At 43.1% G+C, this 62,993-nt stretch overlaps 1 protein-coding gene across 1 annotated transcript; it reads right to left on the reverse strand.

The window, feature by feature from the left end:
• Positions 1-11,714: 11,714 nt before the first annotated feature.
• LOC138956407 (neurogenic locus notch homolog protein 4-like) lies at positions 11,715-53,401 on the reverse strand. The gene is made up of 18 exons (XM_070327772.1): positions 53,371-53,401; positions 52,602-52,757; positions 49,842-49,913; positions 48,713-48,790; positions 47,918-48,052; positions 45,717-45,788; positions 42,851-42,928; positions 42,053-42,187; positions 37,349-37,420; positions 36,331-36,408; positions 35,534-35,668; positions 22,994-23,065; positions 21,952-22,029; positions 21,146-21,280; positions 17,059-17,130; positions 12,742-12,819; positions 11,940-12,074; positions 11,715-11,725 (listed from the first exon to the last, which is right to left on the reverse strand). The coding sequence occupies exons 1-18, from the start codon at positions 53,399-53,401 to the stop codon at positions 11,715-11,717; spliced, it is 1,623 nt and encodes a 540-aa protein (XP_070183873.1).
• Positions 53,402-62,993: the final 9,592 nt, after the last annotated feature.

Here is a 62,993-nt window from a genome sequence, read left to right on the forward strand (position 1 = left end):
CCACGTGCTCGATGAGATATTTAAAGATGACATGTTTTAAGGTGGTGGGTGAGGGGTAGCTGACATGTTTAGTGCACCGATGCTTTCTGTTTGCAGCCTTCGTTTCGGGTTCGTTTTCCTGTAACCGCTGCACGGCTGCCTTTGGCGGGACACTGCTAGCTGCAGACGTTGGAGCTGGGACCTGAGGAAGCTACGCTAACCGGCTAACCAGCAAACCGGCTAACCAGCAGACCGGCTAACCAGCGAACCGGCTAACCAGCAACCCGGCTAACCAGCATACCGGCTAACCAGCATACAGAAAGAAAGCTAAGTGCACCGTGTCTTACGCACCCCGTTGACCACCGTTGTCTTTTCTTATCTGTGATTTCATTGGAGTAGTGACAACGTGGGGTGTGTGACCCCTGCATGAACTAGAGCTTTTTGAACAGAACATTCTCATTTAACTATATTTACACGGGTTCAGCGTGTTACTATAATTTTCTATATACTACTGGCATTTTGTCAGTGAACACTGGGTTTTTTACGTGTTGAGAACGTAAAAGGAACATATTTTGAGTGAAGGCTCGAGGGAGGTGGAGAGTTTATACATAAACAGGCGTCTGAAACTTATACTTTTGTTGACTCTATTTAATTGTATGCCTGCGAGAGTGGATCGTGGTGTGGTTAGTTAATTAGTAGTAATTAACCGGTTCATAATCACCTTAAGTGATATATTGAAACGTGACACGGTGGGTAAAATTGGCGCCCCCATTTTTTGAGCAAACGCCACCCAAGGCCGCTTTGGACGGGTAGAAATTCCGTAGTTTCCAAGTCTATGGATAAAGCTCGCGTAAGAAGAATACGTCACGGTCGAAAGTCTTTGACGTCAATTAATGCATCATGACGTCATGCCTCCCTGTAGTCTTTCTCTCTCGCGCGATGTGTGTGTTTGTGTTCATTTTGTGCACATGTGTTAGTGTTACTGTTTGTGTGTGTGTGTGTGTGTGTGTGTGTGTGTGTGTGTGTGTGTGTGTATTTGTGTGTGTGTGCGCACGCGTGCATGAGTCTGTACTCGTGTGTGTGTGAGTGTGTGTGTGGTGTGTGTGTATGTGTGTATTTGTGTGTGCGCACGCGTGCATGAGTCTGTACTCGTGTGTGTGTGAGTGTGTGTGTGGTGTGTGTGTGTGTGTGTGTGTATTTGTGTGTGTGTGAGTGGGTGTGTGTGTGTGTGTATTTGTGTGTGCGCACGCGTGCATGAGTCTGTACTCGTGTGTGTGTGAGTGTGTGTGTGGTGTGTATGTGTGTATTTGTGTGTGTTTGTGTGCGCACGCGTGCATGAGTCTGTACTCGTGTGTGTGTGTGTGAGTGTGTGTGTGTGTGTGTATTTGTGTGTGTGTGCACGCGTACTCGTGTGTGTGTATTTGTGTGTGTGGGTGTGTGTATGTATTTGTGTGTGTGTGTGTGTGCGCGCACGCGTGCATGAGTCTGTACTCGTGTGTGTGTGTGAGTGTGTGTGTGGTGTGTGTGTGTGTGCATACGGTGTATGTGTGTGCATGTATGTGTGTTTGTTTGTAAAGGTGTGTATGTCTGTCTGTCCATATGTGCGTATAGGTGTGTGTTTTGTGTGTATGAAGTTTTTGTGAGAGAGTGAGTGAGTGCGTGTGAGTGAGTGTGTGTATGTGTGCGTGTGTGACTTGGAGTGTGTGTGTGTATGTGTGTGTGTGCGTTTGGGTGTGTGTGTGTGTGTGTGTGTGTGTGTGTGAGTGTGTGTGTGTGTGTTTGTGTGTGTGTTTGTGTGTGTCTGTTTGTATAAGAGAGAAAGAGAGAAAGAAAAAGAGAGAGAGAGAGAGACGCAGAGTGGGTGGGTGGGAGCGTGTTTGTGCGTGTACGTAAGTGTATGTGTGTGTGTATGTGTGTTTGTTTGTAAAGGTGTGTGTATGTCCGTCTGTCTATATGTGCGTATGGGGGGGTGTTTTGTGTGTATGAAGTGTGTGTGAGAGAGTGAGTGAGTGCGTGTGAGTGAGTGTGTATTTTTGTACGTGTGTAACTTGAGGTATATGTGTGTGTGTGTGTGTGTGTTCGTGTGTGTGTGTGTGTGTGTGTGAGTGTGTGTGTGTGTGTGTGTGTGTGTGTTTGTGTGTGTTCGTGTGTGTGTGTGTTAGAGAGAGAGAGAGAGAGAGAGAGAGAGAGAGAGAGAGAGAGGTGTGTCTTTCGCTGGGGTATGCAGTGCCTTGGCGTTGCACATCTACTTAATTTTAAATTATAAACAAGCTCAGAAAGTTAAAACGAATAGAGAAAAGCGCACTTTCCTGTGAAGCGCTACATATGCTACTGCGCTACACTGGCTTGTCATTGCTTGTGTGTGTACTTACTGCACTTTCCACCGTCACAGGTGAGTGCGGGAAAGGCTGCTGGGTTACACCTTGTGTTTTTCGTGATCGAGCAATCACCCCCTACTTCCAACGTCGTTTCTGTAAAATTAAGAAACAACCTGAATCATTAAAAGATCTCTGTCCGGTCGTCCGTCCGTGTGTCCGTCCGTCCGTCCGTACCACTGTTGATAGGTAATAACTCAAATTTTGTCGGCTGTGACGGCTACATCCCATCTCCTGCAATCACCTCCTGCGCTCAAAGTTGTTTCTGGAGAATAGAATGAAACAATCTGTATCATTCAAAGACCTCTCCGTCCCTTCGTCCGGGCGTCAGTGCGTCCATCCACCCGTAACACTATCGATCGCTAATAACTTCGTCGAACTCTGAAGAAGAAGAGAATCGCTAATAACGCTAGTTTTCGACGGCTGGGACGTCCCCCGCCACATACACCCCCCCCCCACACACACACACACACACACACCCGCACACCGTTCACCCCCCCCCCCCCATACCCCGCAACCCCTTCCCCACCCCCGACAAGATTTGTTTACATTGTCAAAAGAGATGCTAACAAGTGTGAACAAAATATGAGTGCTGGTTTTTTTTGTTTTTTGGTTTTTTTTTACATTTAGTCACGTTTTGACTAAATGTTTTAACGTAAGCTACAATGGGAATCGAGACGAGGGTGTGTCGTATGTGCGTGTGTGCGTGTGTGTGTGTGTGTGTGTGTGTGTCGTATGTGCGTGTGTGTGTGTGTGTGGAGCGATTCCGGGAAAACTAATGGATTGATCTTCATGAAACTTTATGTGAGAGTTCCTGAGAATGATATCCCCAGATATTTTTTTCGTCAGTTTTTCAATAAATGTCTTTGATGACATTAAATCCGGCTTTTTGTGAAAGTTAAGGCGGCACTGTTGTTTTGCGCCCCCATGTGTTTTTATTTTAATTTTATAAAATTGATTGAAATGTTGGTCAATCAACCGTCGACGAAGCTCGGACTATAGGATTGCATTTCAGCTTGGAAGCTTAAAGGCACAGCAAGCCTCCCGTAAACCATCATTGAGCTCCCCGAGCCTCTACATGCAGTGCAAGCATACTTCCATTTGAACGCTCACCGAACGGGAACATCCTGGCTGCTTTCTGTCGAGAGTGAGACATTTTCAAAGAATTTATTTTCGTGGACTATCCGAACGGACAATCAGGCGCCTCGTTTTGGCGCTAGACCTAACTTTTAAAATCTAAATAACAAATTGACAGCTTGCCACACAAACATTCTTAAATCATAATGATAAAAGAGTTCTTTTTTCATCAAGACTAGATCAGAACAATTCGAAGTTTTGAAAGTTTGAAAAAAGAAAAGCCCGGAAACGTGTCACACAAAACGTCTTTCTCGTAGCAGACGACGGTTCTGTATAGCGCCAGTTCCTCTAAACGGTCAACCTCCACCGCTCTAGTTCCTGTGACTCGCAGCCGTTTGTTGCGTTTTAGGTTCAGAGGTAAACAATAACATGCTATTACAGATAAGATTACAGCGAGTCGCATTGAAATTACAAACTGACGACTAAATTGTGAAACAAAGGAAACTGGATCACACAGGTTCACGATGGTTCAGGGTAAGATAAACCACGCAAAAATAAATTCCTTGAAAAATGCTCGCTCTTTACGGAGGACACCTAGGATGTTCTCAAGTGATTAAATGAAAGGGTGATTGTACTGTGTGTAAAAGCCTGATAGTGTATGTGATGGTTTACGGGAGGCTGACTGTGCGTTTTATAATCAATTGATGAGTTTGGTCATTAAAAATGGCACAATTTTAATTAATATTTCAAAATTTAAGTTATCGATCCACATTTCATCTTCTCCTTAATCATTTCCTGTTTCCAAAAACATATAAATATGTTATATTTGAACTAAAAACAGTCTCAGAGAGTTCAAAAGAATAGAGAGAAGCAAACCTTCTTGTGAGCGCTTTTACGCAAATGCGCTACAGGGGCTTGTCACTGTGTATCTGTGTGTAAGTGTGTGTGTGTGTGTGTGTCTGTGTGTGTGTACGTGTGTGCGTATGTGTGTGTTGGTGTGTGTGTGTGTGTGTGTGTGTGTGTGTGTGCGAGCTTGCGTGTGCGTGTGTATGTGTGTGTGTGTGTATGTGTGTGTGTTTGTGTGTGTTTGTGTGTGTGTGTGTGTTCGTGTGTGTGTGTTTGTGTGTGTGTGTGTGTTCGCGTGTGCGCGCGCGTGTGTGTGTGTGTGTGTGTGCGTGCGTGCGTGTGTGTGTGTGTGTGTGACTGTGCGTGTGTGTGTGTCTGTGGATGTTTGTGTGTTTGTGTGTGTGAGTGTGTGTGTGTGTGTGGGGGGGGGGGTGTTTGTGTCCTTTTAATTCCATAACATTTTTTGGGACGCTGCTAATGCAAATATCATGAAACCACTTTCAAACTTACGGTCGAGCTGTATTCGGAATGGCCAGGGTAGTATTCTATCTCATAAATATAGTACGGTTTATAATTATGGTCACCTTTGGGCTCTTCTGACCACAACACGTGACACGTGCCCCTGATCAGAAAAACAACATTTTGTTCCATTTGATTTTTTGTGTCTTGAGGTTTGTCATGAACCTCTCTCCGCAATCACACGTGACGAGTACTTACTGCATGTCGTGTCGCAGGTGGACCCTGCCACACAAGGCGTGTTAACGTCGCAAGATGTTCCTACCTTCGCCTCTGCAACAACAGAAAAACAGCAATAACTTAAATACTTGCCGCGGAAGATACCCAGAGATTTGCATACAAACAGAGAGAGAGAGAGAGAACAAGAACAAGAACTGACAAGAATAAGAACAAATTGTTTAAGGCCACAACCCCTTACAATAGTGGTTAAAATAACAGCAATAGTATCTGCACAGTTATAAATTATAGTCACGCATAAAATTCAACAAATACATTAAGACCCTGATGACATGTCACTGAACCTTATTTATAAGGGTTCGTCTCTTCTGTAACATGAAGAACACAAATTGTTGTTGCAGCGTCTTAGAGTTCGAGATTTTCAAATACTTTGCTCGAAGGTCTTGATAAAAAGGACATAAAAATACAACATGGTGTTCATCTTCTTTATCAGCGGTACAGAGAGGACAGTTTCTTGTCGTTTGGTTTGGTGCGTACCGAAACTTGTGAGCGTTGATTTCGGATACTCCTGCGCGGGAACGAGTAAGAGCAACTCTGTACTTAATTTACTTACTTACTTAGGCCATTATGAACCCCCGGGGGAGCATAGGCCATCGACGACAATTCTCCATCCGACACGGTCCTGGGCTGCCCTTTTGATCTGGCTCCAGGTCTTCCCCTGCCTGTTGATCTCTGCTTCAGTGTCTCGTCTCCAGCTGTTGCGCGGCCGGCCTCTCTTCCTTTTCCCTTGTGGATTCCACTTCAGGGCTTGCCTCGTGATACTGGATGCTGGCTTTCTCAGGGTGTGCCCTATCCAGCCCCATTTCCTCCGGAGAATTTGCTGCGCCGCTGGTTTCTGGTCAGCTCTCTGCCAAAGGTCTTCATTTCGGATTCTGTCCGTCCATCTGATGTTTAGGATGCGCCTCAAGCAGGTGTTGACAAAGATTTGGATCTTTCCCAGCATGGTCTCTGTTGTCCTCCATGTCTCACACCCATAGAGAAGAACAGACTTGACGTTTGAATTGAAGATCCGAAGCTTCGTCCTTTGGCTAATCTCCTTGGAACCCCAGATCTTCTTTAGCATGACAAAGGCTCCCCGTGCTTTCCCAATCCTTGCTTTGACGTCCCTGTCCGAGCCTCCTTGTCCGTCAATGATGCTCCCCAGGTAAACAAAGGACTCCACTGCCTTGATGGGCTCCCAATTGATCATCACCGGATTGTCGGCTGTGGTGTTGGTCTTAATCAATTCGGTTTTCCTCTTGTTGATCTTGAGTCCTACACCGGCTGATATTGTCTCCAGGTGAGTAGTCTTGTCTTGCATTTGGGCATGGTTGTGGGAAAGGAGGGCAAGATCATCCGCAAAGTCGAGGTCTTCCAGTTGATCGAAGAGTGTCCATTGTATCCCATTTCTCCTGCCTGCTGTTGTGGTCTTCATGATCCAGTCGATAGCCAGAAGAAATAGGAATGGTGACAGTATACATCCTTGTCGTACCCCCGTTTTCACCTCAAAACTGTCGGATAGCTGGCCAGCAAGTGCGACTCTACACTTCATATCCTGGTAGGTGCCCCGGATGAGGGAGATGAATTTCTCTGGAATGCCGTAGTGCCGCATGAGTTTCCACAGTGACTCTCTGTCCACGCTGTCGAAGGCTTTCTCATAATCAATGAAGTTGATGTATAGAGGAGACTTCCACTCCAGCGACTGCTCCACTATGATGCGTAAACTGGCAATCTGGTCAGGACAGGATCTGTTCTTCCTGAAACCCGCCTGTTCATCCCTGAGCTTGGTGTCAACTGCCTCCTTCATTCTATCCAAAAGGATTCGGTTGAGAACCTTCCCTGGCACGGACAGCAGCATGATCCCTCGGTAGTTTCCACAGTCTCGAAGATCCCCTTTCTTTGGAATCTTGATGATGATGCCTTCTCTCCATTGAGGTGGCACCTCTTCCTCCTCCCAAATCTTGCCAAACAGACTGTGGAACAAACTAATAGATGTCTCCATGTCTGCTTTGATGGCTTCTGCCGGTATCTCATCTGGCCCCGACGCTTTTCCATTTTTTAGTGACATTATGGCTTTCTTGATTTCCTCCTTTGTGGGCTTGTCTGTGTTGATGGGCAGTTCTGTCTCTGCTGGTCTGATGTCCGGTGGTGCTGCAGGGGTGGGTCTGTTCAATAGCTCCTTGAAGTGTTCCGCCCATCGCTTCATCTGATCGTCTGTCGTTGTTATTGGATCCCCATTCTTGTCCCTCACTGGTTTGTCGGTCTGCTGAAATTTTCCTGCTAACTTCTTGGTCGTCATGTAGAGATCTTTCAGATTTCCCTGTCCTGCAGCTTCTTCTGCCTCCTTCGCCAGGTTGTCTATGTAGTCTTTCTTGTCCTTCTTTATTCCTTTCTTTACTTCTTTCTCCGCCGCTGTGTACTCTTTCTGTGCCTTTGCTTTGCCTGCTCTCGTTCTGCTCTCGATCCTCGCTTTCTTCTTCTTCTTCCTATCTTCAATTTTCTGAATGGTGTCTGCAGAAATCCATTCCTTGTGCTGCGATTTTTTCTTACCCACCACTTCCTCGCAGGTATTCTTCCACATCTTGCTGTAGTGTTCCCACTGGCTCTTTATGTCTGCCTCATCTTCTTCGATCATCCCTTGAAGTGACTGGAATCTGTTGGTGAGGCTTATCTGGAATCTTGTGCGTACTTCTTCATCTCTTAGCATTCCCACGTTGAACTTAACCCAAGCGTTGTTTGAGCTGTGGTGTTTCTTTAATCGCAGTCTGACTGTTGTGGTAACTAGCTGGTGGTCTGTGTACACATCTGCTCCCCTCATCACCCGTACATCCATCCAGGATCGTCTGAACTTTTTGTTGATGCAGATGTGGTCAATCTGGTTCTCTGTGACGTGGTCAGGTGAAATCCAGGTGGCCTTGTGTATTCGCTTGTGGGGGAAGACGCTTCCTCCTATCACCAGTTGGTTCAAGGCACACATCTCTGCAAAACGTTCTCCGTTGTCGTTCATCTGTCCCAGTCCATGCTTCCCCATGATGTCCTCGTATCCTGCGTTGTCCCCTCCAACTTTGGCATTGAAATCTCCCATCACCAGCGTTATATCTCTGTCCTTTATCCCGTCCAGGACTGCTTGTAACTGCCGGTAGTAGTTGTCCTTCTTTTCCACGTCTGGCTCATCGTTTGTTGGGGCATAGCACTGGATGATGTTCAGGTTGATGTTCTTCTTCTTGGTGGCAAACTTAGCTGTGATGATGCGGGGGCTGATAGCTTCATAGCCGATGAGTGCTCTCTGTGCCTCCGGCGCCAGCATCAGCGCTACGCCTAACGTATGTGGGGCTCCTTCTTCTTGGTGTCCCGAATACAAAACTTCTTTTTCTGATGAGAGTCTCACCCTTCCAGATGTTGTCCACCTTGCTTCGCTTATTCCCAGTACTTGGATCTTGTACTTCTTCATCTCTCTTGCTACCTGCAGTGTCTTCCCAGCTTGGTACATGGTCTGCACGTTCCAGGTGGCTATTCTCGTTGTTCGCCTGGTGGTCAGAAGGGGGGTCGGTCTCGCAGGTTCCTTTCGGCTTTCACTGTTGGACGTCATAGATCTCCTTGATGGAGACCCTTCCTCCTCCAGGCATGTGTCTTGGATATTTGTCGTTGATGCTTCTGTAACGTAGTCTTTTTCTAGGCAGGGGTGTTGACCCTACGCAAACCATTTTAGACTCATGGGGGAGCTGGTCTAGCTTAGTCTGACCTCTATCCTTTGACCTGTCCAGCATGGGTGGCCCTACCAGGAGCATTTGCTCCGGCTGGCATAGCTCTCCGGGTTATCGAGATACTCAAGCCCTCACCCCACGACAAGGAGTAGACCGTGTGGGGGTCTGTACTTAATATCTTCGATTAATTCAATGTATTTCTCTTTTTCCAAGCATCTTTTGTAACAATTATAAATGTCGAAACGTTCACTGCATTCTAAATAGGAGAACCATTCTTGACAAAAAAAATCTTGTAAACGTCTTTTAAACTCTTGTAAGAAACACTTCTCATTCCCAACCATTCCGTACATCCACACAGCAGCAAAACCATTACAACATAAAAGACTCTGCACATGTGAGACCCAATTTGTGTGGCCCTTCGATGCCAAATTACATAAAGCTTTATATGCAATCTTGGAATATCTTGAATCAGGTAAACTAGTATTTCACACATCTGTCTGCAGAGTTAATATACAGCGGATTCACCATACACAATGTTGTTTGGAGTTCGAATTGTCACTTTCAGAAACTTTTTATACGCAAACAGGTGGACCCTTTCCACAGAGTCATACTTTCCATATCCCCATAGCTCTGAACCATACAAGAGCATAGGGGCGATCCGTGCGTCAAACAGTTTGAAAAACACCTTTGCCGAATGGCAGCCAAGTCTGTTCAGTAATCTAACGATTTCGATCACTCCCTTTTTCGCCATGGTTGTCTTTGTTTCTACTGCAATGTTCCAGCTCAGTTGGGTGGACAGGGTTACACCGAGATATATAAACGAGTTCACAATCTCAAGACCATCCATTCCGTAGAACCACTTCTCTTTCTGTGCAATGTGCCCGCCCTTTCTAAAAACCATGACCTTAATTAGTCTTTGTCAAGTTCACGTTCAGACACAGTTTATCTGCAGAGCAGCGCAGGACATTAAGCTGGTTTTGTAGGCCTACTACAGTGCTGGATAACAGCGCAATGTCGTCAGCAAAAAGCATTACAAACAGTTCTAACTCAGACGGAGATAAACGTATCCCATGTCTGCCTCGTTGTATGACATCCTGTGCCAGTTCGTTGATCAGAAACGAGAAAATTGTCGGTGAGGCTACACAACCTTGTTTAAGGCCTTGCATACATTCAAAGAAATCAGTGTATTCGTTTCCGCACCGCACGCATGCTTTCACATTTTCATACATGCTCTTTAACACCTTAAATATATTGCCTTGTATGCCTAATCGAAAAAGCACTGACCAGAGCACGGGGCGCTTAATGCTATCGTAAGCCTTGCAAAAATCTATGTAGGCTACATACAGTTTGGCCTTTTGGGAAAATTGTTTCTGGACGCAAGCGTAAAGGGTAAACACATGATCAATAGTTGAGTAATTCCTCCGGAAACCAGCCTGGCTTTCATCTAAAATGTTATTATTTTCTGACCACACAGACAGGCGGTCGTTCAGAACAGACATACACATTTTGCTCATCGTACTGGTGAGGGAAATTCCTCTGTAATTATCAGGGTTATCACAGTCTCCTTTTTTATGTAACGGCACAATAATGGCCTTGGACCACTCTCTTGGGTACACCCACTTCTCGAGAATGTTGTTGAACAATTTAACTAAAAAAAGGTAAAATAAGACTTTCAGACACTTTCAACATCAAACCCTGCCGCTTTACCATTTTTCAAATTTCTGATTGCTTTACTAATTTCAATTTCAGTTATTTCACTGTCAAGAATTTCGTCACTGATACCTGTATCAGGCAACTGATCGTCTTCGGGTTCACCTTCAACTGTATCGGTGTTTAAAACATCCTTAAAATGTTCGTACCATGCCTCTTTTGGTACGGAGTTGGAGTGCACCTCTTTTCTATTACATTTCCTTATTTCCTTCCAAAATTCCGTTGGTTTATCAGCAGAGAGCAATAAGTTATGAACTTGTTTTAACCTGTACTCTGTTCGCTTTGTTCGAAGAAGATCTTTATACTCCTTCCTGACTTCAGCGTACTTTTGCTTTGCTATCTCTTTTTCTTCTTTATCTTCTGTTTTAAATCTTTGATAACTTCTCAGCAACCGTCTCGCAGATCGATTCTTTTCCAAACATTCAATATCAAACCATGAGGACGCACTTCTACCTTCAGCGTCACCTCCGACTTTTTTGGTCATGCACTTTGCCGACTGTAGCATTGCTTAGTTAAAAATCTCCAGCCCCTCTCCATGTCTGCGCTGATGATGTCACACGCTTCCTTTAACTTAGCTTTAAAATCGTCTGATTTAACACTTTCAATAAAATCATTCTTTTTTGCATCGTTCCACACAACTTTTGAGACACGTGCTTGTTTAGGGGGCTGGCGCTGATTCACTTTCAACCCAAGCGCAAAGGTCACAGGCATATGCATTGATTCAATTCTGTCGCCAATGGTTAAATCGTGAATGTTGTAGGCTAGGTCAACAGAGGCTAAACAATAATCCACCACACTGTTACCGCTATGGGAGATATAAGTAAACTTGCACGAGTTGTCCGCATTGCAAAAACCATTCAAGATTTTGAGATCAAAGCATACACATAGATCGATAAGCTTTGTACCAAACCCATTTAGTGCATAGTCTTCAGTCATTCTACCATGTGAAATCGTGTCATGGTCATGACCTGAGAGAGAGAGAGAGAGAGAGAGAGAGAGAGAGAGAGAGAGAGAGAGAGAGAGAGAGAGAGAGAGAGACACACACACACACACACACACACACACACACACACACACACACACACACACACACACACACACATTCTCACACTCACAGCAAGACAACCAAATACAGTCCATTTACTGATACAACCGTACGTCGTCAACGGTTTAGAAGTTATTGTGTACGGGCATGCAGGTGTTTTTAATGGAGAATACTACGTGGCTTGTTGTGTCTTACCAGATTTACACGAGTTGCTTTTTTAACTATTGAACTGCGAACGAAAGCGAGCTATTCAACATCTAAAAAAGCAAGGAAACGTAGCGTGACGTGTTCTAAAACATCTTCCAGCGGAAACATCAGGCGAAAAAGTGTTTCCATAGTGACGTGTGTCTCACTGACTTGTTTTACACGACCTCATTTGCATGATATACACACGTGTGGTTTGACCGATATTGTTATCTCATGAGTGGTCTCTCTCACGTATGTAGAATAAACAGGCGTATGCAATCTTACCACACTGGGTACTGTCTCCGTTGACAGTATAATCAGCGCCACAGGTGCACTCGAGAGGACTTCCATCACTGTGACAGGTTGCATGGGCAATACAGTCAGTGGAATCTGCAGGGCATGTCTGTCCATCCTTAATCTCTGCAAAGTAAACATGTAGCAGTGGTGTGAGAGTGGCACATTGTGGGGCACAGCGACTGTCGTCTGTCCAGTTTGAGGCACAGTCGTTGTAGACAAACCCTCTTTGGTAAAGGCAAAGGACAACGATTGACTCTAAAACATCGGGTTCAAGAAAAAGAAGAGAAGGGGGGGGGGGGGGTACAATCGAGAAAGGACTCTTCACAGACAGCCTGCGGGGTACCTCAAACCCTTTCGGATCCGTTTGCAACACTGATTTTGCAAAGCAACTGATTATGAGAAACAATACAAAGCGTTAAGCCTTATTTTAAAGATAAACTATGAAACTTGGGTATGGGGGTATTAGACTTTAGCAAAAGAACCCCACTGAAAAATTGTGTAAACCAAAACAGAAAAAAAAACACGCATTCCATTTTCGAGCTGAAATACCTGATTTTTATCCGTGCACTATAATGGTTTTTGTGTGTGTTTAATTTGGTGCACGTCATTAGTGCGATAGACGTATTGTAATTCTACTTCCTGTTCTCAGGGGTAGACTCCAGCCTTAATTGGAATCAGTCATATGCCTCTCTCAGCCAGGAGTAAGCCCCGGATGGTTTTACCGTGAGGGCGTAGAGCAAATAAAGGTAGCATCGTCTCTCTCAGCAAAACACATAGGACGGGTACTTACTGCACGCCGTACCACCTTCGCATGTGGCAGTTGTCACACAGGTGAGGCCACCCGCACAACTTTGTCCTGCATTCACCTCTGCAAAAACACAAAGAAAACAGCTTTAACAATGGGGATGTAGCCAAGTGGCGATTACATGTACTGTTGTCCCTCTCTTTTACTCCCTGTCTATTATCTTCCCCTGACCCAAGTTGTGTCTCCAGCTAGGATTATTGTGTGTTTACTATTGTAGGGTAGACTCTTGACCGGATTCCTTTCTAACCTCTTATCTCAGAGTTAGGTGGTCGTTATGTAATGTGCCGCCTGACTGTCTCGGTATCGTTGGACGGCGTTTTGTCAAGTGGGTGTCATTTCTTTTGACAGGGTACAATTATAGAAGATGCCAGGTAGCTTGGAGGTGTTAGTCTCTTACCCCCCCCCCCCCCCCCCCTTCTGTGTATCAGCTTTGACACTACTTGTAATATTTCCGGTGTGTGACACCTCTGTAACGATTTCTGCCTCGGTAACGATCCCTTTTCATTGGGCAGGCAATCTTAAGTAGAACGCCCCCCGTTGTCTGACACCGGGTATCTTTCCTATTGGCTATTGGGAATCGGAGTTGACCAGCCTTTAAAAGACTGAGCATTTAGGCTAGAGGAGAGAACGCGATTTGTGATATACTGAGCTGTGTGCTGCTCGATTGTGTCGGTTGACGTGAACGGTCGAAGTGCTGACCATATTTGTCGCGAAGTTGTAATCAGTCGACTTGTGGTGTTAGATTCGGATACCTGTGCTCTTGTGTTTACGTTTCACTGAGTGTGCTCACTGGGGAGAATCTACACTGCTTTCTGGTGTTAACTTTCTGGTGTTAACTTTCTGGTGTTAACTTTCTGGTGTTAACTTTCTGGTGTTAACTTTCTGGTGTTAACTTTCTGGTGTTAACTTTCTGGTGTTAACTTTCTGGTGTTAACTTTCTGGTGTTTGCTTCTGGTGTACGTTAATTAAAAGTCACGTTATCGCAACCTCTGTCTTGGCGTCTCATTTATGCTTCCTGGCCTATCTCTACCCCCCTTCCACTCCACCCTATCACATCTGGCGCTGCGAGCAGGATTCAGGAAGTAGAGACGCCGTAGTTTAACACCAGAAAGCAGGGAAAGCAGTGTAGGAGGTACTCGGCGTATCCAAGATGGCGGTCGACGGGGTTCCTAGACCCCAGTGGCAGATGTTCCCCCCTCCCAGGCTTCCTGTCTTCACTGGTGGTGACGATGGCTGTCAGCTCGACGATTTCAGCACCGAGGCACGTCGCGTCATTTCCCATTTCAACATGGCGGCACTTGGTGGGGAGGGAGCAGAGTGGCTGATCCAGTCACTCGCTGGGCCTGCCAGGAAGGAGGTTAACCTGCACCCCCCTCAGGCGACCGCTACGGCTGACCTAGTCCTGACCATTCTGCAGGACACGTTTGGGGACCACGCCAGCATTTCCACTCTACTAGCGTCGTTCTACAGCATCTCCCAGAGTCAAGAGGAGGGCATTCTCTCATATGCCCACAGGTTGCAGGCTCTGCAGGTGAAGACGAATGCTGTTGTTGCCGGTACGGTTTCCGATGCTGCACTTCGTGATCGATTCATGCACGGACTGTTCTTGCCTGCAATGAGACGGGACCTCATGCGCTTTGTGAGAGGGCGTGAGGCTGTCACTTTTGCGGCAGTCCGTGCAGAAGCTCTCAGGTGGATGAGGGAAGATTTCGAGGTGGTGGCGAAGCAACAAACGGCTGTTTCTACACAGATGGGTGCAGTGTTAGGCAGACTGCAGGTCCCAGTCAACGAACTCGCCGTCAGCTCAGCAGAGCTACGCGCTGCCCTGCACCAACACACGCCAGCTGCCTCACGACAACAAAAGCCATCCGCGAAGCCACGTTGTTGGCTTTGTAACCGCCACGGCCATCTGCAGAGCAGGTGCCCTACCAAGCGTCAAAGAGACCAACAACCGTTGTCATGGAGACAGCCAAGTGAGAAACGTGTGAGTCAGTCAACATCCAACACGCAACCTCTCCGTGAGCAAAGCTGCCAGACAGAGGAAGAGCATCAAAATGTGACACTGCCAGTCCCCGTGCAGCTACACGACACTCAGCAGGTCACATTTTGGGATTCCATGCTCAATCCTGCCCCTTTACTCCAAGTCCCAGCTAAACCACCCCCTCGTGAACAGTCAGGAAAACAATGTGCTGCTGTCATGTGGGCAATGTGTCATTTGTGAGACTTTTCGTGTTCTGCTAAGAGACTGTGTACACTATGATTATTGATTGCCTGTTGTATTGTGTCTTGTATGAATGGGTTGGGTGACTGTGCGTGTCATCCGTTACCGTTTCTGATTTTATTTGTTGTTTCACTTGGGTGAACTTGTGTTTGATTTATAGATGTCATTTTCAGCTATTCCCGAGGCGCTGTACCTGCGAGGACGCAGTTGGTATAGAGCTGGGGGGGATGTAGCCAAGTGGTGATTACATGTACTGTTGTCCCTCTCTTTTACTCCCTGTCTATTATCTTCCCCTGACCCAAGTTGTGTCTCCAGCTAGGATTATTGTGTGTTTACTATCGTAGGGTAGACTCTTGACCGGATTCCTTTCTAACCTCTTATCTCAGATTTAGGTGGTCGTTATGTAATGTGCCGCCAGACTGTCTGGGTATCGTTGGACGGCGTTTTGTCAAGTGGGTGTCATTTCTTTTGACAGGGTACAATCATTGAAGATGCCAGGTAGCTTGGAGGTTTTAGTCTCTTACCCCCCCCCCCCCCTTCTGTGTATCAGCTTTGACACTACTTGTAATATTTCCGGTGTGTGACACCTCTGTAACGATTTCTGCCTCGGTAACGATCCCTTTTCATTGGGCAGGCAATCTTAAGTAGAACGCCCCCCGTTGTCTGACACCGGGTATCTTTCCTATTGGCTATTGGGAATCGGAGTTGACCAGCCTTTAAAAGGGAGAGCATTAGGCTAGATCAGGAACGCGATTTGGGATACTGAGCTGTGTGCTGCTCGATTGTGTCGGTTGACGTGAACGGTCGAAGTGCTGACCATATTTGTCGCGAAGTTGTAATCAGTCGACTTGTGGTGTTAGATTCGGATACCTGTGCTCTTGTGTTTACGTTTCACTGAGTGTGCTCACTGGGGAGAATCTACACTGCTTTCTGGTGTTAACTTTCTGGTGTTAACTTTCTGGTGTTAACTTTCTGGTGTTAACTTTCTGGTGTTAACTTTCTGGTGTTAACTTTCTGGTGTTAACTTTCTGGTGTTTACTTTCTGGTGTCTACTTTCTGGTGTTTGCTTCTGGTGTACGTTAATTAAAAGTCACGTTATCGCAACCTCTGTCTTGGCGTCTCATTTATGCTTCCTGGCCTATTTACCCCCTTCCACTCCACCCTATCACAGGTACTAAGAAAGTTACACATGCATACATAAACGTGCGTACGCAGGAACGCGTACATGCGCCTGCAAAGAAAAAGGACCTTTGTAGTCCCTCTCTCAACCCTCTCTCGCTCTCCACCTCTCTCTCTCTCCCTCTCACTCTCCCCCTCTCTCTCTCTCTCTCCCTCTCTCGTTCCCTCTCTTTCTCTCCCCCCCCCCTCTCTCTCTCCCCCTCTCTCTCCCTCTCTCTCTCTCCCCCCCCTCAAGCCTAAAAAAAAAGAAGAAAATAAACAATGATGGCTCCGATTGCTCCATTTTCCTTGTTTTATCAAAAAATGTTCTGGTTCGTTTGGGCGCAAAGGGCCCTCAACTAAACGCTTCGCGTCGTCGTTCTGTCGCTAAAAAAAATTGGACCCCCCCCCCCCCCCCCCTCCTTAAAAATTGTGTGATCCGCTCCTGAATGTTTGTTTGCTTGTTTGTGTGTGTACGTGCGCGCGCGCGTGAGTAATTGTGCGTGTGTGTGTGAGGGGGGGTGTGCGCGTGTGTGTGTGTGTGTTCGCGTGTGCGCGCGCGCGCGCGTGTGTGTGTGTGTGTGTGTGTGTGTGTGTGGATGCATGTGTGTGGATGCGTGTGAGTGTGTGTGTGTGGGTGTGTGTGTGTCCTTTTAATTCCCCAACAGTTTTTGGGACGCTGCAAATATCATGAAACCACTTTCAAACTTACGATCGATCTGGCTGTATTCGGAATGGCCAGGGTAGTATTTTACCTCATAAATATAGTACGGTTTATAATTATGGTTACATTAGGCCTCTTCTGACCACAACACGTGACACGTGCCCCTGATCAGAAACACAACGTTTTGTTCCATTTGATTTTTTGTGTCTTGAGGTTTGTCATAAACCTCTCTCCGCAATCACACGTGACGAGTACTTACTGCATGTCGTGTCGCAGGTGGACCCTGCCACACAGGGCGTGCTATCGTCACAAGGTGTTCCTACCTTCGCCTCTGCAACAACAGAAAAACAGCAATAACTTAAATACTTGCCGCGGAAGATACCCAGAGATTTGCATACAAACAGAGAGAGAGAGAGAGAACAAGAACAAGAACTGACAAGAACAAGAACAAATCTTTAATTGTTTAAGGCCACAGCCCCTTACAATAGTGGTTAAAATAACAGCAATAGTATCTGCACAGTTATAAATTATAGTCACGCATAAAATTCAACAAATACATTAAGACCCTGATGACATGTCACTGAACCTGATTTATCGTCTCTTCTGTAACATGAAGAACACAAATCTGCTGAAGCTGTTCATCACATTATCCTCATTACTGCCACAGAAATACACAAGTTGTTGTTGCAGCGTCTTAGAGTTCGAGATTTTCAAATACTTTGCTCGAAGGTCTTGATAAAAAGGGCATAAAAATACAACATGGTGTTCATCTTCTTTATCAGCTGTACAGAGAGGACAGTTTCTTGTCGTTTGGTTTGGTGCGTACCAAAACTTGTGAGCGTTGATTTCGGATATTCCTGCGCGGAAACGAGTAAGAGCAACTCTGTACTTAATATCTTCGATTAATTCAATGTATTTCTCTTTTTCCAAGCATGTTTTGTAACAATTATAAATGTCGAAACGTTCACTGCATTCTAAAAAGGAGAACCATTCTTGACAAAAACAATCTTGTAAACGTCTTTTAAACTCTTGTAAGAAACACTTCTCATTCCCAACCATTCCGTACATTCACACAGCAGCAAAACCATTACAACATAAAAGACTCTGCACATGTGAGACCCAATTTGTGTGGCCCTTCGATGCCAAATTACATAAAGCTTTATATGCAATCTTGGAATATCTTGAATCAGGTTGCTTCAGCAGTGTAAACCAGTATTTCACACATCTGACTGCAGAGTTAATATACACCATACACAATGTTGTTTGGAGTTCGAATTGTCACTTTCAGAAACTTTTTAGACGCAAACAGGTGGACCCTTTCCACAGAGTCATACTTTCCATATCCCCATAGCTCTGAACCATACAAGAGCATAGGGGCGATCCGTGCGTCAAACAGTTTGAAAAACACCTTTGCCGAATGGCAGCCAAGTCTGTTCAGTAATCTAACGATTTCGATCACTCCTTTTTTCGCCATGGTTGTCTTTGTTTCTACTGCAATGTTCCAGCTCAGTTGGGTGGAAAGGGTTACACCGAGATATTTAAACGAGTTCACAATCTCAAGACGATCCATTCCGTAGAACCACTTCTCTTTCTGTGCAATGTGCCCGCCCTTTCTAAAAACCATGACCTTAGTATTTGTCAAGTTCACGTTCAGACACAGTTTATTTGCAGAGCAGCGCAGGACATTAAGCTGGTTTTGTAGGCCTACTACAGTGCTGGATAACAGCGCAATGTCGTCAGCAAAAAGCCTTACAAACAGTTCTAACTCAGACGGAGTTAAACGTATCCCATGTCTACCTCGTTGTATGGCATCCTGCGCCAGTTCGTTGATCAGAAACGAGAAAATTGTCGGTGAGGCTACACAGCCTTGTTTAAAGACTTGCATACATTCAAAGAAATCAGTGTATTCGTTTCCGCACCGCACGCATGCTTTCACATTTTCATACATGCTCTTTAACACCTTAAATATATTGCCTTGTATGCCTAATTGAAAAAGCACTGACCAGAGCACGTGGTGCTTAATGCTATCGTAAGCCTTGCAAAAATCTATGTAGGCTACATTTAATCTGGCATTTTGTGAAAATTGTTTCTGGACGCAAGCGTAAAGGGTAAACACATGATCAATAGTTGAGTAATTCCTCCGGAAACCAACCTGGCGGGGATATAGCTCAGTTGGTAGCACGCTGGATTTGTTTTCAGTTGGCCGCTGTCAGCGTGAGTTCGATCCCAGGTTCGGCGGAAATTTATTTCACAGAGTCAACTTTGTGTGCAGACTCTCTTCGGTGTCCGAACCTCCCCCCGTGTACACTACATTGGGTGTGCACGTTAAAGATCCCACGATTGACAAAAGGGTCTTTCCTGGCAAAATTGCTTAGGCACAGTTAATAATTGTCTACCTATACCCGTGTGACTTGGAATAATAGGCCGTGAAAGGTAAATATGCGCCGAAATGGCTGCAATCTACTGGCCGTATAAAATTTCATCTCACACGGCATCACTGCAGAGCGCCTAGAACTGTACCCACGGAATATGCGCGATATAAGACTCATTGATTGATTGATTGATTGATAAAATGTTATTATTTTCTGACCACACAGACAGGCGGTCGTTCAGAACAGACATAAACATTTTGCTCATCCTACTGGTGAGGGAAATTCCTCTGTAATTATCAGGGTTATCACAGTCTCCTTTTTTATGTAACGGCACAATAATGGCCTTCGACCACTCTCTTAGGTACACCCCCTTCTCGAGAATGTTGTTGAACAGTTTAACTAAAAAAAGGTAAAATAAGACTTTCAGACACTTTCAACATTTCATTTAACACACCATCAAACCCTGCCGCTTTACCATTTTTCAAATTTCTGATTGCTTTACTAATTTCAATTTCAGTTATTTCACTGTCAAGAACTTCGTCACTGATACCTGTATCAGGCAAATGATCGTCTTCGGGTTCACCTTCAACTGTATCGGTGTTTAAAACATCCTTAAAATGTTCGTACCATGCCTCTTTTGGTACGGAGTTGGAGTGCACATCTTTTCTATTACATTTCCTTATTTCCTTCCAAAATTCCGTTGGTTTATCAGCAGAGAGCAATAAGTTATCAACTTGTTTTAACCTGTGCTCTGTTCGCTTTGTTCGAAGAAGATCTTTATACTCCTTCCTGACTTCAGCGTACTTTTGCTTTGCTATCTCTTTTTCTTCTTTATCTTCTGTTTTAAATCTTTGATAACTTCTCAGCAACCGTCTCGCAGATCGATTCTTTTCCAAACATTCAATATCAAACCATGAGGACGCACTTCTACCTTCAGCGTCACCTCCGACTTTTTTGGTCATGCACTTTGCCGACTGTAGCATTGCTTAGTTAAAAATCTCCAGACCCTTGTCCATGTCTGCGCTGATGATGTCGCACGCTTCCTTTAACTTAGCTTTAAAATCGTCTGACTTACTTTCAATAAAATCAGTCTTTTTTGCATCGTTCCACACAACTTTTGAGACACGTGCTTGTTGGGGGGGCTGGCGCTGATTCACTTTCAACCCAAGCGCAAAGGTCACAGGCATATGATTCAATTCTGTCGCCAATGGTTAAATCGTGAATGTTATTGGCTAGGTCAACAGAGGCTAAACAATAATCCACCACACTGTTACCACTATGGGAGATATAAGTAAACTTGCACGAGTTGTCCGCATTGCAAACACTATTCAAGATTTTGAGATCAAAGCATACACATAGATCGATAAGCTTTGTACCAAACCCATTTAGTGTATAGTCTTCAGTCATTCTACCATGTGAAATCGTGTCATGGTCATGAGAGAGAGAGATAGAGAGAGAAAGAGAGAGAGAGACAGATAGAGAGAGAGAGAGAGAGAGAGAGAGAGAGAGAGAGAGAGAGAGAGAGAAAGAGACACACACACACACACACACACACATTCTCACACTCACAGCAAGACAACCAAATACAGTCAATTTACTGATACAACCGTACGTCGTCAACGGTTTAGAAGTTATTGTGTACGGGCATGCAGGTGTTTTTAATGGAGAATACTACATGGCTTGTTGTGTCTTACCAGTTTTACACGAGTTGCTTTTTTAAATATTGAACTGCGAACGAAAGCGAGCTATTCAACATCTAAAAAAGCAAGGAAACGTAGCGTGACGTGTTAGTTCTAAAACATCTTCCAGCGGAAACATCAGGCGAAAAAGTGTTTCCATAGTGACGTGTGTCTCACTGACTTGTTTTACACGACCTCATTTGGGTGATATACACACGTGTGGTTTGACCGATATTTCTATCTCATGAGTGGTCTCTCTCACGTATGTAGAATAAACAGGCGTATGCAATCTTACCACACTGGGTACTGTCTCCGTTGACAGTATAATCAGCGCCACAGGTGCACTCGAGAGGACTTCCATCACTGTGACAGGTTGCATGGGCAATACAGTCAGTGGAATCTGCAGGGCATGTCTGTCCATCCTTAATCTCTGCAAAGTAAACATGTAGCAGTGGTGTGAGAGTGGCACATTGTGGGGCACAGCGACTGTCGTCTGTCCAGTTTGAGGCACAGTCGTTGCAGACAAACCCTCTTTGGTAAAGGCATAGGACAACGATTGACTCTAAAACATCGGGTTTAAGAAAAAGAAGAGAAAAGGGGGGGGGGGGGGTACAAATAGATCGAGAAAGGACTCTTCACAGACAGCCTACGGGGTATCTCAAACCCTTTCGGATCCGTCTACAACACTGATTTTGCGAAGCAACTGATTATGAGAAACAATACAAAACGTTAAGCCTTATTTTAAAGATAAACTATGAAACTTGGGTATGGGGGTATTAGACTTTAGCAAAAGAACCCCACTGAAAAAGTGTGTAAACCAAAACAGAAAAAAAAACACGCATTCCATTTTCGAGCTGAAATACCTGATTTTTATCCGTTCACTATAATGGTTTTTGTGTGTGTTTAATTTGGTGCACGTCATTTGTGCGATAGACGTATTGTAATTCTACTTCCTGTTCTCAGGGGTAGACTCCAGCCTTAATTGGAATCAGTCATATGCCTCTCTCAGCCAGGAGTAAGCCCCGGATGGTTTTACCGTGAGGGCGTAGAGCAAAAGGTAGCATCGTCTCTCTCAGCAAAACACATGGGACGGGTACTTACTGCACGTCGTACCACCTTCGCATGTGGCAGTTGTCACACAAGTGAGGCCACCCACACAACTTTGTCCTGCATTCACCTCTGCAAAAACACAAAGAAAACAGCTTTAACAATGGGTACTAAGAAAGTTACACATGCATACATAAACGTACATGCGCCTGCAAAGAAAAAGGACCTTTGTAGTCCCTCTCTCCCCCCTCTCTCGCTCTCCACCTCTCTCTCTCTCCCTCTCACTCTCCCCCTCTCTCTCTCTCTCCCTCTCTCGTTCCCTCTCTTTCTCTCCCCCCCTCTCTTTCTCTCCCCCCCCTCTCTCTCTCTCCCCCTCTCTCTCCCTCTCTCTCTCTCCCCCCCCCCTCAAGCCTAAAAAAAAAAGAAGAAAATAAACAATGATGGCTCCGATTGCTCCATTTTCCTTGTTTTATCAAAAAATGTTCTGGTTCGTTTGGGCGCAAAGGGCCCTCAACTAAACGCTTCGCGTCGTCGTTCTGTCGCTAAAAAAAATTGGACCCCCCCCCCCCCTTAAAAATTGTGTGATCCGCTCCTGAATGTTTGTTTGCTTGTTTGTGTGTGTACGTGCGCGCGCGCGTGAGTAATTGTGCGTGTGTGTATGAGGGGGGGTGTGCGCGTGTGTGTGTGTGTGTGTGTGTGTGTTCGCGTGTGCGCGCGCGCGCGCGCGCGTGTGTGTATGTGTTTTTGTGTGTGTGTGTGTGTGTGGATGCATGTGTGTGGATGCGTGTGAGTGTGTGTGTGTGTGTGTGTGTGTGTGTGTGTCCTTTTAATTCCCCAACAGTTTTTGGGACGCTGCAAATATCATGAAACCACTTTCAAACTTACGATCGATCTGGCTGTATTCGGAATGGCCAGGGTAGTATTTTACCTCATAAATATAGTACGGTTTATAATTATGGTTACATTAGGCCTCTTCTGACCACAACACGTGACACGTGCCCCTGATCAGAAACACAACGTTTTGTTCCATTTGATTTTTTGTGTCTTGAGGTTTGTCATAAACCTCTCTCCGCAATCACACGTGACGAGTACTTACTGCATGTCGTGTCGCAGGTGGACCCTGACACACAAGGCGTGCTATCGTCACAAGGTGTTCCTACCTTCGCCTCTGCAACAACAGAAAAACAGCAATAACTTAAATACTTGCCGCGGAAGCTACTCAGAGATTTGCATACAAACAGAGAGAGACACACACACACACACACACACACACACACACACACACACACACACACACACACACACACACACAATGACACACACTGACACACACAGACACACACAGACACACACATACACACACAGACACACACAGACACTCACACACACACCACGACCCTCGTCTCGATTCCCCCTCTATGTTAAAGCATTTAGTCAAGTTTTGACTAAATGTAAAAACAGCAATAACTTAAATACTTGGTTTAAGAGCCGCGGAAGCTACTCAGAAATTTGCATACAAACAGAGAGAGAGAAACTGAAACTGAAACTGAAACTGAACTTTATTACCAAAGGATAGAGGTTTTAGGCAAAGCCTAATCTTACAACCTGTCCCTTATACAAACACTTAATACAGACGCACATAATATAGATAGTAAAATTGACAAGGTTCTTGTTACTTACAGACGTACATAATGTAAATAGTAATAAGAAAAGGGTTATGGTTTTGTATACACATTCAAAAATGGGAAAAACAATATAGTTTGGAAATTGCAGCATAGTTGCAATAATGCATTGCATATAAACATCCAAAACAACTAATAACAAAAGGGAGAAAACAAATGTGGGGAGGAATTGTCCCAATCATTCGCATGTATATCATTATCAATACATACACATAAAGAACAAATCAAAATACAAACATAACTTGACTAAATGTAAAAAGCACTAAAATATCAGACATGAAAAGTGTTCTATTTACCCATTAAGCGGGAATGAAACTGGCGCCTAAACGTTTTCACAGAAGAGGCATTTCGGAGGGGTAGGGGTATGGAATTCCATAGAGACGCTCCTGAGAAGGCTAAACTTGACTTATACAAGTCTAGACGAGGGATGGGGGGAATCAGGTTCTGGGACCCATATCTTTTTGTGGCATGTCTGAAATGTGATTTTAAATATCCAGGAACATTATTGTTAATTACTTTGTACATAAAGACAGCCTTGTTTAGCGTCAACTGATCTTTCAAGGGAAGGAAATTAAGGAGCTTTAATTTATCATCTGTTGGCTTATTTGACTCATGCAGAATTAGTTTTGCAGCACGGCGATGAAGAGAATTGAGTCGTTTGAGATGAACATCACTGCAGTTATCCCAAAGTGTTGAAGCAAAGTTGATATGGGGCATTATGTGAGCGTAATAAAACAACTTGAGTGCTTCCACATCGGCATAATGTCTTAATTTAGACAATAAGTACAAATTTTTAGATACTAATTTGCAAATTTTACTCAAGTGAGTTTGCCATTTCAATTCTTGATCAACGGTAACCCCTAATAATTTATGCTCTTTAACTTGTTGCACTTGAGTTGAATCAATTGACAGTTGAAGTTGTAAGGGTTTTAATTGGTGTTTTTGTCTAGTTGTAATCACCATACTTTTCGTCTTAACAGGGTGAATAACCATTGCATTAGTGGTGCACCATTCTGTCATCTCATCTATACTTTTTTGAAGAGATTGGTTGACGGCTACCAAAGACTTCTGACTGGTGTGGATTGATGAATCATCCGCAAAGAACTCACATCTTACTTTCTCATCTGACACATGAAGAGGTAAATCATTTATATAAATACAGAACAATATAGGTCCTAATACAGACCCTTGAGGCACACCACTTTTGACAAAATCATTCGACGAAGTTTTACAGTTGATGAATACATATTGTTTCCGTTTTGAAAGATATGATTCGAAGAAGGCACAAGCAGAGTCATCTTTTAAGTAGCATTGTAATTTCTTTAATAATAAGGAGTGGTCTACAAGGTCAAAGGCTTTTTTAAAGTCCAGGAATAACGCTCCTGTTACTTCGGACTCATTAATAGCTGATAACCAAGTTTCACATAAAGAGCTGAGAGCAGTGTGGCATGAATGCTTAGAGCGAAATCCAGACTGAAATGGATGAAACAAATTCATTCGTTCCATATATTCCAGTAAATATTTCTGAATATGCTTCTCCAAAGGCTTAGATAAAACAGGTAAGAGGGAAATTGGTCGAAAGTTGTTAGGGTCCGTAAGATCCTTGCTTTTTGGGAGTGGCACTACCTTGGCACATTTTAAAATAGAGGGAAAAACGTTTTGTTGTATGCCAAGGTTGTAGACATAAGTCAGTGAATCAATTATGTATGGTAACGCAAGTTTGAGCAACCGGACAGGAATCTTATCGGGACCCATTGACTTTTTATTCGCCATCTGTTCTATCAGTTTTCCAACCTCGTGGACAGTAATGGGTGGAATAGAAAACGATTCGTTTTGAGTCAACTTTCGTCCACAAAATGTTTTTAATTTTTCTAGAGAGACATCAATATCAAGGGACTCATTCTGCGTGAGACAGGCTTTCAGTTTCTCTGCGAGCGAAATAAAGTGTTGATTAAAATCTTCTGGAGTTATTTGTGACGGAGAATTGGTCGATCTCTTTCGAGATTTATCAAGAACTTCATTCATTGCTCGCCAAATTGTAGAAGTATCTCTCTTATCAGAAAGCAATTTATTAAAATAATCTGCTTTTGCTTGCCTTACCGTTTTCAAAACTTCATTCCTTTGTAATTTGTATTCGCTTTTCAGGTTATGTTCTTTAAAGAAATCACGCAACGCCATAGCCTCAATAATGTCCGATGTCAACCAAGGGGGCAGGTGGGGATGTTTCACCCTATGCTGACGTAGTGGAGCGTGTTTATCAATAATGGAACACAAAATCTCATGGAAAAGATTGCAAGCATCATCTGCGTTACTGCAATTAAATACGCTTTGAAATGGCGCTCGATTAAGATCACAGAAAAAGGCAGACTCGTCAAAGTATTTAAAACTTCTGTACTCGATAGTTGTATGACCTTTATGCTGTGATTTGGGCAATCTCAGAACAATCGAGCAAAAAACAGAATAATGATCACTGAAAGTGGAGTGTACTACTTGTACATTTGAAACAGTGGTCTTATCATCAGTATAAATGTGATCAATAAGGGTAGATGAATTATTGGTTTCTCTTGTAGGGGTTTTAACTAGCTGGTGAAGACCAAATAGAGCAGTGGTTGAGCCCCAAGTTGTTTGGGGTCTCTGTAAATTAATGTTAAAATCACCAAGCAATAGTACATTCTCATCACGACGTTTTGCTCTGTCCATCATTAAAACAAAATCATCATTCCAACTTGTTGTTTCAGCAGGATTCCGATATATATAACATATTAACAAAGGCGAGGATTTACCATTTTTCAACTCCACCCACAAACATTCCACATTTTCATCTTCAAGATCGGCCCTTCGCTTCACAATGCCAGCAATAGACCGATGGACATACAGAGCAATACCTGTTTGGCCAGTTTGTGCACTATCGCGTCGTAAAACAGAGTAATTTGGAATATCAATCAGGCTGTCCGAAACACGCGAATCTAGACGTGTTTCGCAAACACCAAAAAGATGTACGAGCTGTGGTTGTTTGTTCAAAAATACACAAACATCAGGCACTTTGTTGACTAAATGGTAAATGTTCAAATGCCCGATACGGAGAGAAGAATCCGCCGTTGACATTAAATAAAAGTGTAATAATTATTAGAACAATTTAACAGCAACAACAAAATATGCAAAAATTCAAGCACAAAATGGGAAGAAGATTGAACAAACAAACAAAAAAAGAAGAGAAAGTGAGACAGTTGCGCAGCCCTAATGACTCACATACACGCGCACACACAAACAATTACTCTGATATAAGATCAAAATTAATGAAGGGAAGAAACTTGACCAAAAATTGAAAAATTAAAGGGAGGATACAATCAGTGAATCCCCAAACCTAGGACAAGGGCCTTTGCAAAAATACGAGGACAATGCAGTAAACACAAGCGCAGCCGCCCGGTCTACACTTTATATAATAGGAAGGGAGGCGGAGGGGGCACGATTATGCCTCAAACACTGAATCGAAGATTGCGTGGCCGTAACCGGTTTCACACACTGGAGGCAACAAGGTCCGTTGTACAGCAATCCAGGTCAACTAAGAAAGTGTAACACAGTGTCTTAAACAACAGCCAAACTCACTTTAGCGAGCTCAATGTTCTGATGAAACACATAATGTTCTGATGAAACACAAAATGTTCTGGTGAATCAATTAATGTTCTCATTAAACACACGAGTACGTTTGACACCGCAAAACACAGTTAAACCGCGGTAAACGTCGACACAATTCTGAAGATTTATATGTTTGAAGATCAGAAAACAAATCATCTGGGAAGGGAACAGTCACAGTGCACCAGCACGTGTTTTAAAGTCCGGTCACAAGAAAAGGAACAGTTTTTGATTGGTTTTTGCTCTTTTCCTTTCCTCCTCCTCTCTCTCCCTCTCTCGTGTAATTTTGTAATTTTCCCATTGTGTATTCGGATTGTCAGTAACTTTTGTATCTACGGAATTCGAGTTGATATTCATCATAGCATCGTTGTGTGTCAACCGCATTGTTTCTTGGTTAATTAATGTTTCATTTCCAATCGCTTTGTTCAACAATTTTATTTCCAGCGTTTTGTGTGTTCTTACATTGTTCCCTGGAATTTGAATTGAGCACTGTTTGCTACTAAATAGTATTCACCTTTTTAACATTTTGGTTTCCTTTCATACAATTTTTGTTGTTTGCTTAATTATTTTGTTTCATTTGTGTTGTTGCTTTGCATACTTTTAACGTGATGACTAAGTTATATGACCACAATCGTTGGCCTGTGACTGAAGGCCTTCGTATAGGACACCTTAATATCAATCATATTGTAAACAAAATGTCTGATGTTTCCCAGGTTGTTCAGAACAGTGAGTCTTATGGCAGGGGGTTTCATATTTTTGGGTTCTCAGAATCTAGACTTAACTCCTGCATAGACGATAAAGAAATTTTTATCAACGGTTTTCAAACTATACGAAGGGACCCAAAAAATCCTAAAGAAACGGGCCTTTAGTTTATATAAATGAACATATAACATTCAAGCGCTTACCTCAGTTTGAAAATTTTGGTGTGGAGTGCATATGGACAGAGGTGAAGTTAAAGCATGCATCTCCTATTTTGATTGGATTTCTCTATCGGAATCCAGCTGAACCAGCGAACTGGGTTGACAAGTTTGTAACCATGATGGATTTAGTTTGGTTAGAATCAAAAGAGATTATTCTCATGGGGGACTAAATAAATCTTGGAAAGATATTACTACTGTATTTAATATGTCCCAACTGATCAATACGCCAACGCGAGTCACGCCCTCATCCAGTACCATCATTGATCACTTATACTCTACCGACTCAAAACATGTAATAGAAACCTGTGTACCTGTCATAGGCATAAGCGACCATTTCCCTATTTGCTGTACATGGTCAAAAAAAGGTGTGAAAATTCCTAAGCTTGGTCATACTGTCCTCACGTACAGGTCATTTGCTAAGTTTAATGAAGTACTTTTTCTTGAAGACATGCGTTCTGCACCGTTTAGTGAGATATATAACAAGACCAATCCTGATGACGCTTTAAAAACATGGTATTCTACATTTCGCGAAGTTTTAGATAAACATGCACCTAAAAGGTCAAGAAGAATTAAGTATTCATATCGGCCAGGGTGGATCAATCCTGAAATTATAGAAGCCCAACATTACCGAGATTATCTATGCCGGATCGACCGCCAATCTGAAGAGTACAAAACACAGAAAGCAAAATGTCAGTATATGACTCGACAGTCAAAAAAGCAGTTCTTCGAAAACATTCTTAAGAAAGGCAAGAGTTCCAAGGAAACATGGAAAGCCATTAATCTTTTAACTAATAAATGTGTAAAGACCACATCATGGAACGAAAACGATATTTCGCCAGATGAAATTAATAATCACTTCTGTTCAGTTGCAAGTAAAGTAATAAAAACTGACAAATCCGATGAAAACAATTTACACATTTTGCGCAAGTACTGTGACACCAAAATTAAACACGAGGCACAAGTTATACCTTTTTTGTCAGTCTCCAAAGTATATAATTCTCTAACTCACTTGAAAGAAAGTAGCACAAAGGGAACTGATGAAATAGACAGCAAAATTCTTAGATTATCAGCCCCACATATAGCGGAATCTCTAACGTATATTTACAATCTCTGTATTGAAAAAAGTGTTTATCCCAAAGCTTTCAAGGAAGCTAAAGTGATCCCCCTCTTTAAGGCAGGTGATAAAACAGATCCCTCAAATTTTAGACCGATATCCGTTTTACCAGTATTGTCAAAACTACTGGAAAAACATGTCAATGACCATATTATGATATACTTTACATCAAACAATTTGTTTCATGAAACTCAGTCTGGTTTTAGACCTAAACACTCGTGCCATACGGCACTGACAGAACTGGTGGACTCTTGGTTATCAAAAATCAACTCTAATAAGTTATGTGGAGCACTGTTTATGGACTTTGCAAAGGCATTTGATGTTATTGATCACGCCCTCCTTTTGCGGAAACTTTCCATTTATAGACTACCACAGCCCACACAGACTTTTATAGCCTCTTTTTTGTCGGGAAGAACACAAAAAGTTACCTTTAACAGTTCGAGCTCTGAAGCAATGCCAATTTTATATGGGGTCCCACAAGGCTCGGTCCTCGGACCTTTATTATTTTCTGTCTACATCAATGACTTACCATTACACATATCCTCTGGACAGTGTGATATGCTAGCTGATGATACTACTATTCATACCTCAGGTGATGATATTACTTCGGTAGTCGACACGCTTCAGAAGTGTGTCGATGATGCTGTAGAATGGACGCATTTAAACCACATGTCTCTCAATCCAGAAAAAACAAAGTATATGCTAATTACTACGCGTCAAAAACGACAAGTCATGTCGGAACCAAAGAAGTGCATTTCTGTTGATAGTCAGCTGATAAACGAGGTTAGTGAACACAAAATTTTGGGTGTAACTATTGACAACAATCTAACATGGGGCCCTCATGTAAGTAACTTATGTAAATCTACAGCAAAAAAAGTTCATCAGTCTGCAAAGATTAAACATTTTCTAAATTTTGATGCGCGCAGAACATTTTTTCAAGCGCATGTGCAGTCTGGAATAGACTATGCATCAACCCTTTGGGATTCTGCAAGTGATGCAGCTTTAAGACCCCTAAAATCTTTGCACAGACGCGGAGTAAAAGTTGTTCTGCTGAAAAACAGCACCCTCTCTAATCATGACTACAAAAAAGCTGAAATTCTTCCACTTTCATCCAGACTAGCGTTTAACAAGGCAAGGTTTATGCATAAAATAGTTCTTGGACGTGTACCAGACTATTTAACTAAAAGAATATTATTAACTGAGACTTCATCAAGCCGCACGAAGAAACTAAATGTTCCCCTCCCTAGAATTGACTTGTATAAAACTAGTCTGGCATATTCAGGTCCATTTCTGTGGAATGGTTTACCAGTCTCTCTCAGACAGCCACTTTCTGTTGCCAGTTTTAGAAGACATACTTTTTTGTATATATGCTTTCATCGTCGTGTGGCACTTAATGCCTCGATCAGGTACTGCTGTTTGATAAGTACATGAAGATCTACTAGTATAATCATTTCATTTCAGTTAAGTTTTTTTGTTTTGTTTTTGTTTTTGTTTTTCTCTTTTTTTTCTCTCTCTCTCTCTCTGTTTACGTTGTTCTCTTCATGGATTTTGCACATACATTATGATTATGTGTACAATGTGTACATGTGTGTGTGTGTGTGTGTGTGTGTGTGTGTGTGTGTGTGTGTGTGCGTGCGTGTGTGCGTGTGTGTGTGTGTGTGTGTGCGTGTGTGTCTGTATGTGCATGTATGTCTGTGTGTGTCTGTGTGCATGTGACCGTGTGTGTCAAAGTGTGTGTTTTAATGTATACCATTACCAATGACCATGTTGGCATGTATGCTATGAACATTTTTTTTCTTTTTTTCTTTCTCTCTTTGTCTGATTTAATAACCATGTTTTTATGTTTTTGCTTTGCTTCTTCTTCTGCTTTAATATTATGCACTGCTTAGTTAATTCCCTCTTGGGCGAGGGCTGGATGAAAAAAGATCTTTGCTGTATCTACTCCATTACCCTCGAAAAATAAAGTTGGTTCCTTCGTTCGTTCGTTCGTTCTCTCTCTCTCTCTCTCTCTCTCTCTCTCTCTCTCTCTCTCTCTCTCTCTCTCTCTCTCTCTCTCTCACTTATTTCTTTCACACTCAAGCATGTGCGCGCGCACGCACACACACACACACACACACACACACAAACACACACACACATACACTACTCTACTCTCGTTAAACAGATCATGGCAGGTGTCAAGCGACTTGAGGGCTACTTGCCCAGGGAGCGGTGAAGTGTGACGATGGGGTGACCCAGGGCGCTCCATATTGTCTGTGAGGAGCAGGGTAGCCAGGTGCATAGTACATGGGAGGTGGGTAAGGGAATGGAGGATAGTAGGGATTATACATTGATGAGAAAGGCATATGTGGTGATGGGGGCATGTGCTGAGTGTGACTCACAGGTTCATCACTCATTGCTTGATGTTGCAACCACATGGGGAGTGGCGGCTGTCCGATTGACGGGTGTCGCTGTGGTGGCCGCTGCATCCGCTCCTGGGTATGCAGAGTCTGCCACGGGGCCGGACGAGCAGCAGGCTTCTGGTTGCGCTGGTCCTGGTCGCTGTGCTGTCGCTCGTCTGCCTTGTTAGAAGGGGCGACTTGGGATGGTTGCTGCAGGCCTTGTTCAGATGGCGACGTTCTTGTGTTCTGTTTGGTCACACTGGCGTAGGATGCGTGTTCCTTTTTAGTGTCAGTGCTTGCTTCATAAAGCACCGCTTTTGCTTCTCGCAGCAACAATGACAGTCCTCTCGCGGAATAATGGACTTTGTCCGCAAGAAGGCCAGGGTGTATCTTCCCGTGTTGGTCCCTTTTCCAAACGGACGTCAGAGACAGAAAGGATACGTTCTCTCCACAAATGTTTGCCAGTTCACTGTTTATCTTGGAGATTTTTTCATTCCTTTTGTGGTGACTCTGCGGTGGGATGGCTGCGACAAACGTTGTGGCTGTGGGGAAATGGGTGGCAATGGCTTCTAATAGCTTTTTGTACTCCTGTACAATGTAAACATCTTGAGCCCCATAGTCATTAGTGCCAACATTTAGGAGAAGTTTCCCTACTTGTGGGAAGATAGCTCCTGTACAAATAATCTGTGTTAGCTGTGCTATGTTTACTCCTCTAAATGTTCTAATCTGTGTTTGGCCTGATCTGTCTAGCCGTCTCCTGTCTATGTGTTTCAGGTTTGAGTCTCCTATCAGTAATGTCTTACATGACGGGGGGAGACGCAATGTCGGTGTATGGGGCACATAGTCTTTCTCTGACAGAAGAGCATTGTAAACTCTTTCCTGCTTCGGGGAGGTGGGCGGCGACCCAGTATCAGACACTGTCCGGTCCAAGGATACAGTTGGCACGGTGGAGCGACCCGAGGGTTGAGCGTAGCGCCCATTGTTGATCAATGTCTGAATTGGCTTCGCATCAGATTGCCCGGAGACGTCACGGTCGTCTGCTTGCGGGTGGTTGGGCGAAGTTTCATTACGGATGGACTTTTTATCTAAACGTTTAAGTTCTTTGATTTTGTCTTCAAGTGACTGACATCGTTTGCGGAGAGAATCTGTCTCTTTGTCACTGGCCTCTTGACGTTCTTGTAAATCCAGCAGCTTTCGTTCATGCTGCTGTTCAATGACACGGAACTCGCGTGACACTTGCACTTTGTAGTCACGGAATTCGGTGACCAGTGCGTCTAGCGTGTCCCGTAGATGCAGAAGTGATGCCGTGTCCGTTTCATTGTTGCTGAGGTTGGTTTTGGTACTGTCAGTGGTACCCGTGGAAGCTTCGTCATCAATAGCAGCGCTGTCAGCACTGCTGACCCCTGGATCGGCACTGCCGTTGGTGATAGCAGCCGCCCCGACACCACTGACACTAGTAGTACTGGTACCGTCCTCGCTACTGACAGTGGGGGCTGTGCTGAAAGCGGAGGTGTCAGTTTCAGCATTGCAGTTGTCGGTGTTGGTACCGCTGTCCCCAGCAGTAAGTGGAGGGGGGACAAGGGTGACGTCCTTGACAGCTGTGGTCACGGCCTCAGTGGTGACGGAGGACAGCTCGGCCATAATGTGGACAACAGCCTGCAGGCGTTGGAACTCGTCCTTCACCCACGCGATGCACTGCTTTCCCTGTACCAGTATTGTGTTGGTGGCGTAGATGTGCATCACAAGTAGCTTGTGACCACCACTGTACAGACGCACTGTCGTCTGCACAACATCTGGAGGGAAGGACACCACAGTTAGCGACTCAGAATCGTCGTAGTCATGATGGACTGGGTGTAGTTTCTTTTCAATCCTTGAGAAATCCTCCCAGGTTGCTTCATAGCCCTGGGATCGTAAACTAACAAGGTCGCAGCACAGCTTTCCAAACTGGAAGAAGTTTACTGTTGCTTTTAAAAGTTATTTCATTAGGGTCTCTTTTCAGTTCAATCACTTCAAGTGATTTGTGCATGCGAGACCTAGTAATAACACTAGTCATCTTGGCCGGCACGTTGTTCCCTATCCCATACTTAATTAAACATCTCGTGTCGAGTTCTGAATTGGGTCGGTAGTACGAATCAGTTTTGCATTGTTCTCCATGCTGACAACTGCAGCAGAGGATGCCGCAATTCAAGTTGTCGGTTCAGCACACATTAGCACTTGTACACACTACACAGTAGAGAGAGAGAGAGAGAGAGAGAGAGAGAGAGAGAGAGAGAGAGAGAGAGAGAGAGAGAGAGAGAGAGAGAGAGAGAAAAAGAGAGAGAGAGAGAGAGAGAGAGAGAGAGATACATAGAAAGGGAGAGAAACACACACACACACACACACACACACACACACACACACACACACATTCTCACACTCACAGCAAGACCACCAAATACAGTCCATTTACTGATACAACCGTACGTCGTCAACGGTTTAGAAGTTATTGTGTGCGAGTGTGTGCGTGTACGGGCATGCAGGTGTTTTTAATGGAGAATACTACGTGGCTTGTTGTGTCTTACCAGATTTACACGAGTTGCTTTTTTAAATATTGAACTGCGAACGAAAGCGAGCTATTCAACATCTAAAAAAGCAAGGAAACGTAGCGTGACGTGTTAGTTCTAAAACATCTTCCAGCGGAAACATCAGGCGAAAAAGTGTTTCCATAATGACGTGTGTCTCGGTGACTTGTTTTATGTGAAGGAAATCACGGAAGATAATAACCAGCAATGTTGACAGTGATATCCTCCACGCTTTTTAGAAGCGCTAACCAGGGAAACTAGTGTGACACAGCAAAGTGACTAGCACGTGCTATGAAGTCAGCTCACTCACTGACAGAGTTGACTTTGTGAATCGTAACACGGATAGCTTTACACTTGACCACTGTCCAGCGACAGAGAGGGGTCTGATACAGGAATCGACCGGGAGGAAGGAAGCCCGCGTAAAGCACTTTTAAGGTAAATGGAATAGACATTTGAGTATCGTTAATGTTTATCGCATAAGTTGAATCGACTAACACTGTAACTTTAAACATAGCAGACAGATATCTAAGACAAGATATCCGCTATTTGTGTTGTGCAGTGCGTCATGTAACCGGTCAGACAGGGAGGTAGCGACCAGATGACGGCAATTATGGATCTGAGAAGTCGCCGTATTATCTTACCTATTGACTTGCCTAGCGGAGATTCGACGGGATCTCAAGACGTTAGAGCGCGGTTATGTTGTGCCCGTATATATGGTTGGACCTTAGAGGTCACTGGGCGATATTACTGAGTAGACCGAGGTCACCAGTAAGAGGATTTAGTAGAAATACATTTCCTAGTGTACGGCTATAGAAGCTGTGTGATTCTGTGCAGGACCAGAATTCAAATATGTCCACAAGAACTTGATAACGTAAGATAAGGAATATTGAGTAGCCAGAGCAGACGGTGATTTTTTTTACTATACAAGAGCCGTGAGTCGTTACACTTAGACTAGATACCGTGCGCCTATGTGGTCACGGACCGTTGGTATTTCTTTACCTGTTTGAAGAGTAAAGAGTTTTGGTAGCACAATTGTACGAGATTGTCATCTCTAGGTGTTTTATTGCTACAAAATTGTGAGTACCAGATTTTTGAGTATATAACCTTTATGTTCATGATTGTTTGTATTTGTGTGTATGTTGTCATAACTGCTTAATACAGTGGAGGGAACTTACAGTTGGAGTTTTGTTTGTTTCCGTATGACAGCGTGCTCGCGCATTTGCATTCATTCACAATTTACATGACCTCATTTACATGATATACACACGTGTGGTTTGAACAATATTTCTATCTCATGAGTGGTCTCTCTCACGTATGTAGAATAAACAGGCGTATGCAATCTTACCACACTGGGTACTGTCTCCGTTGACAGTATAATCAGCGCCACAGGTGCACTCGAGAGAACTTCCATCACTGTGACAGGTTGCATGGGCAATACAGTCAGTGGAATCTGCAGGGCATGTCTGTCCATCCTTAATCTCTGCAAAGTAAACATGTAGCAGTGGTGTGAGAGTGGCACATTGTGGGGCACAGCGACTGTCGTCTGTCCAGTTTGAGGCACAGTCGTTGCAGACAAACCCTCTTTGGTAAAGGCAAAGGACAACGATTGACTCTAAAACATCGGGTTCAAGAAAAAGAAGAGAAGGGGGGGGGGGGGGTACAATCGAGAAAGGACTCTTCACAGACAGCCTGCGGGGTACCTCAAACCCTTTCGGATCCGTTTGCAACACTGATTTTGCGAAGCAACTGATTATGAGAAACAATACAAAGCGTTAAGCCTTATTTTAAAGATAAACTATGAAACTTGGGTATGGGGGTATTAGACTTTAGCAAAAGAACCCCACTGAAAAATTGTGTAAACCAAAACAGAAAAAAACACGCATTCCATTTTCGAGCTGAAATACCTGATTTTTATCCGTTCACTATAATGGTTTTTGTGTGTGTTTAATTTGGTGCACGTCATTAGTGCGATAGACGTATTGTAATTCTACTTCCTGTTCTCAGGGGTAGACTCCAGCCTTAATTGGAATCAGTCATATGCCTCTCTCAGCCAGGAGTAAGCCCCGGATGGTTTTACCGTGAGGGCGTAGAGCAAAAGGTAGCATCGTCTCTCTCAGCAAAACACATGGGACGGGTACTTACTGCACGTCGTACCACCTTCGCATGTGGCAGTTGTCACACAGGTGAGGCCACCCGCACAACTTTGTCCTGCATTCACCTCTGCAAAAACACAAAGAAAACAGCTTTAACAATGGGTACTAAGAAAGTTACACATGCATACATAAACGTGCGTACGCACGAACGCGTACATGCGCCTGCAAAGAAAAAGGACCTTTGTAGTCCCTCTCTCCCCCTCTCTCGCTCTCCCCCTCTCTCTCCCCCTCTCTCTCTCTCTCTCCCTCTCTCGTTCCCTCTCTTTCTCTCCCCCCCTCTCTCTCTCTCCCCCCCTCTCTCTCTCCCCCCCTCAAGCCTAAAAAAAAAGAAGAAAATAAACAATGATGGCTCCGATTGCTCCATTTTCCTTGTTTTATCAAAAAATGTTCTGGTTCGTTTGGGCGCAAAGGGCCCTCAACTAAACGCTTCGCGTCGTCGTTCTGTCGCTAAAAAAAAATTGGACCCCCCCCCCCCCCCTCCTTAAAAATTGTGTGATCCGCTCCTGAATGTTTGTTTGCTTGTTTGTGTGTGTACGTGCGCGCGCGCGTGAGTAATTGTGCGTGTGTGTGTGAGGGGGGGGGTGTGCGCGTGTGTGTGTGTGTGTGTTCGCGTGTGCGCGCGCGCGCGCGCGCGTGTGTGTGTGTGTGTGTGTGTGTGTGTGTGTGTGTGTGTGTGTGTGTGGATGCATGTGTGTGGATGCGTGTGAGTGTGTGTGTGTGGGTGTGTGTGTGTCCTTTTAATTCCCCAACAGTTTTTGGGACGCTGCAAATATCATGAAACCACTTTCAAACTTACGATCGATCTGGCTGTATTCGGAATGGCCAGGGTAGTATTTTACCTCATAAATATAGTACGGTTTATAATTATGGTTACATTAGGCCTCTTCTGACCACAACACGTGACACGTGCCCCTGATCAGAAACACAACGTTTTGTTCCATTTGATTTTTTGTGTCTTGAGGTTTGTCATAAACCTCTCTCCGCAATCACACGTGACGAGTACTTACTGCATGTCGTGTCGCAGGTGGACCCTGACACACAAGGCGTGCTATCGTCACAAGGTGTTCCTACCTTCGCCTCTGCAACAACAGAAAAACAGCAATAACTTAAATACTTGCCGCGGAAGCTACTCAGAGATGTGCATACAAACAGAGAGAGAGACACACACACACACACACACACACACACACACACACACACACACACACACACAATGACACACACTGACACACACAGACACACACAGACACACACATACACACACAGACACACACAGACACACACAGACACTCACACACACACCACGACCCTCGTCTCGATTCCCCCTCTATGTTAAAACATTTAGTCAAGTTTTGACTAATTGTAAAAACAGCAATAACTTAAATACTTGGTTTAAGAGCCGCGGAAGCTACTCAGAGATTTGCATACAAACAGATCAAATCAAATCAAATCAAATCAAATTTTATTTTTCGAGGGTTGTGGCGTAAGCAATACAACGAGCTTTTTTTCAACCAGCCCTCGCCCAGAGAGGGGACTAATCTAATCACATATTTACACGGATATTAACGTAGAAAAAAAGGTAGAGAAAAACAACAACATATGAATATTTACACATTACATATTATACACAAATATAAAGCATCGTATATGTAACGTAGTGAAAACAATGCTGAATACACATGCATGAGTAAATGTGTTATTAATTTGAGTGTTTATTTGTGGATATAATGAACACTGATGCTTTGGACAAATGAAAATATAATCAAACGAAGTCTTCCATCACTGTGATTTTTCGTAATTTAACATTAAATACAGTGAAAGGTGTTTTTTGAAAGCATTGAGACTCATTGGGACTCTCACAAATTCCGGGAGAGAATTCCACAGGACGCTACCAGAATAGGCTAAGCTTGATTTGAAGAGATCTATCCTTGGAATTGGGACGTTAAACTTTCGGTTTGGTTTCACTTTAAAGTTTGCAACGAAAGTTCGTGGTGCACGGCCGGAAAGTATTTTGTGAAGGAGCACGCCTTCATTTAATTTAAATCTTTGTTTTAGTGGGAGAATCTTAAGTTTCTTATAATCATCAAATACAAGACTGGATTGTTTCAGTAAAATTAGTTTCAGCGCTCGCCTATGTAAACTATACAATGGTTTTAAAATATTAGCACTGGCAGAGTCCCAGATGGTTGAACAATAATCTGTGATGGTTTGTATATATGCGTTAAAGTATAATAACCTTGAGTGCTGATCTAGAAAGTGTTTAATTCTATTTAACTGATATATTTTTCTGGACATTGTTTTACATACCGACCGAACATGATGGGCCCAAGACAAATTATTATCGATATTTACTCCCAAAACTTTATGATCTCCTACCTCCTCTATTGCGTCGTTACCAATTAATATGGAATGAGGATTGTTTCGTATGTTTTGTCTCTTTTGTCTTGTTGTTATTAACATGTATTTGGTCTTTTTAGGGTGAAGACTCATGTGGTTATACTCCGTCCAATGAATGAGATCATCTACACTGTTCTGCAACGATGAATAAACTTTGTCTAATTTTTTATCAGTAGTGTGTAGGGTCGTATCGTCAGCAAAGAGTTCGCAGTCATCATTAATACTAAGAGGAAGATCATTAATATACAGGGAAAAGAGTAGTGGTCCAAGGACAGAGCCCTGGGGAACCCCGTATAACACAGGTCTTTTGCTGGATACGGTTGAATTAACGCAGACAGACTGCTCTCGCCCAGCTAAGAAAGAGGAGAGCAGGCATAAGGTTTGGGGTGACATTCTATATTCAACTAATTTTCTTAATAGTAATTCATGATTAATAACGTCGAAAGCTTTAGCAAAGTCGACGAATAAGACACCACAGAGTTGATTATTATTAATGCTACTAAGCCAACTTTCAAGAAGGTTTGTTAATGCTGTGTGGCACGAATGATTTTCTCTAAAACCTGACTGGTTGGAATGTATAAGATCGTATTTCTTCAAATGAGTGGTCAAGTGTGTAAATATGTGTTTTTCAAGTGGTTTTGATAAAACAGGAAGAATTGAGATTGGTCTGTAATTGGCGGGGTCAGAAGAACTACCTGATTTAAATAGCGGGATTACTTTCGCCTCCTTTAATTTGGTGGGAAAGTAGGATTTGTCAAGGCACAAATTATAAACATATGTAAGGGATTCTGCAATAAAAGGGGCAGACAACTTCAGAATTTTCCCATCAAGATTATCCAAACCACGAGTACCTGTTTGTTTTAAGCACAACAGATAATGGAAGACTTCGCTAACAGATAGCAGAGGAATGTCTAAATTATGGGTAATATTTTTTGAATCACAAAACTGTTTCAACTTGTCCAGATTATTCTGTTTCGATCTATCAGTTGTAATTATTTTGTCAACAATAGAAGTAAAATGAATGTTCAGATCATCAGCAGGTATATCAATAACGGAAGATTTTACTGTATCTTTACGAGATAATTGGTTGATCACCTTCCAGATGGCTTTTGAGTTTTGTTTTGAACTGGATGCAGCGAGCTCACGGTAATACTTTCTACGAGCTGCACGTTTCATGGACGTTACTTTGTTTCTCTGTTTTCTGTATTCTTCTTCTTTTCCCTTTCGTTTAAGAAAATCGCGGTAATCAATCGCATGTTGAATGTCGTCTGTAAGCCACTTAGGTTTGGGATGTTGCTGCACACGAGAGGTTCGAAATGGTGCATGTTTATCATATACTTTTATAAACAAGTTGTACCATAAATCAAATGCTTCGTCGGGGTCAGTATAATTATAGATCATTGCAAAATCTGTACAACTGAGTTCCGAAAGGTATGAATCTTGATCAAGTTTTGAAAATAACCTATATGTTATAAATTTATGTTTTCGTTTTGGGATTCTAACCCCTTTTTTCGACCACGTGAGGCACACTGGAAAATGATCACTACAGCTAAAACTTGGAACTGAGGTTTCAATAATGTTAGCTCGAGTTGACACATAGATATGGTCTATAAGCGTAGATGAGGTAGCTGTAACTCTTGTTGGAATCGTTACTAACTGTTGTAAGAGAGAGAGAGAGAGAGAGAGAGAGAGAGAGAGAGAGAGAGAGAGAGAGAGAGGCAGAGAGAAAGAGAGAGAAACACACACACACACACACACACACACACACACACACACATACACACACACACACACACTCTCACACACACACACATTCTCACACTCACAGCAAGACCACCAAATACAGTCCATTTACTGATACAACCGTACGTCGTCAACGGTTTAGAAGTTATTGTGTGCGAGTGTGTGCGTGTACGGGCATGCAGGTGTTTTTAATGGAGAATACTACGTGGCTTGTTGTGTCTTACCAGATTTACACGAGTTGCTTTTTTAAATATTGAACTGCGAACGAAAGCGAGCTATTCAACATCTAAAAAAGCAAGGAAACGTAGCGTGACGTGTTAGTTCTAAAACATCTTCCAGCGGAAACATCAGGCGAAAAAGTGTTTCCATAATGACGTGTGTCTCGGTGACTTGTTTTATGTGAAGGAAATCACGGAATATACTAACCAGCAATATTGACAGTGATATCCTCCACGCTTTTTAGAAGCGGCTAACCAGGGAAACTAGTGTGACACAGCAAAGTGACTAGCACGTGCTGTGAAGTCAGCTCACTCACTGACAGAGTTGACTTTGTGAATCGTAACGCAGATAGCTTTACACTTGACCACTGTCCAGCGACAGAGAGGGGTCTGATACAGGAATCGACCGGGAGGAAGGAAACCCGCGTAAAGCACTTTTAAGGTAAATGGAATAGACATTTGAGTATCGTTAATGTTTATCGCATAAGTTGAATCGACTAACACTGTAACTTTAAACATAGCAGACAGATATCTAAGACAAGATATCCGCTATTTGTGTTGTGCAGTGCGTCATGTAACCGGTCAGACAGGGAGGTAGCGACCAGATGACGGCAATTATGGATCTGAGAAGTCGCCGTATTATCTTACCTATTGACTTGCCTAGCGGAGATTCGACGGGATCTCAAGACGTTAGAGCGCGGTTATGTTGTGCCCGTATATATGGTTGGACCTTAGAGGTCACTGGGCGATATTACTGAGTAGACCGAGGTCACCAGTAAGAGGATTTAGTAGAAATACATTTCCTAGTGTACGGCTATAGAAGCTGTGTGATTCTGTGTAGGACCAGAATTAAAATATGTCCACAAGAACTTGATAACTTAAGATAAGGAATATTGAGTAGCCAGAGCAGACGGTGATTTTTTTGGACTATACAAGAGCCGTGAGTCGTTACACTTAAACTAGATACCGTGCGCCTATGTGGTCACGGACCGTTTGTTTTTCTTTACCTGATTGAAGAGTAAAGAGTTTTGCTAGCACAATTGTACGAGATTGTCATCTCTAGGTGTTTTATTGCTACAAAATTGTGAGTACCAGATTTTTGAGTATATAACCTTTATGTTCATGATTGTTTGTATTTGTGTGTATGTTGTCATAACTGCTTAATACAGTGGAGGGAACTTACAGTTGGAGTTTTGTTTGTTTCCGTATGACAGCGTGCTCGCGCATTTGCATTCATTCACAATTTACATGACCTCATTTACATGATATACACACGTGTGGTTTGAACAATATTTCTATCTCATGAGTGGTCTCTCTCACGTATGTAGAATAAACAGGCGTATGCAATCTTACCACACTGGGTACTGTCTCCGTTGACAGTATAATCAGCGCCACAGGTGCACTCGAGAGAACTTCCATCACTGTGACAGGTTGCATGGGCAATACAGTCAGTGGAATCTGCAGGGCATGTCTGTCCATCCTTAATCTCTGCAAAGTAAACATGTAGCAGTGGTGTGAGAGTGGCACATTGTGGGGCACAGCGACTGTCGTCTGTCCAGTTTGAGGCACAGTCGTTGTAGACAAACCCTCTTTGGTAAAGGCAAAGGACAACGATTGACTCTAAAACATCGGGTTCAAGAAAAAGAAGAGAAGGGGGGGGGGGGGGTACAATCGAGAAAGGACTCTTCACAGACAGCCTGCGGGGTACCTCAAACCCTTTCGGATCCGTTTGCAACACTGATTTTGCGAAGCAACTGATTATGAGAAACAATACAAAGCGTTAAGCCTTATTTTAAAGATAAACTATGAAACTTGGGTATGGGGGTATTAGACTTTAGCAAAAGAACCCCACTGAAAAATTGTGTAAACCAAAACAGAAAAAAAACACGCATTCCATTTTCGAGCTGAAATACCTGATTTTTATCCGTTCACTATAATCGTTTTTGTGTGTGTTTAATTTGGTGCACGTCATTAGTGCGATAGACGTATTGTAATTCTACTTCCTGTTCTCAGGGGTAGACTCCAGCCTTAATTGGAATCAGTCATATGCCTCTCTCAGCCAGGAGTAAGCCCCGGATGGTTTTACCGTGAGGGCGTAGAGCAAAAGGTAGCATCGTCTCTCTCAGCAAAACACATGGGACGGGTACTTACTGCACGTCGTACCACCTTCGCATGTGGCAGTTGTCACACAGGTGAGGCCACCCGCACAACTTTGTCCTGCATTCACCTCTGCAAAAACACAAAGAAAACAGCTTTAACAATGGGTACTAAGAAAGTTACACATGCATACATAAACGTGCGTACGCACGAACGCGTACATGCGCCTGCAAAGAAAAAGGACCTTTGTAGTCCCTCTCTCCCCCCTCTCTCGCTCTCCCCCCTCTCTCTCTCTCCCTCTCTCGCTCTCCACCTCTCTCTCTCTCCCTCTCTCGCTCTCCACCTCTCTCTCTCTCCCTCTCTCACTCTCCCCCTCTCTCTCTCTCTCCCTCTCTCCTTCCCTCTCTCTCTCTCTCCCCCCCCCCCCCCCCCTCTCTCTCTCTCCCCCTCTCCCTCCCTCTCTCTCTCTCCCCCCTCAAGCCTAAACAAGTCGCGTAAGGCGAAAATACAATATTTAGTCAAGTAGCTGTCGAACTCACAGAATGAAACTGAACACAACGCAACGCAGCAAGACCGTATACTCGTAGCATCGTCACTCCACCGCCCGTGGCAAAGGCAGTGCCCGTGGAATTGACAAGAAGAGCGGGGTATTCGTTGCGCTGAGAAGGATAGCACGCTTTTCTGTACCTCTCTTCGTTTTAACTTTCCGAGCGTGTTTTTAATCCAAACATATCATATCTATATATTTTTGGAATCAGGAACCGACAAGGAATAAGATGAAAGTGTTTTTAAATTGATTTCGAAAAAAAATTTGATAATAATTTTTATATATTTAATTTTCAGAGCTTGTTTTTAATCCGAATATAACATATTTATATGTTTTTGGAATCAGCAAATGATGGAGAATAAGATAAACGTAAATTTGGATCGTTTTATAAATTTTTTTTTTTTTTTTTTTACAATTTTCAGATTTTTAATGACCAAAGTCATTAATTAATTTTTAAGCCACCAAGCTGAAATGCAATACCGAAGTCCGGGCTTCGTCGAAGATTACTTGACCAAAATTTAAACCAATTTGGTTGAAAAATGAGGGCGTGACAGTGCCGCCTCAACTTTCACGAAAAGCCGGATATGACGTCATCAAAGACATTTATCAAAAAAATGAAAAAAACGTTCGGGGATTTCATACCCAGGAACTCTCATGTCAAATTTCATAAAGATCGGTCCAGTAGTTTAGTCTGAATCGCTCTACACACACGCACACACGCACGCACACACGCACATACACCACGACCCTCGTTTCGATTCCCCCTCGATGTTAAAATATTTAGTCAAAACTTGACTAAATATAAAAACAAGTCGCGTAAGGCGAAAATACAATATATAGTCAAGTAGCTGCCATTTTTCAGCAAGACCGTATACTCGTAGCATCGTCAGTCCACCGCTCACGGCAAAGGCAGTGAAATTGACAAGAAGAGCGGGGTAGTAGTTGCGCTAAGAAGGATAGCACGCTTTTCTGTACCTCTCTTTGTTTTAACTTTCTGAGCGTGTTTTTAATGCAAACATATCATATCTATATGTTTTTGGAATCAGGAACCGACAAGGAATAAGATGAAAGTGTTTTTAAATTGATTTGGACAATTTAATTTTGATAATAATTTTTATATATTTAATTTTCAGAGCTTGTTTTTAATCCGAATATAACATATTTATATGTTTTTGGAATTAGCAAATGATGGAGAATAAGATAAACGTAAATTTGGATCGTTTTATAAATTTTTATTTTTTTTTACAATTTTCCGATTTTTAATGACCAAAGTCGTTAATTAATTTTTAAGCCACCAAGCTTAAATGCAATACCGAACCCCGGGCTTCGTCGAAGATTACTTGACCAAAATTTCAACCAATTTGGTTGAAAAATGAGGGCGTGACAGTGCCGCCTCAACTTTCACGAAAAGCCGGATATGACGTCATCAAAGACATTTATCAAAAAACTGAAAAAAACGTTCGGGGATTTCATACCCAGGAACTCTCATGTCAAATTTCATAAAGATCGGTCCAGTAGTTTAGTCTGAATCGCTCTACACACACACACACACACACACACACACACACACACACACAGACACACACACACACGCACACACACGCACGCACATACACCACGACCCTCGTTTCGATTCCCCCTCGATGTTAAAATATTTAGTCAAAACTTGACTAAATATAAAAAGAAGAAAATAAACAATGATGGCTCCGATTACTCCATTTTCCTTGTTTTATCAAAAAATGTTCTGGTTCGTTTGGGCGCAAAAGGCCCTCAACTAAACGCTTCGCGTCGTCGTTCTGTCGCTAAAAAAAAATTGGACCCCCCCCCCCCCCCCCTTAAAAATTGTGTGATCCGCTCCTGAATGTTTGTTTGCTTGTTTGTGTGTGTACGTGCGCGCGCGCGTGAGTAATTGTGCGTGTGTGTGTGTGAGGGGGGGTGTGCGCGTGTGTGTGTGTGTGTGTGTGTGTTTGCGTGTGCGCGCGTGAGCCTGCATGCGTGTTTGTATGTGTGTGTGTGTGTGTGTGTGTGTGTGTGTGTGTGTGTGTGTGGATGCATGTGTGTGGATGCGTGTGAGTGTGTGTGTGTGGGTGTGTGTGTGTCCTTTTAATTCCCCAACAGTTTTTGGGACGCTGCAAATATCATGAAACCACTTTCAAACTTACGATCGATCTGGCTGTATTCGGAATGGCCAGGGTAGTATTTTACCTCATAAATATAGTACGGTTTATAATTATGGTTACATTAGGCCTCTTCTGACCACAACACGTGACACGTTCCCCTGATCAGAAACACAACGTTTTGTTTCATTTGATTTTTTGTGTCTTGAGGTTTGTCATAAACCTCTCTCCGCAATCACACGTGACGAGTACTTACTGCATGTCGTGTCGCAGGTGGACCCTGCCACACAGGGCGTGCTATCGTCACAAGGTGTTCCTACCTTCGCCTCTGCAACAACAGAAAAACAGCAATAACTTAAATACTTGCCGCGGAAGCTACTCAGAGATGTGCATACAAACAGAGAGAGAGACACACACACACACACACACACACACACACACACACACACACACACACACCCCCACACACACACACACACACACACACAATGACACACACAGACACTCACAGACACTCACAGACACTCACAGACACACACAGACACACACAGACACACACAGACACTCACAGACACACCACGACCCTCGTCTCGATTCCCCCTCTATGTTAAAACATTTAGTCAAGTTTTGACTAATTGTAAAAACAGCAATAACTTAAATACTTGGTTTAAGAGCCGCGGAAGCTACTCAGAGATTTGCATACAAACAGAGAGAGAGAGAGAGAGAGAGAGAGAGAGAGAGAGAGAGAGAGAGAGAGAGAGAGAGAGAGAGAGAGAAAGAGAGAGAGAGAAAGAGAGAGGGAGAAAGAGAGAGAAACACACACACACACACACACACACACACACACACATACACACACACACACACACACACACACACATTCTCACACTCACAGCAAGACCACCAATACAGTCCATTTACTGATACAACCGTACGTCGTCAACGGTTTAGAAGTTATTGTGTGCGAGTGTGTGCGTGTACGGGCATGCAGGTGTTTTTAATGGAGAATACTACGTGGCTTGTTGTGTCTTACCAGATTTACACGAGTTGCTTTTTTAAATATTGAACTGCGAACGAAAGCGAGCTATTCAACATCTAAAAAAGCAAGGAAACGTAGCGTGACGTGTTAGTTCTAAAACATCTTCCAGCGGAAACATCAGGCAAAAAAGTGTTTCCATAATGACGTGTGTCTCGGTGACTTGTTTTATGTGAAGGAAATCACGGAAGATAATAACCAGCAATGTTGACAGTGATATCCTCCACGCTTTTTAGAAGCGCTAACCAGGGAAACTAGTGTGACACAGCAAAGTGACTAGCACGTGCTATGAAGTCAGCTCACTCACTGACAGAGTTGACTTTGTGAATCGTAACACGGATAGCTTTACACTTGACCACTGTCCAGCGACAGAGAGGGGTCTGATACAGGAATCGACCGGGAGGAAGGAAGCCCGCGTAAAGCACTTTTAAGGTAAATGGAATAAACATTGGAGTATCGTTAATGTTTATCGCATAAGTTGAATCGACTAACACTGTAAATTTAAACATAGCAGACAGATATCTAAGACAAGATGTCCGCTATTTGTGTTGTGCAGTGCGTCATGTAACCGGTCAGACAGGGAGGTAGCGACCAGATGACGGCAATTATGGATCTGAGAAGTCGCCGTATTATCTTACCTATTGACTGGCCTAGCGGAGATTCGACGGGATCTCAAGACGTTAGAGCGCGGTTATGTTGTGTCCGTATAGTTGGACCCTAGAGGTCACTGGACGATAGTACTGCGTAGACCGAGGTCGCCAGTAAGAGGATTTAGTAGAAATACATTTACTAGGGTACGGCTATAGAAGCTGTGTGATTCTGTGTAGGACCAGAATTAAAATATGTTCACAAGAACTTGATAACTTAAGATAAGGAATATTTAGTGGCCAGAGCAGACAGTGATTTATTTTTATTATACAAGAGCCGTGAGTCGTTACACTTAAACTAGATACCGTGCGCCTATGTGGTCACGGACCGTTTGTATTTCTTTACCTGATTGAAGAGTAAAGAGTTTTGCTAGCACAATTGTACGAGATTGTCATCTCTAGTTGTTTTATTGCTACAAAACTGTGAGTACCGGATTTTTGCGTATATAACCTTTATGTTCATGATTGTGTGTATTTGTGTGTATCAACTCAACTCTCAACTCAACTCAAATTTTAGAGTTGAGTTGATACACACAAATACAAACAATCATGAACATAAAGGTGTATGTTGTCATAACTGCTTAATACAGTGGAGGGAACTTACAGTTGGAGTTTTGTTTGTTTCCGTATGACAGCGTGCTAGCGCATTTGCATTCATTCACAATTTACATGACCTCATTTACATGATATACACACGTGTGGTTTGAACAATATTTCTATCTCATGAGTGGTCTCTCTCACGTATGTAGAATAAACAGGCGTATGCAATCTTACCACACTGGGTACTGTCTCCGTTGACAGTATAATCAGCGCCACAGGTGCACTCGAGAGAACTTCCATCACTGTGACAGGTTGCATGGGCAATACAGTCAGTGGAATCTGCAGGGCATGTCTGTCCATCCTTAATCTCTGCAAAGTAAACATGTAGCAGTGGTGTGAGAGTGGCACATTGTGGGGCACAGCGACTGTCGTCTGTCCAGTTTGAGGCACAGTCGTTGTAGACAAACCCTCTTTGGTAAAGGCAAAGGACAACGATTGACTCTAAAACATCGGGTTCAAGAAAAAGAAGAGAAGGGGGGGGGGGGGTACAATCGAGAAAGGACTCTTCACAGACAGCTGCGGGGTACCTCAAACCTTTCGGATCCGTTTGCAACACTGATTTTGCGAAGCAACTGATTATGAGAAACAATACAAAGCGTTAAGCCTTATTTTAAAGATAAACTATGAAACTTGGGTATGGGGGTATTAGACTTTAGCAAAAGAAACCCACTGAAAAATTGTGTAAACCAAAACAGAAAAAAAACACGCATTCCATTTTCGAGCTGAAATACCTTATTTCTATCCGTTCACTATAATCGTTTTTGTGTGTGTTTAATTTGATGCACGTCATTAGTGCGATAGACGTATTGTAATTCTACTTCCTGTCCTCAGGGGTAGACTCCAGCCTTAATTGGAATCAGTCATATGCCTCTCTCAGCCAGGAGTAAGCCCCGGATGGTTTTACCGTGAGGGCGTAGAGCAAAAGGTAGCATCGTCTCTCTCAGCAAAACACATGGGACGGGTACTTACTGCACGTCGTACCACCTTCGCATGTGGCAGTTGTCACACAGGTGAGGCCACCCGCACAACTTTGTCCTGCATTCACCTCTGCAAAAACACAAAGAAAACAGCTTTAACAATGGGTACTAAGAAAGTTACACATGCATCCATAAACGTGCGTACGCACGAACGCGTACATGCGCCTGCAAAGAAAAAGGACCTTTGTAGTCCCTCTCTCCCCCCTCTCTCGCTCTCCCCCCTCTCTCTCTCTCCCTCTCTCTCTCTCCCCCTCTCTCTATCTCTCTCTGTCTCTCCCTCTCTCTTTCTCTCTCTCTCTCTCCCTCTCTCGTTCCCTCTCTTTCTCTCTCCCCCCCTCTCTCTCTCTCTCTCTCTCACTCTCTCTCTCTCTCTCTCTCTCTCTCTCTCTCTCTCTCTCTCTCTCTCTCTCTCTCTCTCTCCCCCCCCACCTCAAGCCTACAAAAAAACACCATGAAAATAAAGAAAAAATGATGGCTCCGATTGCTTCATTTTCCTTTTTTTTTAATCAAAATTTCTCCTGGTTCGTTTGGGCGCAAAGGGCCCTCAACTAAACGCTTCGCGTCGTCGTTCTGTCGCTAAAAAAAAATTGGACTCCCCCCCCCCCTCCCCCCCTTAAAAATGGTGTGATCCGCTCCTGAATGTTTGTTTGCTTGTTTGTGTGTGTACGTGCGCGTGCGCGCGTGTGTGTGTGTGCGCGTGTGTGTGTGTGTGTGCGTGTGTGTGTGTATGTGTGGGTGTGGGATGTGTGTTTGTGTGTGTGTGTGTGTGTGTGTGTTCGCGTGTGCGCACGCGCGCGTGTGTGTGTGTGTGTGTGTGGATGCAAGTGTGTGTGGGTGTGTGTGTGTCCTTTTAATTCCCCAACAGTTTTTGGGACGCTGCAAATATCATGAAACCACTTTCAAACTTACGATCGATCTGGCTGTATTCGGAATGGCCAGGGAAGTATTTTTACCTCATAAATATAGTACGGTTTATAATTATGGTTACCTTAGGCCTCTTCTGACCAGAACACGTGACACGTGCCCCTGATCAGAAACACAACATTTTGTTCCGTTGGATTTCTTGTGTCTTGAGGTTTGTCATAAACCTCTCTCCGCAATCACACGTGACGAGTACTTACTGCATGTCGTGTCGCAGGTGGACCCTGACACACAAGGCGTGCTATCGTCACAAGGTGTTCCTACCTTCGCCTCTGCAACAACAGAACAAGTCGCGTAAGGCAAAATTACTACATTTAGTCAAGCTGTGGAACTCACAGAATGAAACTGAACGCACTGCATGTTTTCACAATGACCGTAGTCCGCCGCTCGGGCAAAACGCAGTGAAACTAACGAGTCTGTTTAGCGCGGTAGCGGTTTCGCTGTGCTGCATAGCACGCTTTTCTGTACCTCTCTTCGTTTTAACTTTGTGAGCGTGTTTTTAATCCAAACATAACATATCTATATGTTTTTTGGCATCAGGAACGGACAAGGATTTAGGAAAGCAGCCAAGATGTCCTCGAGTGGTAAGAGGTCATATGAAAGTTTGTTTGCAATGTATGTAAAAGCTTGGGGGGGGGGGGTGTCTGTCATCAGAAAAAGATGGTGTACGGGTGGCGGGTGGTACCTTTAAAGGGCAGCTGTTGGGTTGTGGCTCTCAAAATCTGTTCATCAGAATGAGTTCTCATGTAACTGAAACTATACTTAAAAGTTACTTGGTGATTTTAACAGCTTCATAACACAAGTCCGAAGATTTTAGACATGCTACAATGTCTTTAATCGAAGAAAGTTTGCATTCTTGGCTGAGTCAATGCAGCCCGCTCGAAAATTACTTCCCTTGGACACGTGACGTCAGCCGAGGAATCGGCCGGGTTGAACGGTCTAGTCAAGCCCTAAAGCATACTTCACGGGTAGATGAAGAGAAACTTTGGATGGGGTGTCTTCTCCCTGGCCAAAATTTTGCAGTAAAAAACGGAGTTTATAAAGTGTCGTCTTCCGTCCCCCTCCTGCTTTTGTTCAGGTGTTCCCACTTGAACCCTGTTTTTGTTCTACTTATTGGCATATAATGTCACGCGTCGAGGGACACAAACACACACACACACACACACAAACACACTCACACACAGACACACACATCCACCCACAAACACAAACACACACACCCATACACACCACACACACACGTGTAATCACACACACACACACACACACACACACACACACACATACGTGTTATCACACACACACACACACACACACACACACACACACACATACGTGTTATCACACATACACACATACGTGTTATCACACACACACACATACGTGTTATCACACACACACACACACACACACACACACACACATACGTGTTATCACACACACACACACACACACACACACACACACACACACACACGTGTTATCACACACACACACACACACACACACACACACACGTACGTGTTATCACACACACACACATACGTGTTATCATACACACACACATACGTGTTATCACACACACACACACACACACACACACACACACACACACACACGTGTTATCACACACGCACACACACACACACACACACACACACACACACACACACACACACACACATACGTGTTATCACACATACACACATACGTGTTATCACACACACACATACGTGTTATCACACACACACACACACACACACACACACACACACACACACACACACACACACACACACACATACACACACACACACACACACACGATAACCATCACAATCACAGTTTGACAAATTTATTTTTGATTTTTTTGCGGCCGAACCCCCCTCCTCCATTTTCCACACTAGATCCACTGTTTCATCTTTGTCTTCGTCTCTCTTCCCTTTATCGTATCTCGTCTACCTACTTGAGTGAGTAACTGAAGAGGTATTGTCATTATCTCTTTCCTAGATTTTCCTAGAGTTGGTTTTTGTCTTGAATTCAGTACCTCACACGTACACGGTAATTGGCGTGACACCTCAAGCGGATTTTCTTCAGTGTAAAGTGTCTGCTGACCAGAGACACGAGGGTCTGTGGTTGAGCAACTTTATGGTTTAACCGGATGGACTGGGGGAGTAGCAACGGCATGTGAACCACTTTAGAAATGACTTGTGAAGGTTGCAGTCGGTCAGATCAAAGAAGAGAAGATGGGAACATGGGTCCTGAGAAGATACCACCACCCTAATACTTTACTTTGTGCAAGAATCAATCACGCGTACAGCATTACAGATGCCCAGCTGTACTCTGCATTGTACTGTAAACTTCGCAGCGGCCTTATCGGGTTCCTCGGATGACGTCACTGCCAGGCTAACGCTGCGGCGTCTCTTCTTGTGCTGACAGAGTTGTCGGTCGCGGATTTTGAGTCGTTTCGGCCTGCCAACTGCTGCGTTTTCTTGCGGATTGTGAGAACTAGCAGAAAGTTTCACTCATTTTCATGGTTTCAAACTAATGATAAAAGTATCTTCTTCTGGACCAAATCAACAGTCTTTAGTTGAATCAACTCGGAAAACTCTTAAACGCGTGTTTGCACGCGACTCCGCGCATTTTTGAGGCCAGGCAACCCGACAGCTGCCCTTTGAGCATGTCAGTGTTAGTGCCAGTTTCGCACACTCACAAACAACGGGACAGCCAAATCAGTCCTTTCGTCAAATTATAAAGTTGCGCTTGTGTGCGTTCGGACATACAGGGTTACATCTGAAAGCGGGGGTGGGTGGTAGGGGGCAGCGATACCCAAAGTATCTTTTTCAAAAGCTACACTTCAATCGCATCATAGGGGCAAGGCACCCCAGACCAGTACCCCTGCCTCATTTGAGAAGCCCCTCCCTCTCATACAGTAGATCCAGCTCAGTTTGTTTTCTTACCACACATGGTCTTATCGTCGTTGGCTGTGTATTCATCGTTGCAGGTACACTTGTTCGGGGTTTTTCCTTCGGTGTTTCCTGTAGCCGGACATTCGGCATTGCCAATACAGTTCGGTGTGCCGGATGTCGAAACGCACTCCCCTTGTTCCTTTATCTCTGCAAAAAACAAGCAAGTCGTGAAAACCAATATTAAAACATTAGCCTTAGGCAATCTGTCTGATTAAACATCGAACCTGAACCAACAAGTCTTCATTTGTTTTAGAGGGGAGGGGGGTGGGGGTATATTCAGAAAATACTACAGAATCTAGTTGAACCATTTTTGCGTCTGTTATAGCAATTTCAAGTTCAAGGAAAAGTTAATGTGACAATTGTTAAGATTCATCACATAGTCCGGACTGAGTCAAACAATGAAATTGCCAAAGATCCGCCTCAATGTTTCTCAACCCGGAAATGACGTCAACAAAGACTACAAAACATTGGGATACCATCTGGAAAAAGTCGCATGCAAGGTTTTATGAACAGCTGCTCATAGTTTTCTGAGAATCTCTCTCTCTCTCTCTCTCTCTCTCTCTCTCTCTCTCTCTCTCTCTCTCTCTCTCTCTCTCTCTCTCTCTCTCTCTCTCTCTCTCTCTCTCTCTCTCTCTCTCTCGCACCACTATCCTCGTCTCGATTCCCAATCTATATGATAACATTTAGTCTAATAACAAGCTAAGTCGTGGACATGCCATTTATCTTCCAAACTCAATGTGTTTTGAACTGACTGATGTACCTGGACGAATTCCTTCACCGATGATCGTCATTTTGTCGCCTCCATCTGTTCAATGTGACAAAGACCAAAGAACTTCTGATAGACTTTAGAAGAAACCCTGCCCCTGTCCCTGACCTGATGATTGATGGTGTGACTGTTGAGCGTGTGACTGAATATAAGTATCTCGGCACAGTTATCGATGATAAGCTGTCCTTCAATGCAAATACCACCCTCATACACAAAAAATGTCAGTCACGCATCTACTGCCTTCAGAAACTTAGAAAGTTGAATGTGAACCCTTCTATCCTTCAAACTTTCTACCGCTCCTTCATCGAGTCTGTCATCACTTTTGGTTTTGTGTCCTGGTATGGAGGTCTGAGTGTGAAGAACAGGAATGTCTTTGTGCGAATGGTGAATGTCAGTAGCAAGGTGATTGGCAGGCAGCAAGCAAGTGTGGAGTCCCTGTATGAAAAGCGTGTGGTGAGAAAGAGTAGGCGGATAGCTTCAGATAGGTCCCATGTCCTTGCCCACCTCTATGAACTCCTTCCCTCTGGCCGTAGACTTCGCACGCACAAAGCTAGGACACTCAGGCTGCAAAACAGCTTCATCCCCAAATCCATCACCCTTGGCAACATGTAAACACATCCACATACCCGACTCAGCCCCTCTTCTGCCAGTGCAATCAGTAGTAATGTACATGTATGCATTGGTTTTATGTACGTCCGTATATTTTCTGTGACATATTGTATGCTATGATTTTTTTGCAATGATGTTTAGCCATAGTCCGTTATACGCGAAGGTGTGCGAGAATATGTAAGCGCAGTGCTTTAAAGATGTCCATGTGGGAATGTGTAAGTGGGCGTAGTCGAATGTCCATGTGGGAATGTGTAAGTGGAGCATATAAGAATGCCCATGTGTGAATGTGTAAGTGGAGCGTATAAGAATGTGTAAGTGGAGCGTGGTCGAATGTCCATGTGTGAATGGGTAAGTTGAGCGTACAAGAATGTCTATGTGTGCGATGTGTAAGTGAGACATGGATGTGTTCATGACTGAATGCGTAAGCACATTACAAGGAATGTCCAGAGAGGTATGTGGGAGGTGTGTTTATAACCTGCCCTGTTATATAGTGCTATATGTCTTATGTAAAAACAATGTCTTGTTTGTATTATTGTTATGTACCACGCCTGAATTTCTCTATGAGATAATAAAGTATTCTTATTCTTATTCTTCTTCTTCTTCATTCGTGTTGGCGTCTGTGTGTTTGCTACTTGCCAACAGAGACATACATTGAAGAGATGCGAAGCGAGGCCGCTCGCGTGAACTCTTGGGGTACCGCGCTCGGTCAGCGTGACCTCGCGCGATTGTCAGCCATCGTCCCGTACCACGTTGTTGTTCGCTTGCTCTCTGACACCGATTTGAAGTGCTTTTCTGTCATATTTCTTTGGATATATCCAGCTTCAGACGAGAGATATCAGTGATAAGTAAACTTGATTCATATTCTGTAGCTTCAATAGTGTGCACACGAACGCATTTGAGAGGATTGGGTTCCCGAAGTGAGTCAAAAACACGGTTCCCTCGGTTCTTGCGGCCATTGTTCTAAGTCCATGCCTTACATTGTGCGTGGAGGCAATGTTTGGGAGCTAATATTTTCTTTTGTGCGCAACGTTACTTTCCCTTAACTGGCAAATGCATTACTGGTGTATACATTAATCTGTTTGTATAAATTTTGACGCGCTGTAATTAAATGTGATGCTTTTAAGTCTCACTCCAGTGGTTCTCGCACTTACACTGGCGTGTGGATACAAAGTTTTTGAGGAGAAATGAGCGAAATTGCTTACTTTAGGATTCATCTTCTAATCACCAAATGATGCAATAATCTTCTTCTTGTGATTTTCTGTTTCTCTTGAGTGCAAATAATTAACAGTTTGCATGTTTTATTATCTATGATTTTATATGTGTGAGCTTGGAAACGACAGTTACGGTGCACATGCACTTGTGTACTTTTGTGCATCCGTTTGAACTTGCGAACTCGTGGTACCTCTGTACTATCGGGGGTCCACGAAGGTTTCCGAGACTGTGTTTTGTCTTTGTTGGAATGTTCTGGTGGAAGAGCCGATTCTTAAATTTGCATAGGTAAAACGATTGTTTTTTGGTATAAGCCTCTGGAGTACATTTTGTGATTAATGTTTTTGTGAACAAGAAACAATTGACAGGTGACTTTATTCCATCTCTCTTTTTCCCTCCGCCGCGATGTAAATTTGAATAGTTGAAGGTGATGTTAAACACCAAGTAAAGAAAGAAAGAAAGTAAAGGTACCCCGACACCCCTCGAGTCGAACGTGTGTTAACCTTGTGACGCAGGCACGCGGGATGTTGGGCCTGGGGGCCACTGAGACTTTCTTTCTGCTTGGAATTTCGGAGTGAAGACAACGTATATTTTGTGCGTGTGTTTTCTGGACGCCTTGTTGTGACATGTTTGGTCACAGGCTGAAATCCTTTGGGATGTGAGGAATTCTTTTGCTGGTAGGTTAATACAATTTTTTTCTGTAAATGGGTAAGCAGTGAGAAGAAGAGTATGCTTCTTGGGGAAGGATTTATTTGAATGTTTATGAAGACTGATTTATGAGTTGAATGTCTGGGAAAACTTTTGTTTATTGAATGCTTTAGAAAACCGTTGTTTGAGAGAACGGTATTGTAGGCATGTTATTTGGTAGGAATGATGTGTTTTGTTGTTCAAAGAGTTAGTTTGTGGTAGTTGAAATTGTTGAGTTGTTTACGTATGCTTACGGCGTGTATTCTGTGATTTGCAGGATGGCGGAATGTGCGACGGGGTTGTTAGTGGGGCGTAGATTAGTTCTCGTAGATTAGTTCTCGTAGACTTGGTTCCGTAGACTAGTTTTCGTAGACTGGTTTTCATAGATTAGTTTTCGTAGATTGGTTTTCGTAGACGAGTTTTTGTGGATTAGGTTCCGTAGACTAGTTTTTGTTAGAGGGGCTCAGTTAGGTTTTGTTAGATTGTTTTTTTTGGAAGAATTGTTTTTAGGTTGTTTTTTAGATTTCGTTTGTTTTAGATTAGAGTTTCATTGTGTTTTTTGGGTTAAAGTGGAGAGTGAGGATTTAGAGTAGAGTTTTAGAGTGTAGTTTTAGAGGGAGAATTTAGAATGTAGTTTTAGAGTGAAGAGTTGAGAGCGTTGTTTTTGGAGTTGTTTAGTCCTGTAGTAATACATTGAAGGTTTTTGTATTTGAAAGTAAACCCCCGTTATCCCACACATTCCCCTTTTCATCTTTTGGAATAAAAGAACCTGGTAATATAACTTGTGTCGTTTGCTTGAGTGTTTGGGCTCGGTAAGAAAGAGTAAAGTAAATTGGCACTCGGTTACATATGAAACAGTTATAATTCTTTAAAAACACAACAATTGCCAGCTTGGCGCCAGTGGGAGGATTACTTGCCCCTGCCGTAGGCGAAGATAACGCGAGCGGGAAGACAGCGCTTTGCATCTCTTCTATCTATGTCTCTGTTACCAATGAGTCTTTCGACTGACAGAGAATAGTTGACTGACATTAAAAAAGTCATGATCTCGCATGCTCACAGAAAAAAAGGGAGTGTTACAAGTCCTGCCAAAGTTTCTTTCGATTATGACCACTGGTTTAAAGGGCAGCTGTTGGGTTGTGGCTCTCAAAATCTGTTCATCGGAATGAGTTCTCATGTAACTGAAACTATACTTAAAAGTTACTTGGTGATTTTAACAGCTTGATAACACAAGTCCGAAGATTTTAGACATGCTACAATGTCTTTAATCGAAGAAAGTTTGCATTCTTGGCTGAGTCAATGCAGCCCGCTCGAAAATTACTTCCCTTGGACGCGTGACGTCAGCCGAGGAATCGGCCGGGTTGAACGGCGCTCTCTTTATACCGTGTAGTGAGCGCAATCGGGTTGTCCAGTCAAGCCCTAAAGCATACTTCACGGGTAGGCGAAGAGAAACTTAGGATGGCATGGGGTGTCTTCTCCCAGGCTACAAATACGCAGTAAAAACGGAGTTTATGAAGTGTCTTCCGCCCCCCTCCTGCTTTTGTTCAGGTGTTCCCACTTGAACCCTGTTTTTGTTCAACTTATTGGCATATAATGTCACGCGTCGAGGGACACAAACACACTCACACACAGACACACACATGCAAACACAAACACAAACACACACATACACCACACACACACACACGTGTAATCACACACATACACACACAGACACACACACACACATACGTGTTACCACACACACACACGCATACGTGTTATCACACACACACACACACACACACACACACACACACACACACACACACACACACACACACACACACACACACACGATAACCATCACAATCACAGTTTGACAAATTCGTCTTTGATTTTTTTTGCGGCCGAACCCCCCTCCCCCATTTTCCACACTAGATCCACTGTTTCATCTTTGTCCTCGTCTCTCTTCCCTTTATCTTATCTCGTCTATCTACTTGAGTGAGTAACTGAAGAGGTATTGTCATTATCTCTTTCCTAGAGTTTCCCACCGACAGAGTTGGTTTTTGTCTTGAATTCAGTACCTCACACGTACACGGTAATTGGCGTGACACCTCAAGCGGATTCTTCTTCGGTGTAAAGTGTCTGCTGACCAGGGACACGAGGGTCTGTGGTTAAGCAACTTTATGGTTTAACCGGGTGGACTGGGGAGTAGCAACAGCATGTGAACCACTTTAGAAATAACTTGTGAAGGTTGCAGTTGGTTAGATCAAAGAAGAGAAGATGGGAACATGGGTCCTGAGAAGATACCACCACCCTAATACTTTACTTTGTGCAAGAATCAATCACGCGTACAGCATCACAGATGCCCAGCTGTACTCTGCATTGTACTGTAAACTTCGCAGCGGCCTTATCGGGTTCCTCGGATGACGTCACTGCCAGGCTAACGCTGCGGCGTCTCTTCTTGTGCTGACAGAGTTGTCGGTCGCGGATTTTGAGTCGTTTCGGCCTGCCAACTGCTTCGTTTTCTTGCGGATTGTGAGAACTAGCAGAAAGTTTCACTCATTGTCATGGTTTCAAACCAATGATAAAAGTATCTTTTTCAGGACCAAATCAACAGTCTTTAGTTGAATCAACTCGGAAAACTCTTAAATGCGTGTTTGCACGCGACTCCGTGCATTTTTGAGGCCAGGCAACCCGACAGCTGCCCTTTAAATGTGCACACGGGTGTGTAGGTTTCAGATGCTTTCACTTAGTCATACTCTTCTCTCGGCAAACTCTCGTGCTGGGTACTTACTGCAGACGTCGTTTTCGCAGTAGTCAGTATCCTTACAAGTGTCTGTGGCACAGCTGGCTCCCGTTACTGCCACTGCTGCTTCGGTGCCTGAAAAAAGCAGCACATCACACATCAAAGATGAAACGAATACGGGACAACTACACACCTCATTAGATAAGAAAAGACAAGATAAGATGAGATAAGACTGGATGAGATAAATCTGCATTCACGACGATCCAGGCTTAAACAAACAGAACGGCACACACGGCTCGCTTTTTAATCATCAAAAGTATGGAACATGGAATGAAACGAAGACAAACATGTCAAACTATGACAAAACAAGTCGCGTAAGGCGAAATAACAACATTTAGTCAAGCTGTCGAACTCACAGAATGAAACTGAACGCACTGCTTTTTTTACCAAGACCACATACTCGTAGTTTCGTCAGTCCATCGCTCGTGGCAAAGGCAGTGAAATCGACAAGCCATGCAGAATAGTGCGGTAGTGGTCGCGCTGAGCAGGATAACACGTTTTTCTGAATGTCTATTCTTTTTAGCTTTCTAAGTTTGTTTTTAATCCAAACATATCATATCTATATGTTTTTGGAATCAGGGACCGACAAGGAATAAGATGAAATTGTTTTTAAATCAATTTCGGAAAATTACTTTTAATCATAATGTTCATATTTTTAATTTTCAGAGCTTGTTTGTAATCCAAATATAACATATGTATATGTTTTGGGAATAAAAAAATAACGAAAAATAAGATGAAATTGTTTTTGGATCGTTTGATAAAAGATAAATTCTAATTACAAGTTTCCGATTTTTAATTACCAAACTCATTCATTAGTTTTTAAGCCACCACGCTGAAATGCAATACCGAAATCCGGCCTTCGTCGAAGATTGCTTTGCCAAACTTCCAATCAATTTGATTGAAAAATGAGGGTGTGACAGTGCCGCCTCAACTTTTAAAAAAAGCCGGATATGACGTCATCAAAGGTATTTATCGACAAAAAGAAAAACAAGTCGCGTAAGGCGAAAATACAACATTTAGTCAAGTAGCTGTCGAACTCACAGAATGAAACTGAACGCAATGCAATTTTTCAGCAAGACTCGTAGCATCGTCAGTCCACCGCTCATGGCAAAGGCAGTGAAATTGACAAGAAGAGCGGGGTAGTAGTTGCGCTAAGAAGGATAGCACGCTTTTCTGTACCTCTCTTCGTTTTAACTTTCTGAGCGTGTTTTTAATCCAAACATATCATATCTATATGTTTTTGGAATCAGGAACCGACAAGGAATAAGATGAAAGTGTTTTTAAATTGATTTCGAAAATTTAATTTTGATAATAATTTTTATATTTTTAATTTTCAGAGCTTGTTTTTAATCCAAGTATAACATATTTATATATTTTTTGAATCAGAAAATGATGGAGAATAAGATAAGCGTAAATTTAGATCGTTTTATAAAAACAATTTTTTTTTACAATTTTCAGATTTTTAATGACCAAAGTCATTAATTAATTTTTAAGTCACCAAGCTGAAATGCACACCCTCATGTTTCAATCAAATTGATTGACATTTTTGTAAAGCAATCTTCGACGAAGGCTATTGCATTTCAGCGTGGTGGCTTAAACATTAATTAATGACTTTGGTCATTACAAATCTGAAAATTGTAATAATTTTATTTTTCATATAAAACGATCCGAATTTACGTTCATCTTATTCTACATCATTTCCTGATTCCAAAAACATATAAATATGTTATATTTGAATTACAGACAAGCTCTGAAAATTAAAAATATAAAAATTATGATCAAAATTAAATTTCCGAAATCGATTTAAAAACAATTTCATCTTATTCCTTGTCGGTTCCTAATTCCAAAAACATATAGATATGATATGTTTGGATTAAAAACACGCTCAGAAAGTTAAAACGAAGAAAGGTACAGAAAAGCGTGCTAGCGAAACCACTACCGCGCTGAACAGGCTCGTCAGTTTCACTCCGTTATGCACAAGCGGCGGACTACGGTCATTGTGAAAAAAATGCAGTGCGTTCAGTTTCATTCTGTGAGTTCCACAGCTTCACTAAATGTAGTAATTTCGCCTTACGCGACTTGTTTAGTATTACAAAAACTTGAAAAGTTAGTGTTCTCTATTGTTTGCCTTTAAGGGCAAAGATGGCACGAACATTTAGTTTTGTTATTTGTCAAACTTTTCAAGTTTTGTTACAAGATTCATGATAAAAACAAAATCCTCAGAAGAAAAGAGTTTTTGTGTCCTTAAAGTGATATTTGAATAAATTATGGGTCAAAAGGGATATTTTGGGGATAAAACATGTAGTTTTAGGGACAGATTCATCTTCCAGAAAAATAAAGATGGAACTTTGCAGTATGTTTTATGTTACTGTTAAACGGTGCCTTGATGCAACAACAGACCAACTTCTTCAAATTTATCAACAGATTTTATTTTCTGGGTTGATAAAAAGGAATTTCATAAAAAGAACAAGTTTTTGTACTTTGACAGAATTTACAAAAATCATTCCTGGGTATAATTATCAAATTCTTTCTCTGTTACCACACCATTTTTGGTGAAAATACAAAAAACAGCAAGAATATTGAACATTAAGTTTCAAAGATAAATATTTACCAATGACGACACTGATGCTCAAAAACACACATGTTTGATATCCACTAAATTGAAGTGATTGAAATTACAATCCCTTGCATTTAAGACCCAAGAAGTTCTGCCTGAGAACTGTTCGGAGTGACTCCTCGAATTGTCAAACTTGTCCCAATAAACATGCCAGAACTGGGCCACTGCTGGCTTTTTGCTGGCAAGTTTGGTAAAGCTGGCCATAAAAAAACCAACACTGGGCCAATTATGGTTTGCCAACAAAGGCCCAGTTATGGCTTGCCATCACTGGCCCATCTCTGGCATTCCAGTAATATTGTCGGCCAGTAAAATGCCTTAATTGGCCCACTGTTGGCAGGCCATTGATGGCCCAGTGCTTGTTTGCCAGCATTGGGCCATAGGTGGCGATTTGCTGGCAATTATAGGTGGGTTTTTGCTGGCACGCCAGCAGTGGGCCAATGCTGGATTATTGCTGGCAAGAAGATCTGCGACAGCACAGCGGTATGACTTTCTCTCTTGGAATGACGTAATGTACAAACAAATGTCGAAATATCTTGACGTCACTCGTGATGATGACGCATTGTCAACTAAATCCGGCCCGCGGTGGTACTGCAGATGTCCGCTTATTTGTTTTGCATTCAAGGAATTTCCAAAGCACCTTCTTCGATTTCAGTACGGGTCCGATCTCCTCCGGCTAGAAGCAAGCGTGGTGAGTTTCACAAACAGTTGTGTGAGCAGGTCGTCGCAACGGCGTTAGATCTAGCATCTTCTTGTTCTTTTCCTCCGTTGTCGGTCATTTTTTCCACTTTCTTCTGCTGGACGTTACGCGCGTGTGTGTGTGTGTGTGTGTGTGTGAGTGTGTGTGTGTGTGTGTGTGTGTGTGTGTGTGTGTGTGTGTGTGCGCCCGCGCGCGCGAGTGTGTGTGTGTGTGTGTGTGTGTGTGTGTGTGTGTGTGTGTGTGTGTGTGTGTGTGTGTGTGTGTGTGTGTGTGTGTGTGTGTGTGTGCCTTTTTGACTCACATGCGAAGCAAAAGTGAGTCTTATGTGACTAAGTGCCAAAAGGTGCGCACGAAAAGCGGACAAAGGGGCTAAAAAATAAAAGTTGACAAACACGACTGATATTGTGATTTTTGTTAAGACAACAGATGCTGGAACCCAATTACGAAAAGAAAAGATAAATTTACCCAAATGATTTTACAAATAACGATAATTTTGTTCGTTATATCATTCAAAACGGCACTGAGTCATAGCATTAAGGTTATCTCGCACGTTTTTAAAGCTAGGGCTTTGAAACTTGGCACACAACCAAAGTATAATGACCTCCAGGTATGGTGCACATCACACTAAACAACATTGAATTTCAAGGTCACAGCGAGGTTAAATTTCCTTTGCAAACTGGAAAATTGTCGTTGTCACGTCTTACATGTTTTAATACTAGATCAGTTAGACTTTACATACTTCACATACTTTCAGCATTTTTATAAAACCTCATTAAAAGTGACCTGCTTGTTAATCTTTGTCAAAGTTCAAGGTCACAGCGGGGTCACATCTGGTCCAAATGTGGAATATTTTCAATTTATTCAGCGCGTTTATAGCACGAGCTTTGAAAATACACACAGTTCTAGTGTATAATGTTCACACACGATTAAAGTCTGGTTGAAAAAGTCAAGGTCACAGCAGGGTCGCGTTGAGGTCAAACATATACATTTTTCAATGAGGTTTTCTCATA

Source organism: Littorina saxatilis, unplaced genomic scaffold (assembly GCF_037325665.1).
Source record: "Littorina saxatilis isolate snail1 unplaced genomic scaffold, US_GU_Lsax_2.0 scaffold_305, whole genome shotgun sequence".
Classification (NCBI taxonomy): domain Eukaryota; kingdom Metazoa; phylum Mollusca; class Gastropoda; order Littorinimorpha; family Littorinidae; genus Littorina; species Littorina saxatilis.

What these genes read in the sequence shown, in the direction of transcription:
- LOC138956407 (XM_070327772.1), bottom strand. Translation starts at nt 53,401, where the DNA reads ATGACGATCATCGGTGAAGGAATTCGTCCAG. An exon ending in CGACGATAAGACCATGTGTG is followed by an intron (nt 49,914 to 52,601) that starts GTAAGAAAACAA and finishes CTGTTGTTGCAG; the next exon opens with AGGCGAAGGTAGGAACACCT. An exon ending in CGAAGGTGGTACGACGTGCA is followed by an intron (nt 42,188 to 42,850) that starts GTAAGTACCCGT and finishes TTTACTTTGCAG; the next exon opens with AGATTAAGGATGGACAGACA.